This window comes from Dermacentor albipictus, chromosome 9, assembly GCF_038994185.2.
Source record: "Dermacentor albipictus isolate Rhodes 1998 colony chromosome 9, USDA_Dalb.pri_finalv2, whole genome shotgun sequence".
In the NCBI taxonomy this organism is placed as follows: domain Eukaryota; kingdom Metazoa; phylum Arthropoda; class Arachnida; order Ixodida; family Ixodidae; genus Dermacentor; species Dermacentor albipictus.
This window is the reverse complement of record NC_091829.1, coordinates 32,402,660-32,474,748: the sequence shown is the minus strand read 5'-3', so window position 1 is coordinate 32,474,748 and position 72,089 is coordinate 32,402,660. Positions and strand designations below refer to the sequence as shown.

Sequence of the window (72,089 nt, the reverse complement as noted above, 5' to 3'; positions counted from 1 at the left end):
GATTGCATCATATGCAACGAGTAAACTTATGCAATGTTTATGCACAAGCTTCGCCTCAGACAATTTTCCAGGCATAAAGCCATTGCCGAAAGTTTAAAGAAACTAGCCTCTTGCACATTCATAATAATAAAATAAAAAGAGAGATAAGATAGAGGTAACGCTCCTGTGATTGCGTTTGTTATGTGTTAGCATCGCATGGCTTCGGCTGTCTCGCATCAAAAGTTGGAATAACAAAGGGCCTTTGCAGAATCATGAGTTTGACCCTTCTGCACAACCTGTTTTGGGTTTTGTTCCTGCGTTTAACTTTTTTCACTCAGTTAAGACATAATATTTATCTTCGCCTTTTCCAGAATGATTCGGAAATATTGTGTGCGTCGCATTCGTTTGCCTTTTTTGTATGCGAGCGAGAGTGTTTCTAGCGCTGTACGAAGCTCCCTCTCCGCGCAAATTAAAGAGGGCTGTAGGCCTTATACTTCATTGAGTCCGGGACCGAGTCTTGCGAAATTTCGCGAAACTATCTCCGTAAGTGATAACTCCCGAATACCCGACTAATTCTGTAAAACGACCAAAACAGAACGAAAATTCGGCCGCATGTTGCACGCCTGTAACAGGTGAAGTGCGAAAGCCCGCTGCACACGTGGTAGTGCATTAAGTTATACGATCGGGTCAGACATCTTGCATGATATAACAAGCCGCAGTGGGAAGCACACGTATGTTGCTGTGTGTCGACCTCAACGACATAGGCCAGCACCGAATGCACTGCCTAAAAGTTATTTCGTTTCTTTCGTTCCTTCGTTAATACTCTGTCATTGCATCTTTTCTTGCTCACAGTGGCATGAGCCATTCCTGATTATGATATTTTGTCTCACTAAACTAGACGCCGCTTTTTTGTGGGTGTGAGCCATTCCAACCAGCCACTGAAGGCCTTTGCTCTAGTAAAGACACAAGCGGGGCTGGTTGTTCGGTCATTTTATTTAATATATTGCACCTGATGCAATCAAAAGTGAGAGAAACGTTAATATAAGTGTCGATGTCATTTTCTCCCGCACAAAACAGTGACTAATGTCCTAATGAGTTGTACAACTTGGAGTACTCAAGACTCTTGATAAATTTCAATGTTTGATAGATCATGGCGGTGTTTGTCGGCGTCCAGAATAGAACTCCAAGGCTTCGCGTCCCCGTCTCTATCACCATGCTTCTGAGATACGCGTGCGATGTTTTCTCTCATTTTCAACGATGCCGTGAACGAACGACCTCGTCGTGTCGGGCACCCATCTGTCAAGCAAAGACGATGCTGGCCTTTCGGACATCGTCACCAGGGCCATCTTGAGAGCCAGCACGGTGGCCGACTACAGCAGCCAGACCAGCAAGGTGAGTGCATTGAAGACGTTTATTATGGCGCGCTAATATTTCCATTGCCTCTGGCTCTGTAACGGTAATTATGTAAAAAAATAAAACAATTTCACGCTCACTAAACTCGAGTACTTCAACGTTTCTTATAACAATAAGCAATCAAGCGTGCAGAAGAGGCTATCATAGCTACGACGGTATAATTAGCGAAGCCATAGTTATGCTACCTGAGCAATGTAATGTCTACAAAAAATGCAAATTGGTTAAATTGGAACTTATCCACTTGAGGATCGCAAGAGGAACACGTTACGAATAAAATAGAAGGCGTGCTGACGCACAATCGAAACTTCAGGGAAAAGTAGTGCGAAAGCATTTGCGTTGTGCACAGTATGCACGAGCATTTGAGGCTGCTTTCACTTATCCCGACTGATTCGTGTGCTCTGCTTCAATGGCTGCATTTTACACAGGCATCAAAGCATTAAGATCTATCTTCTCGACGTACTTAGTTTCCTCGCCATATAATCGCTAATAAATTTCGTCCGGAGCTACCTACTATGGCGTCCTTCATATTTCCACAGTATCTTTGTGATGTCTATTATAGCCCATAATTTAAAGCTGTAGCAAAAGGAATTATATTGTGGTTTTCCATGCTTCCCGATGGTGGCGCAGGACTATTGGCGTAAAGTTGCTGCCCGTGCTTGCTGCCCATGTTTATATAATGCCCATTGGCCATTATATTATTCAAGCTGCACATTTTCAGGCGAGACTACAATAGAGAGACTTGACTAAGTAGGACCCACATCAGTTTTCACTTAACAAATCTCAAGTGTTTGAGCCCACAGGCTCAATAGTGATAATATTACAATATAAATGTAATATTATATGCAGTTCTGTGCAATCTAGTGTTAAGATTGTGACTTCTATACTGCGTTTAGCATTCCTCCGAAACTTATCCCACTTTTCGGTATGTTTGTTTACCTGTCGCTTTTTAAATCCGTATTTAACCTCTTTCACGCCAATCTGGGCCATTGAGTAGTCCAAAATCTAATGTGCATAACGTCAGGCTGCTGTGTTGAGGAAGCAGATTAGCTTCAGGTGAACTTGTGTCGCTGAGTGTGTGACTGTAAGCGCCATTCATTAATGAACGTATTTCACCCCAACTGGGCTGACTCGCTGGTTCTAACGGCTTCGTGCCTTGGTCCACACCCTTAGGTACTGGTGGCCAGCAGTTCTTACGTACATTTATCTTTCTGCCGGCCTTGTAGACATGATGGGCAATTCTTCAATCGACCTGCTGTCTAACTGCCCACCCTGTAGACTTGGTCATCGCTTGTTATCTTGCGGCCTGGTGCATTGTTATTCGTGCTGCAGACTTAGTGGCCAGTTCTTATAGGAGCTTGGTGCCTTGCTTGCCACACTGCAGAACTGGCGGCTAGCTGTTCTAGAGGCCTGGTAACTTGCCCGCCCTGGTGGGCAGATCTAGTGGCCTGCAGCCTTACTGCCCGACCTGCGGATCTCGTGGCTAGCTGTTCTATCGACCTGGTATGTTCCTGCCCACTCTGTAGACGTGATGGCTAGTTTTATGAGAGTTCTGTTGATTCTCTACCTACCTTGTTTACCTGGTTGCGAGGTCTTCTAATGGCCTGGTGTCTTGCTTCCTGCCTTGCAGACTAATTGGATGGCAGTTCTGACGGCCCTGTGTGTTGCTGCTTGCCATGCGGAGCAAGTCCATGGCAGTCCTGGCGGGTCTATGTCTTGCTGCTTGCCGTGCGGACTAAGTCCATAGTCGTTCTGGTGGCCTGGTGTCTTTCTACTTGCCCCGCGTACCAAGTGGAACGCATGGTGTCTCGCTGCCTGACCTACGAACCATGTGGATGGAGGTTCTGGTGGTTTGATTTCTTCTGCTTGCCCGGCCGATCAGGTGGCCAACTATTCTAGCGAGTTGGTATGTTGCTGCTCAAAAGATAGGCAGCTCGGTATAAAAACACAGAAGGCAATATTTTCCCCTTTCTATCCCAATTCCTTCATAAAAATGGCTAGTTGGGCGAGCTCGCGAGTTAGCATATTCAAAATTAGTGTCTGTGCTGACTTTGTTTGTTTTATTTGTGATTCTCTTGCATTTAAACGTCGCCTTCGTTGCCATAACAGGTGATGTAGGCAGCACCAATATGACGACTAGCTTTCGCCTAAGTTACAATTCTTCCATTGGTGACTGCACCTGATGTTACTCACAAGAATGCTCATATGCCTACATGAATAGCTTTAGCTTATACCGTCTGAACTAAACTCACGCTGCTTTATGAAGACACCATAATGTTGCTGAAAGGATTCTGGCTGCTAGTTTACGCCTGTGGCTCTTGGTTCAGGCGATGCAGGGACGGACAGCCAGGCGCAGTTTCGCTTCCCACCAGGAGAGGTGACCAGAATCCTTACAACTGCTTTGAAGTAATTGTGCCCTGTCAATTTTTGCGGTAGAACCTATACACGACGTGCTTTCCAGTACTACATGTTGTTAACGCTTTCTTCTTCATGCCTGTTAAGTAGGCGCAACAACGGTTAGACAAGTGAACCAGCTGCTTTTCACTGCAGCACGTCGCTGAATTTGATGTCAATGCGTTGAAAAAGTAAACTGTTGATTCATTTTTGTAGAATGGAATTCAAAACTTGCTCATAGTGTATTTGGGAATCACTGTTGGCAGCTCTCTGTGTGCCTACGTTTCACTTTTTCTTGTTGATTTTTGTCATGGCACCATGAGCGGAAAACATTACGAATCGCGATACGCCATGAACAAATCGCACATGCTTGAATATATTTGAGGCGTAGATTTTTTTAAACGCTATATGGGGGGGGGGGGGGGGAGGTGGGGCACTTACGGTGATGTGTAGGATGGTTTATTGCATACAGTGCAACGCGTAATAACTGATGTACTGTTTATGCACAGACTTCACCTCGTACATTTCTTTATATTTTTGAACTGCGACTTTCGGGAAGTTTTTAGAAATGAAACCACAAAATCAGGCGGATGGACTGCGCGTCACATCTGCGTAGTGATGTCGCGAGGACGAAGGCAACATGTCATGCTTGTCGATGGATAAGTGCTGATGACAGGTGTCTGGACAGAGAAGCAATGCATATTCCTCATCACACGTGTTCAGGACATATTCGACGCAGTTGTAATCTTGATCAAGCGCGGTTCGACAGCTTTTCCTAGACGGCCACATAGGGCTATTTACGTTCTGTTGCAGCTGAATGTTTATGTCTCTGAGAATACTTGAAGAGTGACCTCACTATTGGGAGGAAATAATTTCTTCTGCGTAAGTCAACGCACGTGGGTGAAATAATCGCGTTTCTCTTGACCATGCTGAATTATTAGTGAAACTGCTGCATAGTACACCATTCTGTTTCTGCCCGAACCTGCTTTCTTTTGGGAAGGTCTTTGAAACTTGTGTTTGTGTGCAGTATAGATATTGTGCCTTATGTTCAATTCTGAACTTTCACTTCACTTGCCTCTTCAGTCTTTATGAGGTAAAGCTAACACCAGTGATTTTGTTGCCTTCTTTTATCAATATATAATAACGCTACAACTATTACTTCTGCTACTTATAATAATCAGCGCCAGCGACGTTCCAACCCAACGACATGCTACGTCACGGAACGTCATCAAACGTCGTAAAAGAGAATTTATTCATGCTTCCACACCAACTCGCCAATTTTTCGCTTTCATTCTAAGTAAATAGTTTAGTTTTTGGCATGTTCCGCTAGTTTTGTGGTTAGTCTGTGGTAAATGATCAGTGGTCGGACTTAACAAGGGAAACTTTCGTGCGTTCGTTCGTTCATCATTCGTTAATTTGTTTGTTAGTTCAATTCGTTCGTTGAGTAGTTTCGTAGCTGAATTCATCAGTTAGTACTTTCTTTTGTTCGCTGTTTCAGTCGTTCGTATATTGTATCGTTGAATCGTTCGTTCGCTCAGTGGTTAGTGCGTTCTTTCGTTCATTAGTTCATTTGGGCCATTGGCTTGCATTGCAATAATAGTCGAGGATTTCTGCAGGTACTTTTTTCCTGCCACAGAAGCGAAGTATTCGCGCCACCGACGTCACAGCCACCATCACATAGTCGTAATGTTGCTGTCGTCTTGTGAACTTGTGGCTGTCGTGCTCAGCATGTCGACGTCGTCGTCCTCTATGTGTTATTGCCACGAAACCCTTGTTGTTTCCCTGTCTCGTCGCGCACATGATGGTGTCCTAGCCAAGCGTCGTGGCACTCATCAGCGCTGCGGATGTGTTGTCATTTCACCGCTATCGTCTTCGTAACGTCATCACAATATTCGTGTTGTAGCTGGCCCCATGACTGTGTTCATTTCTTGCCGTGCTTCAATGCCGTTTTCAGCTTTGATGCTGTGTTCGCGACGTCGTCGTTCCACTGCCTTCTCGTCGTGTCTCTCTCTCTCTCTTTCTCTCTTTATCTCTCTCGCACGCAATTACGGAGAGAATGGAGCGTCTGATAACACGGTGCGGAGCAATTAAGGGTGAGAGATAGGTAGGCAAGCAGGCGGCTACTTACATAGTGGAGGATGGCGTTACCATAACGCAAGGTACCTAAAATTGCAGTAACAGCAGCTAATATAGCAGTCACCACAATCAGCATACTTATGTTCTCTCCCAGCGATTTCCATAACCCTTGAATGGCGCCAGCTGGTTGAATCTTAATCCTGTCAGCGTTCCAATTTTATCACACTAACTGCCTGCCATCCTTGAGCTTCCCTTCTATTGGCACGTATCCTGTAACTCTAACGCACTTCCCATTGTCTGCCCTACGTATCACACGGCCAACAAAGCTCAATCTTTTCCTCTTAATGTCAACTGCAATACTGGCTACCCTGTTTACTCTCTACCTATCTCTGAACGTTACTTCTGACATTTTTTTCTCCGGGTTATTTGTTAATCCACAAGTGCCTGACCCATATATTTGTACCCGTAGAATGCAATTATTGCGCAATGTTCAAGGGTAGCTGTAATCAGCCGGTCACGATTTCCATTTTCATGGAAATCATGGAAATGGAACCGTTTCCATTTTCATGTAAACTTCCATGCCATGGCCAGACACCAGAGTTATGATATCAAGCATTACCTGTGCCTTATGCATAATATTATTCAACCTTACCTTTACTTTGTTGGCTTAGTCATACCACAGCAGCTGTGGTTTGCCTTACTTACGAGTTGCCATTATCGAAAAAAAAAATATTGCATAGGGCAATGATACACGCGTTATAATTTCGGTACAACTAATCTGGTAAGGTTATAACCAAGAATTGATCCTTCTAGCAAAGCTCATCACAAGAACCGCATTCTTGATGTGCCGTGGGCAGAAGGCGAAATCTAATATTTTACAATCTTCCATTAGGTATCACGTAGGCACATCTGCAAGCTGCGTTAAGCAAAGATCGAATGAGCAGGAGCGAAACGTGAGAAGAATATGATGTTGGCGTCCGGCTTCCAGGCATAAAGTCATCACCGAAATTTCAAAGAAAAGCACCACCTCCTTATACGTAATCAGGTTAAGCGAGATAGATTGAGGTAAGCTTGAGGTAAGACTATGACTGTTGGGTTTGTCATGTGTTAGCATTGCATGGCTCTGCTTGTCTTCCGTTATGAATCGTGGTATAATGATACTTTCGGTATCATGTCCTGGGCTCTTCTGCGCGACCTACTATATTGATGATTGTTCCTAAGTTTTAATTTTTCGCTCTGATCAAGCATAGTATTCTCGCCTTTTCAAGGATTCCTTTGTTGGAAGTTGGTGCTTTGTTCTTGTGCTTCGCTTGCGCACGAAGGCTTTCAATATATATATATATATATATATATACACATATACACGATAGAGAGCGCTTGTGGTGGTGTGCCAAGCTCGTTATCTTTGCACAGCGCCCAGAACGCTGTCGGCCGTATACTTCAATGAGTTCTGTGCCGAGTCTCGCGAAGGGGAAACTATATTCGTAAGAGATTACACAAAGTAAGGCCCGTGCTTTGCAAGTTGAAAAAAATATATAAAAGAGCCCACTGCCAATTGCAAGCACTAACTGGGCTTGTTATCCTGTCGTTTTTGTTGCTAGGTTGCACCTTACGTAGTCATGGCAGGATGTAAACGCCAGTAGGAGTGGCTGTGTCTTTCTCTCCCTAGTAAGATGCGTTGGATGCCATAGTGAGTAACACTACGCGGGAGTACTCAAGACTGTTGATGACTGAAATTCTGTGTGAGATCATGACAGCGCTGGACGTTGTTCATAATACAACCATGAGGTTTTCGTGTAACCCTCTTGGTCTCAGTGCTCCACAAATACACGCGCGATGTCTTTCTTTTTCCAACGGTACCACGAACGAACGACACGAGACCGACCTGGTGGGGAAGAAACCACTGGCTTTTCGTGCGTCGTCACACGATCTCGAATGGGAGGTTGCACGATGGCCTAACATAAGAGCTAGCCAAGGTGAGCTCATCTTTTTGCTCTGCAAAGGAAATTGCGTAAAAGACGGTTACACGCACTATAAGTTGAAGTACGGCAGCGTTTCTTATTGCGCTTAGCAATCAAGCGTAAGAAGACGCTATAATAAACATCCATAATTAATGCAGCCAGCGTGATCCCACCTGGGTGATTTTACGACAAAAAAGAAAATTCAATCTATGAAGTTGGAAGCTATCCAGTGCATGGTCGTATGGAAAACACGGTACGAATAGTAGACGTACGTTGCCAACAGTAGTCGTATAGTAGCAAAATAGCGGTAGAGTATTTGTGTTCACAGTATCATTTGATGCTGCTTTCCAACAAACTTTCATTTATCAGGCATGATTCGTGTGCGCAGCAGCAATGACTACATATTCATACCAGCATCCCAACAGCGATATCTGTCTTGTCGACACACTTCGCCTTGGTGTCCAATAATTGCTGGTAGAAATTAGCACGGACCTTTCCACATAGACGTCCCTCAGAATTCCCGAGACACCTTCTAATATAAAATCTTAGGATTTAGGGCTGCAGCAAACAAAAACCAAATGCGCTTTTCCAGGTTTCTTCCTGATTTACAGCGACGCAAGCCCATTCGGCATAAATCTGCTTCCAGTACTTGCCATTGGCCACTAAAATATAAAGATATTTTAATTCAAGCGAAGGTCCTAGGCTCCCGTTGCTGCGTTTAGCGTCGGCGTCCCACAGCGTAACCGAGCGAACGAGCACAACGAAGGATGAAAGAGCGAACCTGGAGCCCAAGGGAGATGAGAGATGGCTATAGCAAAAGAGCGCGAGGAGGAAAGCGGAGGAGGAGGGTGTTGGGAAAGCGTGAAAATAAAAGTGTAGTGCTGCGCAAGGCGGGCTCTGCCGTGAAGACCACAACGAGATGGCGCCAGAGTAGTGCCCCGTCGTCTGGAATGCGGTGGGCGCGTCCACCGATACCATATATGGAAACAAAGCGCTGCATGAGTGGAGATCCGCCTGCGGCGGCTGCTATGAATCGAGCCCACGCGTGAACCACGCGCTGCCTCTCGCCATATCGTGTTTAGCAAGGAAGTCGCGCCACACTTCGCTCAATTTGGAACGTGCCGCACGAGACTGTCCGCTCAGGCCGAAATGTCTCGAAATGAATACACGTACAGAGCTGCGCTCAAATTTCGCATTAGGTAGTTTCGCAATCGTCGGTGACTTTTTTAAACGAGACTGCGTGTTCGTGGTGAAAATGGACTAACTTAACTTTTAAGTTACCGACTCGGTAGTTAAAGAGCCCACCGACTGAAACTCAATACTGATAGTATTCTAAATAACAGCACAGTACTAAGCCTACAACAAGAATATTGCAGTTATGTGTACTGTAGCGTGTTGCAATTGTAATACCGCATTAGTGTGGTTTGCATTCTTCGGGAAATTTGCCCAGGTTGCGATACGTTTGTTCATATTTTGGTTTTTTATTCCCCATAAAGCTGTTTCACGCCAATAATGTGTAGAGCATAGCGTTGCTGTGCCGAGGGTACAGAGATTGTTACGAACTTTCAAGCCTACTTGTCTTGCTGAGTTTGTGACGGTATGTGGCATTATTCAATGAACTTCTTTTGCGCCATCTTGATTTACAGTTTACGTATTTGCCACTATAGTTATGCGCCACTCTTGAATAAACATTTTTCGCGCCAACTAAGATCACTAGGCTGTTCTAGCGGCCCATTGTCTTGTTCCCCACCTTGCGGACCTGGTGGCCAGCTCTTCAATTGTCCTGGTGTCTTGCTATCCCCTCTTCAGACCTGGTGACCACATATTTTCTTGAGATCTAGTGTATTGTTAGTCATGCTGTGGATTCTGTGGCCAGTTGTTTTATCGTCCTGGCATGTTGCAGCCCGGCCTGGGGACGTGGTGGCCACTTCTAACAGCCTACCGTCTTGCGGCCCGTACTGCAGACTGTTGTACTGCAGACTGGCCAGCTGGTCTAGTGGCTTGGCATCAATGTGGCCGCTCTGCATACCTTGTGGCATGATCTTCTAGCAGCCTGTTGCCTTGCTACGTGGCCTGTGGACCTTGTGGCTAGCTGTCCTAGAGATCTGGTAAGTTCCTGTCCACACTACAGACCTGATAGTTATGACGCTCTTTGGCCACACCTGGTCCTTGTGCCATTAAACATCAAATATTCATTCTGATAGTCAGTTGTGTTAGAGGCTGGGCGACTCTCTGTTTAACCTGCAGCCATGGTGGTCAGGTGTTCTAACGGCCTGGTATCTTGCTACCCTAACGTGCCCACCAAGTGTATGGCAGTTCTAGTGGTCTGGTGTCTTGCTGCCTTGCCTGCCGACCCGGTGGCCAGCAGTTATAGCGGCCTGGTGTGCTGCTGATTAGAAGTTTGCGACCATGGCATAAAGTCACAGGAGGCAAAATTCTTCTTCTTTCTATCCCAATTTCTTCATAAACACGGCTAGTTAGGTGAGTTTGCGAGTTAGTATTCAAATTAGCATCTGTGCTGACTTAGTTCCTTTCTTTGATTTAGTTCATTTCCTTGCATTTAAACGTCGCCTTCACTGCCATAACTGGCGGTGTAGAAAGCACTAATATTGCGGCTTGCTTTCGCCTAGGCTACCATTTTCCATTGTCGAATGTGCCTCATTTTGCACGCGAGGGTGCTTATCTGCTTTCGTGAATAGCTTTAGATTACACCATCCGATTGAAACTAACGCTGCTTTTCTAAAGACACAACAAATGACTGAAGGGATACTATCTGCTAATTTATACCTATAGCTCTTCGTTCAAGCAATGCAGGGACGGACAGCCAGGCAAAGCTTCGCTTCCCAGACAAGGTGAAAACAGTCAGCAGGTATTTTGAAGCAATTACGCTCTGTCAGTTTTTGGGGTAGAAACTATACTCAACATGCTTTCCGCTGCTTCATGCTTTAACCACTTTCTTTTTTGTGCCTGTTACGTGGGCGCATCAGCGGTTGGGCAAGTGGGCATCAGCGGTTGGGCCATTTACGCTTGTTGTTGCCGTTGCATGCTTATGTCTCTGAAAATGTTTGAAGAGTGACCTTGCCTTTATGAGAAGGAATTCTACGTAGATCCGATCACCTGGCTAAAATGAGAAACGATTGCGTTTGCTTTGCCCATGCTGAATTATTTATGAGACTATTGCACAGTACACCATTCTGTTTCTGCCCGTACCTGTTTTCTTTGGCGACGATCCTTGAAGCTTGTGTTCATGAGCAGTGCAGATATATTGCCTTATGCTGACATCTTAACTTTGTTTTCACTTCTCTTGCCATGCCATTCTTTAAAAGTTAAAGTGGAACCTAAAGATTTTGTTGCATTCTTTTAACAATGTATACTAATGCCACAACTATTACTACTAGTAGTAATAATAACCAGCTCCAGCGACATTCTGAGCACAACGACGAGATTACGACACAACGATGGTGATTGGATGACGTGATGGGGGCTATGTCGTCGGGGACATAAATAATTGTGACAGGAAGAATTAGCAACTTCTAAGTGAATAATTTTCTTGCCTCTTCAACAAGTTTTCCTGGTTAGTATGTGGTAAATGGTCAGTGAAAGTACTCGACAAGGAAAATGTTCATTCTTTCAGTAGGTAATTTGTTTGTTAGTTCATTTTGTTCGTTCGCATGTAGTTTGTTCAGATCCTTCGTTCTTGAAGTAGTTTTGCAGTTCAATTCATTAGTTCCTACTTTCTTCACTCTTTCAGTCTTTCATATATTGGGTCACTGAATCGTTCGTTCGGTCGATGGTTAGTGTCTTCCTTCTTACGTTGGTTGGTTTGTTTGTTCATACGTTTATTTGTTTGGGTTATTGGCTTGCATTGGCAATCATGGTCGATGGTTTCTGCACAGCTTTTTTCCTGCCAAGCAACCTAAGCAGTCACGAACGTCATAGCCACCATCACATAGTCATCATATCGCCGTCGTCTTGTGAACATTTAACTGTTGTGCTCAGCATTTCGATGGGCTCAGCACAGATTCAAGGGAGCCTGCCCTTCGTTTAAAATAAAGATAAACATTGTTTAAAATAGTTACCTCGGGTTACTGAGAAGCATAGCTGACAACGGCCTTGTGTCACTTTTAGGCACCCACTGAATTTTGTTGACAGCGGCAGTAGTTATTTCACACGAATTTATAACTTCGCAAAAACGTTTGCCAGACCCCTTCCCCCATTTTCGCTCAATTAGATCTAGGTGACGTTTGTTGTTTTAACAGCGAAATGGGCGAAATTCTACGCACTCGCAAAACACTCGTACTAGTCCGGAGTGCTTGCATGTGTAAGTTATTGTAAAATCCACAATAAACCCACCAACTTATAACTGTCTGCACATTACCCATTACCTTGCTCTTACTTTCACAGAGAAGAATAACGGCACACCCTCACTATTACGAAGGACAGTGGGCGAGCATCTTATCACTGATCAAAAACACCCTAGAGAGGAAGATAGAATAATTTTTCCAAGGTTACAAACAAAATTAGTTGCACTAGCATTTCGGTTTGCATTGCACGTAAGGTACCCATCATTTGTGGTTAATAGGGACATTGTGTGACGCAGTTCTTCCCGGGCATTCGGAAACGTAGTTAAAAACGAGAGCGTGACATATGGAAACCTCCTGTAAATATTTTTTTTTTGCAATGGTGGTTTTTGATTCTCACGTATTTAACTTCAAACACCAATTTTACATACTAGTCCGGCTATTAGTGCTAACTTTGATCTTGGTGATATTGGTATTTATGCATCCGCTGCGTGCAAAATTTTGCTCTGCTGTTAATGCTTGTTATATAATCTCTGGAGCGTTCTGTCACGCAATTTATTCCAAACGCCGCAATGAGCCCACATATCACAAACTCTGCCTACGCGTTAGCCATACCATGTTCCTTGTTTTAACTAAATCTGGAGAAGTTGCCTTGTCTTAGTTAGACGAGTACGTCGAACAAACCAACTGCAAACTTGGTATGGCACATGAAAGTAAGGAACAACAAAACGAAGGTTCGGCAATTCATACTAATTATTTTTTTTTAAAACTGGGGAAACGAAAGTTTTGCCACGCACTGAACTGAAAATCTGAACTAACTTAACCAAATTTGGAGTTGGTGCCTTGTGCAGTTGTCTTGGTACTTTGGTAAATATAGCGAACGGCGGCAGTATGTCACTCTGAAACGGTTGGATTAGTACCTTTCTACGCATGTTGCAATTAGGCTATACAAATAAAAAAATTTAGCCTTCATCGCTCAGGAAACGCCTTCTACTTCAACAAAACACAAGCCCTGTGCTTCGCAGAGTTCACCTGCGCTGTCAGCTGAGTCTAGCGGCGCCTAGGAATCGCTGTGCGCATGCGCGGCCATAGTAGCTACCCTTGTGCAGAACACGTGAACGGAACGCTCGCACGTCCTCTGCAAGGCGCTTTTTTTTCTTTCCTTCAATGTAGTTCGCAGTTAGCTTATCCAGTGCGTGTACAGTGGGGCTAGCTCTGGTATTGGCAATACAGCGGCGCCGTGACCCTGGTAGCCACAGGAAACTTCAGTACCTTTTGCACATGCGGCTTTATCTCTTCAACCTATGAAGTAATTAAGGAAACTGATGCGATAATCTGCTCAAATAAAGAGTGTTTTGAGCTGGTTTCTCTTTCGCTGACCTATATATTTGTTTGATCGCTTCAGTTGTTGAGCCAAAGGGTGGCATTCTCATCCTTCTTACTTTGGCTGCCACTCTAGTCGTCTGCTCCTGTTGCTTTCTTTGCACATGCTTGCTTTTTTTTTCATGTGATCTGCAGTTATACATTTTCTTTCGCTCCACGGGAACGTTCCGGCAATGTCGGAAACACTGAGGAAAGAAAAAAAGGCGAGCTACGCGGCAGTGTGCAAGACAAGGAGGAAATCTCTCCATTTCACGACGGACGCGAGGTAAGCACAGTTTTTCTGCAGTCGTTATGAAGAAACAAGCGCTATTGTTACCAAACAGCTACAGGACGAAACGAGTGATTTCGCGGTTGCCCATTAGTGACTATCTTTTTGGTTTGGAGCGGCACATTCCTCTGAGGTGTTCTATGAAACTGAAGCAGCCTGTTGGCAGTTGCTCATGAGCCGATCGGCGCCAGCTGAAGCGCATACAGACATTTTGTGTACGAGTAAAAAGATTGTAATATATATTTACCCAAGCTTCTTGAGTGCTTCCGGCACAAACTGGTTACGTTCAAGAGCAATCCGATAGAAAAAAGAATAAGTTGCACAGCAGTTATGGTTTCCGTTTTGAAGTGCAACAAACGTTTAGGATTACATGCTCGAGGATGGAGGCGCGCTTTAATTTTCAACCTGTGCCTAGGACAGAAATATTTTCGTCGCTTCTTCGTAGTTTCAACTTTCGTTTTGCTTTTATGTGATCTTGAACCATGGCCACGCGCTATCCTAATGGGCTATACGCTCATTTGTTTAAAAAAGAACAACTTACGGAAATTTGTGCATTCATTTCAATTAGTGCCACTATACGTGTATTTCCATAACCATAGCCTCAGAAAGATTGGGCAGACGTTCCAAGGGGCGATGGGATTATGCATTTCCAAGGGTAGTCATATGCGGGTCGAGTTTCAGCTTTTCAGACAAGGGGAAACAGGGCTAAGCAGAAATTCTAAAAGGCTATGGGCTTATGCTATCCTAAAGAAACACATTTTCTCAAATTCGAGTATTTTCCGGTTAACTTAGTATCAGTATATGCGCATTCACAGAGGTAGTGATATGTGCGTCCAGTAACAACTTTTTAGAGAAGGAAGAACAGGGCCGGGCGGACATTCTAAGGGGCTATGTGACTGTGCTTTTTCACGAAAAAATAATCTAACAAATTCAATTTTTTACGGTTAAGTTAGTGTCAGCATATCCGAGTATGCCGAAATAATGATATGTGCGTCCAGTGACAGCTTTTTAGAGAAGCGAGAACAGGAATAAGGGCCCATTCTAAGGAGCTATGGCATTATGCTTTTGCATATCGTTATTGCATACCTCTTCACCCAGCTATGTTTGTTGGTAAAGAACCATTTTTCAACACCAAAGCAGTCCTCAATTTTTTAAATGAGGTTATCCTACATGTTATGAGCCCAATAAATTCGTAGCGCATCGTCTCTCCAGAGGATGCCGCTGTGATAGTTGTTTCGTATAGCACATGCCTCCAGGCCCTTGTGTCTCAAGGGCTCTAACGAGGCCATGGTACTCTAGTTAATTTTCGAAACCTATGCATTTCTCTATATCATATCATTATTTTGCAATGCACCTTAATGTACATAGTACATGCCATTTGTCATTGCCATAATTTTATTACATGTAAATTTTACGCACTTTACAGTGACTATATTTTAGGCCCCTTTACAGCCACGGCACCTCAACTTCACAGAATTCATAACTCCACTGCTAAATCACTAACATTTGCATGGCGCTCTTTGGCCATACCTGGCCCTTGCGCCAATAAAAACCACACATTCATTCATTCATTTTCAACGAAAAAGAATTTTCGAGAGCCCGGTTAAATTAGTGTCAGTATATGCGCACTTGCCTACGTAGTGATATGTGCGTACAGTAACAGCCTTATTAGGGTAGTTGAGAAGAAGCCTGGGCAGAATTTCTAAAGTGTTTCAGGATTATGCTTGTCCACAAAAATAAATTTTTGCGAATTTGTGTATATTCTGGTTAAAATAGTGTCAGTAATGCGCGTTTGCGGAAGTAGTGATATGTACGTTCAGAAACAGATTTTTCGAGAAGAGAGAAAAGGGTTAAGCCGATATTATAAGGAGCTATAGGAATATGCTTTTCCAAAAACAGATTTCCGCAAACTCTTTTCTTCGGGCAAATTAATGTAAATATATCGCATTTGCAAAGCTAGTGATATGTCCGTCCAGCAACAGCTTTTTAGAGAAAGGAGAATAGGGCTGGGCGGATGTTCGAAGGGGCTATGGGATAATGCTTTTTCAAAAACAAATTTCCGCAACTTCGTATATTTCCCGGTTAAAAAAGTGCCTGTACATGTACATCTGCAGATGTAGGGGTATGGGCGGCCAATAAGAGCTTTTCAGAGAACAGAGAACAGGGCTGCTCGGACATTCTAAGGGGGCTATATGATTAAGCTTCTCTAAAAAATTTCAGCTTTGTCGTCTATTTTCCGATTAAATTAGTGTTAGTATATGCGCATTTCCAGAGGTAGTGATATGTGCGTTCAGTAACAGCTTTTCAGTGAAGGAGAGCAAAACCGGGCGGATATCCTAAGGGGCTATGTAAAGGGCTATAGGATTACGCGTTTGTACAAAAATATTCTCGCAAATTCGGGGTTTTCCGGTTAAATTAGTGTCAGTATATGCGCATCTCAAGAGGTAGTTTTCTGAGCATCCAGTAATAGCTTAATACAGAAAGGACAACAGGGCTGGGCGGACATTCGAAGGGGGTATGAGATTATGCTTTTCCTCTAAAAGAAACTCTCGGAAATTCGCGTTTTTCCCGTTTAATTTAGTGTCGGTATATGCGCATCTGTAGAGGAAGTGATATGCGCGTCCAGTGAAAGCTTATTAGAGAAGAGAGAACAGGGTTAAGCGGACATTCTAAGGAGCTATAGGATTATGCTTTTCCAAAAACAAATTTCCGCAAATTCTTTATTTTCGAGTGAATTAGAGTAAATATATGCGCATTTGCAGAGGTTGTGATATGTGCGACAAGTAACAGCTTTTCAGTGAAGGGGGCTAGGTGGATATTCGAATGGGCTAGGGAAATATGGTTCTCGACCTGAAGACATTTTTGAAAATTCGTATATTTTTCGGTTACATAAGTGTATTTGCGCATGGATTACGTCTTTCCAGAAAGAAATTCTGCAATGTTGTATATTTTCCGGTTAAATTATTGTCAGTATATGCGCATTTGCAAAGGTAAAGAAATGGGCATTCAGTAACAGCTTTTTAGAGAAGAGAGAACAGGGCTAGGCGAATATTCTAAGGTGCTATGTAGTTATGCATGTCAAATAAATCGCAAGTTCGTGTATTTCACGGGTAAATAATGCCATTATATGCGCATTTGAAGAGGTAATGATGTGTGGGACCAGTAACAATTTTTTCAGAGAAGAGAGAACAGGGTAGGGCCGACATACTAAAGGGCTATGGGGATTATGCTTCCCCACAAAAATATTCTCGCCAATTCGAGTTTTTCTGGTCAAGTTAGTTTCAGTGTATGCACATCTGAAGAGGAAGCCATATGGGCGGCCAGTAACAGCTTACTAGGGAATGGGGAACTGGGCTGGGTAGACATTCGAAGAGGCTTCTGAGATTACGCTTTTCCTTAAAAAGAAATTTCCGCATATTCCTGTTTTTCCGGCTAACTCATTGTCAGTATATTCGCGTCGGCAGAATAATTGTACGCGCGTCCAGCAATATCTTATTAGAGAAGCTAGAACAGGGCTAAGCGGACACTTGAAGGGGCTGTGGATATGTATTTTTCCTCAAAATTATATTTTCGCAAATTCGTGTTTTTCTGGTTGGGTTAGTTTCTGTATATGCGCATCTCAAGATGTAGTTATATGGGCATCCAGAAACAGCTGTTTAGAGAACGGAGAACCGGGTTTGGCGGATATTGTTGGGCGGGTTGGGTTGGGCATTGGGATTATGCTTTTCCAAAAAACAAATTTCCCCAAAATTGTGTATTTTTCATGTATAGTAGTGTCAGTATATACGCATTTGTAGATGTAGTGATATGGGTGTTCAGTAACAGCTCTTTAGAGGAGAGAACCGGGTGGGGCGAATATTTTAGGATGCTATGCGGTTATTCTTTAAAAGAATTCGTAACTTCCTGTATTTTTTGGTTAAATAATGCCATTATATGCTCATTATTATTATTATTATTATTATTATTATTATTATTATTATTATTATTATTATTATTATTATTATTATTATTACTTGAAGGTGGTGATGTGTGGGACCAGTAACAGCTTTTCACAGAAGGGGGAACTGGACTGGGCAAATATTCGAAGGGGCGATGTAAAGGGTCCTAGAATTATGCTTATCCACAAAAATATTAAAATATTCTCGCCAATTCGTGTTTTTCCGGTTAAATTAGTGTCCCTGTTTCAGCATCTGAAGAGAGTCATGTGCGTGTGTCAGTATTTGCGTACAGTACCAGCTTTTTGGAGAAGTCAGAACAGGGATTGGCGGAAATTCAAAGGGGAGATTTAGGGGCTGTGGGATTATGCTTTTCCACACACAAAAAAAATATTCTTGCAAATTTGTGTTTTTCCTGTTCAATTAGCGTCCGTTGATGCACATTTGCTGATGTAGTGATATGTCCGTCCAGTAGCAGCTTTTTATGGAAGGAAGACTGGAGCTGGGCGGACATTCCAAGGACTACAGGTGCAATCTTTTCCACAAAAAAGTTCGCAAGTTCGTCGATATTCGTGTTAAATTAGTGTCATTATATGCGCGTTTGAAGACGTAGTGAATTGTGTGTCCAGAAATAGTTTTTTCAGAAGGCAGAAAAGGGTCTATGGGATAATGATTTTAGGATATGGGATAACTCGAAGGGGCTATGGGATAATGATTTTCTACCGAAAGAATTTTGCCAAATCCGTATATCTTCTGGTTAAATTAGTGTCAGTATATGCGCATTTGGACAGGTAGTAATATGTACGTCCAATAAGAGCTTTTCAGAGAAGAACAGGGCAGCATGGGGCGGGGGGCATTTTAGGGGGGCTATGGTATTACCCTTTTCCTCAGGAAGAAATCTTGCTAAATTTGTCTTTTCTTTTTGCGTTTGCATTCGTGTCAGTTTATGCGCATTTGTAAGGTAGATATACCTGCGTAGAGTAACAGCTTTTTAGAGAAGGGAGAACTGGGCTGGGTGGAAATTCTAAGCGGAGATGTAGGGGCTATGGGATTATACTTTTCTACAAAAATATATTCTTTCAAATTTTTGTTTTGTCCTGTCTAATTAGTGTCCGTTAATGCGCATTTGCTGAGGTAGTGATATGTGCGCCCTGTAAGAGCTTCTCAGAGAAGAGGAACAGGGCAGCATGGACATATTAAGGGGGCTATGGCATTACCTTTTTTCTTAGGAAGAAATTTTGTTATTTCCTATTTTTAGCCTTTGCATTAGTATCAGCTTATGCACATTTGTAAGGTAGATATATGGGCGTACAGTAAAAGCCTTTTAGAGAAGGGAGAACAGGGCTGGGTGGAAATTCTAAGGGGAGATGTAGGGGCTATGGTATTATGCTTTTCCACAAAAATATATTCTTGCAAATTTGTGCTTTTATCCTGTCTAATTAGGGTCCGTTAATGCGCATTTGCTGAGGTAGTGATATGTGCGCCCGGTAAGAGCTTCTCAGAGAAGGGGAACAGGGCAGCATGGACATTTTAAGGGGGCTATGGTATTACCTTTTTCCTTAGGAAGAAATTGTGTTATTTCCTATTTTTTGCCTTTGCATTAGTATCAGTTTATGCACATTTGTAAGGTAGATATATGGGCGTACAGTAAAAGCCTTTTAGAGAAGGGAGAACAGGGCTGAGTGGAAATTCTAAGGGGAGATGTAGGGGCTATGGGATTATGCTTTTCCACAAAAATATATTCTTGCAAATTTGTGCTTCTTTCCTGTCTAATTAGGGTCCGTTAATGCGCATTTGCTGAGGTAGTGATATGTGCGCCCTGTAAGAGCTTCTCAGAGAAGGGGAACAGGGAAGCATGGACATTTTAAGGGGGCTATGGTATTACCCTTTTCCTTAGGAAGAAATTTTGTTATTTCCTATTTTTTGCCTTTGCATTAGTATCACTTTATGCACATTTGTAAGGTAGATATATGGGCGTACAGTAAAAGCCTTTTAGAGAAGGGAGAACAGGGCTGGGTCGAAATTCTAAGGGGAGATGCAGGGGCTATGGGATTATGCTTTTCCACAAAAATATATTCTGTCAAATTTTTGTTTTATCCTGTCTAATTAGTGTCCGTTAATGCGCATTTGCTGAGGTAGTGATATGTGCGCCCTGTAAGAGCTTCTCAGAGAAGGGGAACAGGGCAGCATGGACATTTTAAGGCTGCTATGGTATTACCCTTTTCCTTAGGAAGAAATTTTGTTATTTCTTATTTTTTGCCTTTGCATTAGTATCAGCTTACGCACATTTGTAAGGTAGATATATGGGCGTACAGTAAAAGCCTTTTAGAGAAGGGAGAACAGGGCTGGGTGGAAATTCTAAGGGGAGATGTAGGGTCTATGGGATTATGCTTTTCCACAAAAATATATTGTTGCAAATTTGTGCTTTTATCCTGTCTAATTAGGGTCCGTTAATGCGCATTTGCTGAGGTAGTGATATGTGCGCCCTGTAAGAGCTTCTCAGAGAAGGGGAACAGGGCAGCATGGACATTTTAAGGGGGCTATGGTATTACCCTTTTCCTTAGGAAGAAATTTTGTTATTTCCTATTTTTTGCCTTTGCATTAGTATCACTTTACGCACATTTGTAAGGTAGATATATGGGCGTACAGTAAAAGCCTTTTAGAGAAGGGAGAACAGGGCTGGGTGGAAATTCTAAGGGGAGATGTAGGGGCTATGGGATTATGCTTTTCCACAAAAATAAATTCTTTCAAATTTTTGTTTTATCCTGTCTAATTAGTGTCCGTTAATGCGCATTTGCTGATGTAGTGATATGTGCACCCTGTAAGAGCTTCTCAGAGAAGAGGAACAGGGCAGCATGGACATTTTAAGGGGGCTATGGTATTACCCTTTTCCTTAGGAAGAAATTTTGTTATTTCCTATTTTTTGCCTTTGCATTAGTATCAGTTTATGCACATTTGTAAGGTAGATATATGGGCGTACAGTAAAAGCCTTTTAGAGAAGGGAGAACAGGGCTGGGTGGAAATTCTAAGAGGAGATGTAGGGTCTATGGGATTATGCTTTTCCACAAAAATATATTCTTGCAAATTTGTGCTTTTATCCTGTCTAATTAGGTTCCGTTAATGCGCATTTGCTGAGGTAGTGATATGTGCGCCCTGTAAGAGCTTCTCAGAGAAGGGGAACAGGGCAGCATGGACATTTTAAGGGGGCTATGGTATTACCCTTTTCCTTAGGAAGAAATTTTGTTATTTCCTATTTTTTGCCTTTGCATTAGTATCAGCTTATGCACATTTGTAAGGTAGATATATGGGCGTACAGTAAAAGCCTTTTAGAGAAGGGAGAACAGGGCTGGGTGGAAATTCTAAGGGGAGATGTAGGGTCTATGGATTATGCTTTTCCACAAAAATATATTCTTGCAAATTTGTGCTTTTATCCTGTCTAATTAGGGTCCGTTAATGCGCATTTGCTGAGGTAGTGATATGTGCGCCCTGTAAGAGCTTCTGAGAGAAGGGGAACAGGGCAGCATGGACATTTTAAGGGGGCTATGGTATTACCTTTTTCCTTAGGAAGAAATTGTGTTATTTCCTATTTTTTGCCTTTGCATTAGTATCAGTTTATGCACATTTGTAAGGTAGATATATGGGCGTACAGTAAAAGCCTTTTAGAGAAGGGAGAACAGGGCTGAGTGGAAATTCTAAGGGGAGATGTAGGGGCTATGGGATTATGCTTTTCCACAAAAATATATTCTTGCAAATTTGTGCTTCTTTCCTGTCTAATTAGGGTCCGTTAATGCGCATTTGCTGAGGTAGTGATATGTGCGCCCTGTAAGAGCTTCTCAGAGAAGGGGAACAGGGAAGCATGGACATTTTAAGGGGGCTATGGTATTACCCTTTTCCTTAGGAAGAAATTGTGTTATTTCCTATTTTTTGCCTTTGCATTAGTATCAGTTTATGCACATTTGTAAGGTAGATATATGGGCGTACAGTAAAAGCCTTTTAGAGAAGGGAGAACAGGGCTGGGTGGAAATTCTAAGGGGAGATGTAGGGTCTATGGATTATGCTTTTCCACAAAAATATATTCTTGCAAATTTGTGCTTTTATCCTGTCTAATTAGGGTCCGTTAATGCGCATTTGCTGAGGTAGTGATATGTGCGCCCTGTAAGAGCTTCTGAGAGAAGGGGAACAGGGCAGCATGGACATTTTAAGGGGGCTATGGTATTACCCTTTTCCTTACGAAGAAATTTTGTTATTTCCTATTTTTTGCCTTTGCATTAGTATCACTTTACGCACATTTGTAAGGTAGATATATGGGCGTACAGTAAAAGCCTTTTAGAGAAGGGAGAACAGGGCTGGGTGGAAATTCTAAGGGGAGATGTAGGGGCTATGGGATTATGCTTTTCCACAAAAATATATTCTTTCAAATTTTTGTTTTATCCTGTCTAATTAGTGTCCGTTAATGCGCATTTGCTGAGGTAGTGATATGTGCGCCCTGTAAGAGCTTCTCAGAGAAGGGGAACAGGGCAGCATGGACATTTTAAGGGGTCTATGGTATTACCCTTTTCCTTAGGAAGAAATTTTGTTATTTCCTATTTTTTGCCTTTGCATTAGTATCAGTTTATGCACATTTGTAAGGTAGATATATGGGCGTACAGTAAAAGCCTTTTAGAGAAGGGAGAACAGGGCTGGGTGGAAATTTTAAGGGGGATGTAGGGTCTATGGGATTATGCTTTCCCACAAAAATATATTCTTACAAATTTGTGCTTTTATCCTGTCTAATTAGGGTCCGTTAATGCGCATTTGCTGAGGTAGTGATATGTGCGCCCTGTAAGAGCTTCTCAGAGAAGGGGAACAGGGCAGCATGGACATTTTAAGGGGGCTATGGTATTACCCTTTTCCTTAGGAAGAAATTTTGTTATTTCCTATTTTTTGCCTTTGCATTAGTATCAGTTTACGCACATTTGTAAGGTAGATATATGGGCGTACAGTAAAAGCCTTTTAGAGAAGGGAGAACAGGGCTGGGTGGAAATTCTAAGGGGAGATGTAGGGACTATGGGATTATGCTGTTCCACAAAAATATATTCTTTCAAATTTTTGTTTTATCCTGTCTAATTAGTGTCCGTTAATGCGCATTTGCTGAGGTAGTGATATGTGCGCCCTGTAAGAGCTTCTCAGAGAAGGGGAACAGGGCAGCATGGACATTTTAAGGGGTCTATGGTATTACCCTTTTCCTTAGGAAGAAATTTTGTTATTTCCTATTTTTTGCCTTTGCATTAGTATAAGTTTATGCACATTTGTAAGGTAGATATATGGGCGTACAGTAAAAGCCTTTTGGAGAAGGGAGAACAGGGCTGGGTGGAAATTTTAAGGGGAGATGTAGGGTCTATGGGATTATGCTTTTCCACAAAAATATATTCTTACAAATTTGTGCTTTTATCCTGTCTAACTAGGGTCCGTTAATGCGCATTTGCTGAGGTACTGATATGTGCGCCCTGTAAGAGCTTCTCAGAGAAGGGGAACAGGGCAGCATGGACATTTTAAGGGGGCTATGGTATTACCCTTTTCCTTAGGAAGAAATTTTGTTATTTCCTATTTTTTGCCTTTGCATTAGTATCAGTTTATGCACATTTGTAAGGTAGATATGTGGGCGTACAGTAAAAGCTTTTTAGAGAAGGGAGAACAGGGCTGGGTGGAAATTCTAAGGGGAGATGTAGGGGCAATGGGATTATGCTTTTCTACAAAAATATATTCTTTCAAATTTTTGTTTTATCCTGTCTAATTAGTGGCCGTTAATGCGCATTTGCTGGGGTAGTGATATGTGCGTCCTGTAAGAGCTTTTCAGAGCAGGGGAACAGGGCAGCATGGGCATTTTAATGGGGCTATGTTATTACCCTTTTCCTTAGGAAGAAATTTTGTTAATTTTCTATTTTTTGCATTTGCATTAGTGTCAGTTAATGCGCATTTGTAAGGTAGATATATGTGACTATAGTAACAGCTTTTTAGAGAAGGGAGAACAGGGCTTGGTGGAAATTCTAAGGGGAGATGTAGGGGCTATGGGATTGTGCTTTTCCACAAAAATATATTCATGCAAATTTGTCCATTTTTCCTGTCTAATTACTGTTCGTTAATGCGCATTTGCTGAGGTAGTGATATGTGCGTCCTGTGAGAGCTTTTCAGAGAAGGGGAACAGGGCAGCATGGACATTTTAAGGGGGCTATGGTATTGCCCTTTTCAATAGGAAGAAATCTTGGTTATTTCTTTTTTTTGCGTTTGCATTAGTGTCAGTTTATGCGCATTTGTAAGGTATATGTGCGTACAGTAACAGCTTTTTAGAGACGGGAGAACAGGGCTTGGTGGAAATTCTAAGGGGAGATGTAGGGGCTAAGGGATTATGCTTTTCGACAAAAATATCTTCTTGCAAATTTGTGATTTTTTCCGGTCTAATTATTTTCCGTTAATGCACATTTGCTAAGGTAGTGATATGTGCGTCCTGTAAGAGCGTTTCAGAGAAGGGGAACAGGGCAGCATGGACATTTTACGGGGTCTATGGTATTACCCTTTTCAATAGGAAGAAATCTTGGTAATTTCTTATTTTTTGCGTTTGCATTCGTGTCAGTTTATGCGCATTTGTAAGGTAGATATTTATTTATTTATTTATTTATTCAAAAGAACCTTACAGGCCCTATGGAAGGGCATAAAGTATTATGCCCTTCCACAATTTGTGTGTATAGTAACAGCTTTTTAGAGAAGGGAGAACAGGGCTGGGCGGAAATTCAAAGGGGAGATGTAGGGGCTATGGGATTGTGCTTTTCCACAAAAATATATTCTTGCAAATTTGTGCATTTTTCCTGTCTAATTAGTGTCATTTAATGCGCATTTGCTAAGGTAGTGATATGTGCGTCCTGTAAGAGCTTTTCAGAGAAGGGGAACAGGGCAGCATCGACCTTTTAAGGGAGTATGGTATGACCCTTTTCCTTAGGAAGAAATTTTGGTAATTTCGTATTTTTTTGCGTTTGCATTCGTGTCAGCTTATGCGCATTTCTAAGGTAGATGTATGTGCGTACAGTAAGAACTTTTTATAGAAGGGAGAACAGGGCTGGGCGGAAATTTTATGGGGAGATGTAGGGCTATGGAATTACTCTTTTCCACAAAAATGCATTTTTGCAAATTTGTGTTTTTCCTGTCTAGTTTGTGTCCGCTAATGCGCATTTGTTGAGGTAGTGATATGTGCGTCTAGTAGCATCCTTTTATGGAAGAGAGACGAGAGCTGAGCGGACATTCTAAGGAACCATGAGATTGTGCTTCCCCCCCAAAATTTCGTAAATTCGAGTATTTTGCGGTTAAATTAGTGTCAGTATATGCGCATTTGGAAAGGGGGCGATATGTACGTCCAGTAACAGCTTTTTAGTGAAGGGAGCTGAGCACTCCATGAACATTTTAAGGCGCTGTTGGGTTATGCTTTTCCACAAAAATAATTTTTCCCAAATTCGTGAATCATCCAGCTAAATGAGTTAAGTATATGGACATTGACATAGGTAGTGAGATGTGCGTCCAGTAACGGCATTTTGGGCTAGGGAGGCCAGGGCTAGGTGGACATTACAAGGGGCATTTGGGTTATGTTTTTGCAAACAGAGACATTTTCGCAAATTCTTGTATCTCCCGGCAAAATTAGTGTCACAATATGCTAATTTACAGAGGTAGTCATATGCGAGTTCAATAGCAGCTTTTCAGAGGGAGAACAGGGCTGTGCGGACCTTCTAAGGGGCTACGGGATTGTGTTTGTCCAAAAAGAAATTTTAGCAACTTCGTGTATTTTTCGGCCAAAATATTGTCAAAATATGGGTGTTTGCAGAGGGAGTGATATGTTCGTCCAGTGACACCTTTTTAGAATAGAACAGGGCTTTTCAGACATTCGGCTGTTTGGCCATTCTAATTGGCTAAAGTCTGATGCCCTTTCTGGGAAAAGTAATTTTCGAAAATTCTTGCATTCTCTATACAATGAAGGTCACTTAGTGTGCAGTTGTAGAAGTGATATGTGTGCATAGTTAAATCTTTTGAAAGAAATGAGAACAGGGCTGTGCAGGCATGGTAACGAGGTATCGGCTTATATTTGTTTTTCTGGACAAACTATTTTGGCTAATTCGTGTATTCGTTGCATAAATCAATGTCAATACATTCGCATTTCCAGGGGTAGTGATATGTTCTTCTAGAATAGCTGTTTAGAGAAGTGAGAATGTGCCGATCAGTCAATTTAAGGGGGCTGCAGGTTTTTCTTTCTTCTACAAACATTTTCCTTCATTAGTGTATTCATGGCTTAAATTTGTGTGACTATATGGGCAAACGCCAGGGTAGCGATGTGTTTATCCATTTACAGCTTTTTAGAGAATTGTGAACAGGGCTCTTCCGACATTCTTATGGTCCGAATTTGTTATGTTCTTCATCGATGAGCGATTCTCGTAAATGTGTGTATTCCTCGATTAAATGAGTGTTAGTACACATGCATTTGCCCCAGAGGTATTGCATCCTGTTACTGCTATGTAGAGAAGGAGAACGGGGATATGCGAACATTCTATTGGTCTCTATTCGGTATTTTTTTGCTTGTCGGCAAGTGATTCTCGTAAATTTGTGTATTCTTCGCTTAAATTAGTTTCAGTATATGTGAATTTGCAGAGGTAATGATAGCCGCATACTGTTACATATTGTTAGGAATTTGAGAATAGGGTTGTGCAAACATGCTATTGGTCTATATTGCGTTTCTTCATTGACAAGCAATATTTGCAGGAGTGGATTGCAATCCGGACAAGGAACGTCGATGTAGGTGAAGCATGGGAGCAGTTCACGTCGCTCTCCGTGATTCTTCATGCGACTTTTCAGCATGATGGCCACTGGAGGAAGAAAGAGAAAATATCGGTGTCAAACTTGACTTTTTATTTAGTCACTTCACTAGATGCAATCTATCAGAGCGCTTAGTAATCATGCAAATATTCATGGCTACTCGCGTTACTGAACTACAGTTAACAATATTTACTAGTTGTAATACTGCACGTTATGTATGTATACTGTCTTCCTTCCATGTGTTGCGAGACAGGTCTAAAATTACATCTGGCAAGAAATTTTGCTGGTAGGCAAACCTGACATTGTAAACAAATGTTGTAGCGAGATTGAGGGAAGACTATGTTTAAGCGAAGCCTGGTGCATCGAGCGATCGAATGGTCGCTATGACTCATCAGTCCTAAAGTTCAAGTTCCAGGTCTGCTTACAGACGGCCATTACATAAGTAAACGAAAAGGGCATTGCTGTAAAGGGTGCATAAAAGTTTATTTGTTTTATTGTGCACTTTCATTTTCGCACGTCAGCTGCGACTAGTCATTTAAAACAAAATCAGCCGCGTTTTAGTAATGCGCAATATTAACTTTCGTTTGAAGTGGCTGTGTGCATATTTAGTTGATCTTTCGTTTTTCAAGCATATATACTTGAAGTCAAGCAGCCTTAGTCATTCTGGTTGTTTGGGCTATGTGATGTGAAGCATCACAATGGTACCATGCAATTTCCATGAAATGTGCGCACACAGTGTGTGCTACATCAGTATGGTGTTATTGGATTCTGGTGTAGCAAATACTGTGAAGGCAGATGACCATGACTAAATTCTGATTTATTCATCTTCCAAAAGTGTAAGTAGAGATGTATTGGCAGTGCCAGAAAGATCCCTTTCTTTGTTTAGTATTCGTTGCTGTATAAGAAAACAGGAGATCCTTGCATTCAGTACTTTTGGGGTGCTATGTTATTTCTGTTTCTTTTTTTGCGCAGAGCTGCTTCCCCACGAGACAGGCCTTTTTATGCAACTGAACGCTAACAGGTAAGAAACGTACTTGTGTTATAGGCTAGAATAGCAGATCCAATTACTTACTATCCATACAGGAGTGACATGACATTAACTCGCGGGCAGAAAGGTCTTACGACATGCAGTCTTTCAATAAAAGTGATCCAATTGGATTCAATTGCTTTAATCGTAGCCGCGGCTTTATCAGTGCGTGTGATGCAGTAAACTTTCTTTGCCCATTCGCCAACGAAATTGACAGTATATTAGCGCCTTCTCCCAATATCGCACATTGTAGACAGTCTGCACGGCTGTATACTGTCGCCGGTGATCTACCGCCCGTCATCATGCTGAAGATCTCACAGAGAGATGGGTGGATGGTCATGAGGACGATGCGTGCCCTGGCGGCCTGTGGGACATACTCGGTGAACAACAAGCTGTCTAGGATGTCCAAGACAGAAACGGGCTGTTCTGGCGATACCACACCTGCATTAACAAATGAAAAGTGGCTACGTGAACAACGTAAACATAACTGAAGTGTGTTATCAAGAGCAAGTATCATCAGTAGACAACAGTGCGCCTAGTCTTGAAACGCAAGGCGTATGGCTGTGGCAAGTGCTATTAGCGGCCAATGTAGACGAGAACTGGTCGTGCCATTGAATGCCATTGAATGTGCATTAGCACTGACAGTTTTGCCCAGAGCTTGTGGGTTTGTCTCGCATGGAGTCATGTCTTATGGAGTACAGCTGATAGGTGGGTTGCGCAGACTGACCACATGCGTCACGCCTCTCGCCTAGAATTCCATGGGCAAGGGATTCACTTGTTTCATACTGATTATGATATAGAACAGTAATGAGGATTACAAAAGTTTAGGATAAGCATGTGAAAGGCAGGTCTAAACGTGAAGCTCCTTTGCAGTATCTTTTATATGGTTCCATCTTGCGCTGACTCAGTGCGTTACCGTAGTGGTAATTGGTGGTTTATTGAAATAAATGAATAAAGTAATGAAGGGCACGAAATTACTGCTGACGGCGCTGTAACACGGTTGTAACTGTTTAGCGAGGTCAATGAATCAATGAGCTCATGAAGACACTTATGCCGCAATTCTCACTCTCGCCTTAGTATCACTCCCAGGTTCACCGGGATGCTGGAGCAGCGAGGTGAACAGGATCCATTGCCGCGCGTTCATGTCAGGCCACAGGTGCCATTTGCCAGCGACGTAGTCGGTACAGCACTCCAGCCTTGGCGGTGGCATGAACATTCCGTGATGTCTCCCCTCAGCCTGCTGCTCCAACTGGGATGTCGGTTGGCCAGGGTGTCCAGCAGGGTGGAACCTCCTTGCTCTGCATGTTGAAGTGCCAATATATATTGTTTAAGTTACTTGGCTGTTCATACGGGCAGAAATGTATGTTTTGCTACGTTTTGACATTATTTTATGTCTGCTATGCGCCGTTTCTTCAATTTTAACGATCCACAGTTACCACGAATAACGATCCACAATTAATGCACAATTAACGATCTGTGGTTGTAGATGTTAACATGAAGGAATCCACCCCTTTCGTTGATGCGACGTGCAAGGCAGCGCTCTAATACATATTAACCACACTAGATGTCTAAAGAATGTGTAAAGGAATACAAAATGCGAGTTCCAAGAGCAGAAATCAGCAACAACAAACTCCATGGCAGCCGCGTCTGCAGACCGAACTCAGCGTGCTTTTAAGGGCCGCACTCGGGCACAACAGCGCGTTTAGGCCTGCTCATCCTAGTAGTCAGAGAGTGCGACATGGCTTCCATTTACGACACGCTTGAACAGTGATAACACAATGAACTGTGTTATCTGTGTCCTTGATTGACGATGAGCATTATGATTATGAGAATTTTTTTGGTAGACAGTTTAGGGCGTGTTCTTCCGAGGTTTGCTTATGTGGGATGCGTTGTATTTTGCCTATCATATTCCTTTTTACCGCACTTATTTTTCATATGGTTTTTCTTTACCAGTCACCATATGTTCTCAATTGCTATGTAAACCCTTCATACATATTGGTCCGGTTAGGCGCCTATGAAGTACTGTAAATGAAATAAATAAATAAATAAATAAATAAATAAATAAATAAATAAATAAATAAATAAATAAATAAATAAATAATACTATAGTTGAGATGCTGGGGTCGGCGCTTTGCAAGAGGCGCTAGGAACCAGAGTGCGTTAATTTCGTCTTCCCGCTTTCTGTGGCACCGATTGATCTATCAATCAATATGCTAATTCCTGAGAACTGTGGAAAACACGCAGCAAGCATTTATTTCTGCCGGAAGGAGTTGCAAACCGTCGCATTTGTTTTTCCTTTTTTTACATTTCAGGAGCAGTGTGCTCAGCGAAAGTGCGGATGATGCCGAGGATCTACCCACCACAGACTTGGGAGGGACAGTACCTCGATTTGGAGCGACTTGGTGCGAGACATACGAACAGCCACTGAGCCAGGCTGGAGACGTTCAGCTGCAACGTCAGGTCTCGAACCTGTGTCAGAGCCGCCACATTTACCGTCACAATGACGTGGCCAATCGCACCATTGCTGGAAATTCTGACAAACGCGTGGTTACGCACACACAAAAATTAAAAACAAACACGCACAAGACAAACGCAGGTCAAAAGGCCAGAAGACGACGACAATGGCGGCGCGTAACGGCGATGATGTGCAAGACGACTCACGCTTCACGTACTAAGAGTCCAACTAATAAGTATTTTGCTGGATAGGTCCTGGGTAGCCAAAGGTGAGTGTGGGGGGCGGTTGAACGATATAGAACATCGATAACACGGATGCTTATGAATTTATCCAGTTGGTAAAGTCAGAGGAAACCGAAGTGGTAGAATGTTAGTGGATGGCATGAATGCCTCAAAGAACGAAAAACCACGCACTACGGCAAAATTTGGTGGAGATATTCACAGCAACGTATGCACTTCGCGTAATGTGGTTTTCTCAACAAGCCATCAAGGTGGTTCGGGACCATTTTAACTGTAATGAATGATGCACCGTCCGTATACTGCACCGTTTGAGACTTCGAAATTCGAATTTGTGCACGTGCTACTGAAGTATCTACATTGGCTGGAGACGAATACCATCTGTGAATAGCTCAAGCTCAAGAATCCAATTTCTACCTTCCTGGCTAATTATGTAGAAGTCTGGGCGTGACACGGTTAAGCACTTCATAGTGATGTTGGTGTCAGTGTTGTTGGATGCTTTCACGGCTCATGGCGAAGTATCTGAAACCAGCTGCCTCGAAAACGCACGGCGAGGCCTGAAGTGCCAGGTGAATTCTGCTGCAATATTGTCAGTGCATTTTCGCGGCGAACCACAGGTTGAGTACACTAATTAATCTCGCGATGACTTATGACAAGTCTCTGAACTGGCGCCTGTCATACGCGCCATTAGCATTCGGCGTAGCCTAACCAATCGCCGTGCAAGGATGAAAGCCACTTCAATAGCGGATGTATTGTCTCGCTGGGTTTTTACTTTATCACGTCCTTTCTTTTTGGGTGCTTCGCCCTTACCCCTACAAACAGCGCGCTGAGCTGTACTTTCACCTTAGGCTTCCCTAAAGGTGTTCCAAATGTTCTGCCTCGGGTCAAGCTCTCTCTTTCTCTCTCTCTCTCTCTCTCTCTCTCCCCCTCTCCCTCCTGCATTTCACACACTCGGTCGTTCTTCAGGACTCGCCGCTACAGTACAAACGCATTTCCTTCACTAAGTTTGGCGTGCGTGATTTCTGTATACTGCCGATTGGTGCTCGCTGGTAGTGTCATGTTTTTTCCTGATGCAAAATTGCTGCCACACCGCAGTTTCGAACGCATTGCCACAAGCGTGAACATGCAGGAAGCGCAAACGAAAAGCGGAGGAAGATTACGAGCCAGGCAGGGCCTTGATTTTATTTGTACGTGGTGTTTGACACGCCCAGAGAAAGGCTTCGCCTCATGTGAGAATGCTTGCGAGCTTGGAAATAAACTTTGTGAACGAACACCGCGTGCGTCTAGTCTCGCTTCATTTTCCTCACGAGTGTTATCACATACCTACACAGCAACCTAAATAGGAATGTGCTCAGTTTTGTTTGAACATTCAGAAGCGGCAGAATGTCACGAATAAACCAGAGAGAGCAGTTTAATGAATTACTTTCGCGAGACGACCCAGGTGTTTCTCTCGCGTAGCAACTGAACATCGTGTTATCACCGCACATCCCATCACTACCAAACTCGGTGGAGGATTCAAACATAATTGAAACGCGTTTGGTGCGGGGGGGGGGGGGGGTCATTACAGCCCCGTCGCCACGCAGCCGTTGTGACTGGCGGCGTCCTGTGCGCATGAGTGTGGCCAGCGGAGCACGTCTTATGTCGTCGGCAGAATGAACGGACAAAGCGTAGGCCGCCATAACGGTCTAGCTGGCCAAGCTACTGGTCGACAAAAAAACACCAATTGGCGTGCCGTTCCGGTAGCCGAGTGGCTTGAGTGTTCAACTCGCACCTTTGAGTACGGTGGTTCGATTCCCGCTGCCTGCGTCGCTGTGGAAAAAAGAAAAAAAAAACACAGCGATACGGGTGTCGAGGCTCGAACTGTCGTGAGGACGGTGGTTCGAATCCCGGTCGCTGCATCGCTGAAAAAATAAAGACAGCGATGTGGAAGCCGTGGCTGGAAGCCTCGTCCCTCAAGGGTCGGGGTGGACGCGATGCTGGGTCCCGGACCACAGAAGGCCACCCGCATCCTAGTACCGGCGTAGCATGGCCGATGCGCGGACTGTAGGCGGTGCGCATGTCGGCACAAGGACGCAGATGGCTTCTGGTCGTTCCGGCACCCAGCAGTACGCCCTGCACACCCAGCTGTACCGGAATGTGGCGGATAAGAGGGAGTTTTGTGTCATGGTGCACATCATTTCCTCTCGCTATCCCCCGGGTATCCTAAGAGGGTGGATACCTGTTGCTTTTGTGGGAAGTGCGAAGGGCACCCCATGGAGAAGCGTGACGCCACACTAACCCGCAAAAAACTTCAGACCCCCCCCCCTACAAAACGCCGCGCCCCCCGGTGGACCCCCCCGCTCTTTTGCCGCGCGACCTCTTGGAGGGCCGACCTCTACAGAGGTCGCGCGGCAAAAGAGCGGGGGGGGGGGGTAGCGAGGTGTTTTGTAGGGGGCTGAGGTCTTTGGTGGGTCGGTTTTGTGTGGGGTCACGCTTCTCCGTGGGGTGCCCTCCGCACTTCCCACAAAAGCAACAGGTATCCACCCTCTTAGGATACCCGGGGGATAGCGAGAGGAAATGATGTGCACCATGACACAAAACTCCCTCTTATCCGCCACATTCCGGTACAGCTGGGTGTGCAGGGCGTACAGCTGGGTGCCGGAACGGCTAGAGGCCATCTGCGTCCTTGTGCCGACATGCGCACCGCCTACAATCCGCGCATTGACCATGCTACGCCGGTACTAGGATGCGGGTCGCCTTCTGCGGTCCGGAACCCAGCGTCGCGTCCACCCCGACCCTTGAGGGACGGCACTTCCAGCCACGGTATCCACATCGCTGTCTTTTTTTTTGTCAGTGATGCAGTGACCAGGATTCGAACCACCGTCCACACGATGGTTCGAGCCTCGACACCCGCAGCGCTGTGGTTTTTTTTTTCCACAACGATGCAGGCAGCGGGAATCGAACCACCGTACTCAAGGGTGCGAGTTGAACACTCAAGCCACTCGGCTACCGGAACGGCACGCCAATTGGTGTTTTTTTGTCGACCAGTAGCTTGGCCAGTTAGGCCGCTATCGCGGCCTACGCTCTATCCGCTCGTTCTGCCGACGACGTAAGATGTGCTCCGCTGGCCACGCTCATGCGCACAGGACGCCGCCATCACAATGGCTGCGCGGCGACGCTATACTCTGCGTCCACATTGCAGTGGCGTAGCGTAGCTGTGCTGGGACTCTAACAGCGCCGAACAGTTATACAGGCTTCCATCATACTACAATCCTTGACCCGGTTTGGTAGCGCTGCGACGTGCTGCGATAAGGCGCTGTTCAATTCGTCTGCCAAAGGGGACCTGGGCCTGCTCATAAAAAGCAATTTATCTCGTTGCCTTCGCTGAATGATTGGTGACATTCTGCCGCTCGTCGATGGTAAGAAAACAAATCTACACGCCAATGTAAGTACGTATGTGACATTTTGTAGGTGGTGAAGGAATCCCTGGCATGTGATGTTGACACCATGAGGAAAACAAAGCGAGACTAGACACCGAGGGCGTTAATTCACGGAAAGTTTATTTCCAAGCTCGTAAGCGTTCTTACACGATGCAAAGCATTTCTCTGGGAGCGTCAAAGACCACACAAAAATGATGAGGCTCTGTCAGTAGACTAATTCTGAGCTTTCTAGTGTACGTGTGCGCACAAGTCAGAGTGCGTTGTGGAAGAAACCTTGCACCGCACAAAAAAAAGAGATCAAATAGAACAGCCACCGGGAATCGGAGGCATACCGCTATTGCACAACTCAAGTTAACGCTGGCGGCGAAAAACTTTCAGCGCGGCTTAGCGGTTACTCGTAAACTCTCAAGGACATTTGTAAGAGCCGAAAGGTGGTAGATACACGAGTACGGAATTTGAATTCTACAGGAACGTTATTTGGAAGAGCTTTAACGAAGCGTTCGGATAAGCACAAGCGCAGAACGGTTTGTTCTAACGCAAGCACATGAGACGTAGAAGTGGCGCTTAATTCTCATACGCCGATTGCTTAGCTTGAGCGAAATGCCAATGGCACGCGTACCTGTTTCGTCCACACAATCAATACGTATGCACCACTTGAGAGGCGCGTCACAAGCCATCACGAGATTTTCTTCAACGTACTCAACCTGTGGTATGTCTTCAAGATGCGCTGCGAATAGCAGTGCAAGTCACGTGTCACTTCAGGATTCGTGGTCCGCTTACGAGGCCGCTGAATTCTGAAGTTTCTAAATACTTACTTTGCGGAGTTTGCTGTTCGAAGCACCCAAAAAACACCAAAATTATATATAGGGGAGTATTTAGCCCTGTAATGCCCACACATACGTCTACATGAAGGAAAAATAACATTTTCCCGATTTCTCGCCATGGAGGACACATGATTGGACCTCCAGGCTATGCGCAAGTGGCGCCTGATAGAATCCAGCCAATTAACGTCTCTACTTGTGCTTGACGTGAGCACATTTGAATTTCGAATTCTGAAACGGCGCACTATGAAGGTCGTCTCTGGTCATTAGAAGGTTAAAAGGGTCGTGAACCCCCTTCGTGGCTACGTGAAAAAACCAGCACGTGAGTGGCATACGCTGCTGTCAACATATCAGCCAAATTTCGCAAACCTACGGGGTTTTCAGTTCTTTGAACTATCAATTGCTCCCAACATTACACTCCTTGTCTTTCCTCTGTCTTTACGAACTCGATAACTCGGTAACATAACTCGGTAACATAACACTCTAACATAACACTCTAACATAACACTCCAACATAACTCGGTAACATAATTCGGTAACATGTTTCGGTAACATATTTCGGTAACATATTTCGGTAACATATTTCGGTAACATAATTCGGTAACATAATTCGGTAACATAATTCGGTAACATAATCCGTTAACATAATCCGTTAACATAATCCGTTAACATAATACGTTAACATAATCCGTTAACATAATCCAGTAACATAATCCAGTAACATAATCCAGTAACATAATCCAGTAACATAATTCAGTAACATAATTCAGTAACATAATTCGGTAACATAATTCGGTGTCATAATTCGGTAACATAATTCGGTAACATAATTCGGTAAGATAACTCGGTAAGTTATCGGTGCTATATTTCGATGATGCGCACCGAGCTCTCCTTAGGCTACTCAAGATCCAGCGATACTACCCAGCGAATACTTATTGGTTGGACTCGGGGTACGTGAAGCATGAGTCATCTTGCACGTCATCGGCGCTACACGCCGCCATCGTCGTCCTCTTCTGGCCTTGCGGCCAGCGCTGTTTTGAGTTTTTATTTTTGTGTGTGTGAGTAACGACGCGTCTGTCGCAATTTCCAGCAACGGTGTTGACTGCCTCGTTGTCGTGACGATAAATGTGGCCACTCTGACGCAGGTTCGAGACCTGACGTTCGAGCTGAACCTCTCCAGCCTGGGTCAGCGGCTGTTCGGCAGTCTCGCACCAAGTTGCTCCTGATCGAGGGAAGGCCGTGCCAAGTTAGCGGTGAGGACATTCTCGCCATAGTCGCCACTTCCGGTGAGGATGTCCGCGGTGAGGATATCCTCGCCATAGTCGCACTTCTGGTGAGGACCCTGCTCTAGAAATGTAAAAGAGAGAGAGAGAGGGCTGGTAACTCCTTTAGGCAGAAAGAAATGTTTGTCGCGTGTTTTACTCAGTTTTTCAGGAATTTGCACATTGTTGGACAGAGCCGGTGATACGGAAAACGGCAAGACGAAATTTACGTACCCTGATTGCTAGTGCCGCTTACGGAGCGCTGACCACAACATCTAAACTATAGCACAATTTATTGATTAATCTATTTGTGCTACCTACTTAGTACCTACTTATGCTGCCCCGATTTGTGCTTTGTGAAATTCAGTACCAGCAAATTATTCCGCCAATGGAAACTGACACTGGCAAGATATATCACCCGAGCTCTCCCGAGTGAAGCTAGCTTAGCAGGACTCTTTGAGGAACTATCCGGCATTGTTTCGGATATGACTGGCCTTAATGAGGTTACAAGAACTGGTGAGGTTGACAAATGGCCACGTCTTCTGCTATAGGGGGAATATAGATGAGAAGGAGAGCGGAGTAGGATTCCTAATCCATAAGGACATAGCAGGCAACATTGACGAATTCTACAGCAATAATCAGAGGGTAGCAGTAGTCGTAATCAAACTTAATAGGAGGTATAGATTAAATGTAGTACAAGCTTATGCTCCAAACTCCGGCCATGATGATGATGAAATAGATAAGTTTTATGAAGATGTTGAATTCGTGATAAGTGGAAACTCAGTATACTGTAGCAATGGTCTACTTCAATGCAAAGGTGGGGAAAAAGGCTGGCGAACAAGCAATTGGCAACTACGGAGTCTATTTCAGGAACACTCGAGGAGATATGTTGGTAGAATTCTCGGACAGGAAAAAGCTGCGAATAATAAACACCTTCAGAAAGCGCAGGAGCAAGAAGTGTAGCTGGAAAAGCGCTAATGGTGAAACAAGCAATGAAATTGATTTCATATTTTCTGCCGGTGCCAGCATAGCGCAGGATGTACAAATGTTAAATAGGGTAAAGGGCTGTGATCATAGGTTAGTGTGGTCTACAATTCACTTCAATTTGAGAGAGAAATATTGTTCAAGAACAAACAGGCCAACCTTTACGCAGTAAGGGTAAAAGCAGACTAGCTTAACCTCTTACTTGCAAACAAATATGCAGTCTTAGAATCGAGAGATGAAGATAACATAGAGGTAATGAATAAAACTGTAACTAGGCTGGCTTCAGAGGCAGCAATCGAAGTGGGAGGTAAGCCATCAAGGCAACCAGCAGGTAAGCTCTCCCAAGTAATGAAGTACCTGATAAAGAAAGGACAAAGAATGAAAATGTCGAAGTCAAGAGATCATATGGAATTCCGGTAGCTGTCAAAACTGATCAACAAGGAGAAAATAAGGGATAATCGAAATTATAACGTGAGGAAGACTGAGGAAGCAGTAAAAGATTGATGCAGCATGAAATCAGGGAAAAGAAATATTGGCATAGGTCAAACCAAGATCTATGCACAGAAAGCAGGGTAATATCATCAGCAATCTCGAATAAAAGCAGCGGAAAAATTCTCTAATGGCCTGTACAGTACCCAAAGGCGCCACGATACCTGCATTCGAGGTAGAAATGAACAGGGTACAGAGACTCTTTCTATAACTAGCGATGAAGTAGGAAGGGCCTTGCAAGACATGAAACCGGGAAAAGGGGCAGGAGAGGATGGATCAACAGTAGATTTAAACAAAGATGTAGGAGACATAATACTTGGAAAACTGGCGGCCCTTTGTACTAACTGTCTACCGACTTCAAGGGTCCCAGACAAATGGAAGGACACCATTATATTAATCCACAAAAACGAGACGTTAAAGAATTGAAAAATTACAGGCCCGTTAGGTTACTTCCAGTAATGCATGAAATATCCACCAAGAAAATCTCCAATAGAATAAGGGCAACACTGGACTTTAGTCCCAGGCAACAGGCAGGTTTTACGGAGGGATTCTCTACTATGGATCACATCCAGGTTATCAATCAGGTAACCGAGTAATCCGCAAAGTTCAATCAGCCTCTCTGTATGACTGATTCATATCATGGATTAAGAAAAGGCATGCGATTCTGTAGAGATACCAGCAGTCATAGAGGTGAAACGTGATCAAGGTGTACAGGGTGGTCCTTTATGAAGAGGAACACGGGAGCGCGTGGCCTGTGCTCTGCGGAGGCTGCTTAGAGCGCCAGCAACAGGCAGCAAGGGGGAGCACGTCCGCTTGTAGCGCCATCTAATGGCGGCCAGAATAACGAGACACGGCTGATAGGCAAAGCGGCTGCTTGGTCGCTGTGCCAACACGCAACAGGCGCGCAACAGGCGAGGCCTGCAACGTAGCGTCTGCTGCTAGAAAACCGCACTCAGTACGCTAGCACACTGGAAACGTTGAAGGGTCAACATATGCCCGCCGGTTAATAAGCACTGCCAGCACATTTTCATGCATAAGCATTCTTTGGCGAGTGCCGCAACGAGATCTGTCCGCCATGTGAAAAGTTTAATGCCTTTTACCTGTAAGAAAATGCGTAGTGTACGAAGTTACGACGTTTAATTGTTACAATAGCGTAAATGTAGATTGGTAGCTTTGCGTTTGCATTGAACAGTTGAAAAATAATTGGTTAGAGACAGTAACCATAGATATGCATCGGGTCCATAGAAAATGCATGGGGAAGCCTATAGTAAGGGTGGTCCAACTTAAATTTGGATGTGGGGCAACTTGAAATTTGGAGGTAGGCTTATGGACACTTTGACAACTCCAGCAGAGTTTCTTCGTACTTTTTTGCAGTACGGAGCACTGGCTCCTCACTTTACCCATAGCGTGAACAAACCTCACCTGATTCGGAGCGCTTTGGGAGAGAAATGCACTCAGGTGAAACTTAGGTAAGTAAACGTAATTACTTCTTTAAGCAATTATTCATGCTGTTATTTTTATAATGACGACATTTGCTCAATTCATCATTTAGCCTTTGTTAAAGTCATGATGGAGACGTCTGCATCTGTCATTAATGATTAAGATTACTTAGATAGGTCTAATTAAACTCATGTTACCCTTAATTATTCTTGATTAGGCTCCATTGATTTAACCTTAGTAACTCTTGATTAGTCCAGTAATTTAACACAGACTTTACCTATCCTCGCTATTCCTAATTATCCTCAATTAATCGCCGTTAGGCATAACTAAGTTTATCCTAAATAATATTAGTCGTCCTTATTAACCTTGATTACACTTATACCTCTCTGTGCTGGCTATATATAGTCATAATCATAAATCTCAGTAGCCATACGTAGTCATAAGACGTTCTCATATACACCTCCATAGGACCTCACGTATACCTATACACGCAGTGCATCGTGTCACGCGCTACAGACAAATGGGAAGATGGACAGATTCCGATGGAAGTAGTCCTAGAATGCGCACACTTTAATACAAGTACGCCGGGAGTACCTAATAACTAAAGGGTGTGTGTTTGTCACTTCTACGTTTCCAGTGCGCTTGAGTACCCAATGCGGTTTGCTAGCAGTAGACGTTGCGCTGCAGGCCCCGCTCCTTACACAAGTCATGCGAGGGGGGCGGGAGGGGGACGGAAGACGGTCCAACTACTTCTCGCAGGCGCTTGCCTATTGGTCATGCCTGGTTATTCTGGCCGCGAATAGATGCCGCCACAAGCGGACGTGCTTCTCCTTGCTGCCACTTGCTCGTGCTCTAAGCAGCCTCCGCAGAGCACGGGTCACGCGCTCGCATGTTCCTTTTCATAAAGAACCACCCTGTACAAGACGCTTACGTAAATATCTTGTAAAATATGTACAGATATTCCCCAGCTACCTTAATTCTCCACAAGTAGGAAGGTACCTATAAAAAGGAGTCGGACAAGGAGACAATCTCTCCAATGCAATTCACTGCCTGCTTGGAAGAAGTATTGCAAGAATGCTTAAGAGAGCGGACCACCGGCGAATATCTCGCCAACCTTAGGTTTGCAGATGATATTGTCCTGTTCAGCAAGACTGGGGACGGGTTGCAACAAATGTTTGAGGACCTTAACAGAGAGAGTGTAATAGTGGGGCATAATAATATGCACAATACAAAGATAATGATTAATAGCCGGGCAAGGGAACAGGAGTTTAGGATCGCTAGTCAGCCTCTAAGAGTCTGTGAAGGAGTACGTTTGCTTATAGGTCAATTACTCACAGGAGACCCTGATCACGAGAAGGAAATTTACAGAAGAATAAAAATGGGCTGGAGTGCATCCGGCAGTCATTGACACATCCTGACTAGAAGCTAAGCATTATCATTAAAAAGAAATGCGTATAACCAGTGCATACTACCGGTGCTAACATAAGGGGCCGAAACTTGGAGACTAACAAAGAAGTTCGAAAAGAAGGACCGCACAAAGAGCGAGGCAACGAAGAATGGTAGGCATAACGTTAAGAGACAGGAAGAGAGTGGTGTGGTTCAGAGCGCAAACAGGGAGAGCCGATGTTCTATGCGACAATAAAAGAAAGAAATGAAGCTGGGCAGGTCATGTTATGCACAGGTTCGATAACCGGTTGACCGTTTGGATTACAAAACGAGTGCGAAGGGAAACGCTGTCGAGGACGGCAGAAGACTACGTTGGGTTGCGAAATTTGTAAATTCACAGGCGCAAGTTATCATGGGTTGGCGCAGGACAGGGATTAATTGGAGATCGCAGGAAGAGGCCATCGTCCCATAGTGGACGTTAAACAGGTGATGATGATAATAATAATGATGATGAATAATTTCAAAGCTGAGGATTCTCCGGAAATGTCCAGCTCACAAAAGTGGTTTGCAGCATGCTTTCTTAACTGAGCCGCCTTTTTCACTTCGCTGTGATGCCCCCTGTTGCATGCCACTGGAAACGGTTTGGAAGGGTGCCGGAGCTTTCGCCCTTTGATTTGTGCGCTCTCGCCCATGTTGGCTGTGCGCGAATTGGCTCTTTGGGAAGCCATCTTGGAAGCCGCACTTGGAAGCCATCTCGCCCTCACTGACTACTGGATGAACAAGGCTAAGCACGCTGTTGTGCGAACATTGCGGCCGTTAAAGTCGCGGTGAGTTCCGCCTGCCAACGCGACGGCCTTGGAGTCTGTTGTCGCTGATCTTCGCACTGAAATCTCGCCTTTTGTACGCCTCTTACACATTCTTTCGACATTTCGCATATTCAATAAATCTTAGAGCACAGCCTTGCGCGTCAGAATAACCAAATCGGTACATTTGTTTGCGTCGACATCAACAGCCCCAGATGGTTAATTATTAGCTTCAAATATCGTGGAAACGGCGCATCGCTGACGTGAAATAATGTAAAAATGTAGCAAAACGTACATATGTGAGCATATGAGCGGCCGAGCCACTTAAACAATATATCTTTGCACTTTAACAGGCAGAGCAAGAAGGTTCCACCCTGCTGGACATCCTGGCCAACCGACATCCAAAGTCGAGTAGCCGGCTGCTCGGAGACATCACGGACTGCTCATGTCACAGGCAAAGCTGGAACGTGGTGTCGCCTACGTTGCTCGCAACTGGTACCAGTGGCCTGACTTGAGCGTGCGGCAGCGGATGCTGTTCACCGCGCTGCTCCAGGAGCCAGGGGGACCTGGGAGTGATACCAACGCCAGAGTGAGAATCGCAGCCTACATGTATTCCTGAGCCAATTGATCCATTGACTGCGCCAAACATTTACTGCAGTAAGCAGTAATTTCGTCTTCTTCATTCATTTATTCATTTATTTCAGTGAGCAAGGAATTATCACTACGGTACTACATTGACTGACAAACGGTGCAATGTGTGTCTATATAAAAGCTGGTGCGGAAAAGCTTCACCTTTAGGTTTGTGTTTCTCATGAGTATCCTAAACTTGTGCAGTCATCAAGTAGGGTTCCATAGAACAACCAGTAAAAAACATGTGATATATTGCGCACTGTGTTGGAACTTTTCTGTCTGTGAAACAATATCTGACAGAGCGGCGAATACCCTATGTTTGAATAGTGATTCGATCTGCTCTTGTTGTCTCGATGCACCAGACATCTTGTGGATACGAAGCCTTCCCTCAATGTTACTATAACTTTTGCTTACTATGTCAGGTTTGCCGATGAGCAGTTTTCTCGTAAATGTAATTTCAGACTTGTCTTGCAGCACATGCAAAGGAAACAGTATATGTAGATTGCCTGCAGTATTAAACCTAGTACTATATGCGAAGTGTAGTTGAGTGACGCAAGCAGTCATGAATATTTGGATGGATACTAAGTGCTTTCATAGTTTGCATCTAACCAATTGGCTGAACAAGAAAGTCAAGTAATATGTCACTAGTTTCTCTTTCTTCTTTTAGCAAATCGACGGGTCGCATTGTCTACCACGGCGAGCGACGTGAAGTGCTCCCGTACTTCTCCTAAATCGACTTTTCTTGTCCGGATTTCTATAGCCCCTTCGACAAAAACGTGAGCATAAGTTGTTTCCGGCTATTAAAATATATGCTTCTGAAAAGTAGCATCACAGAAAGCTAAGACCGCACCAGATCACAGGCGACCATTGCACCTGGTATGAATGAGCCCGATGGGCGCCTGCTATATTTTCGGGACAATCTTAACACCCACCGTCTTTCTCGTTCATCACTATTTTGCTTGTATTTGACTTCCAACGGTGGGGGGGGGGGGGGGGCGATGAGCAGTAATATTCAAAACCAACTACAAATCGAATAGTGTCAGATGCAAAACTAATTGAATGTAGAATATTTTTACAATAGATCTCGAATGACGAACTTCGGTTTTCACCATTGATATGAAGCGGTCTTCCCATCCCGATGTATTCACGATGCTACTAGACTTGAGCGAATAGAGTGCACCTTTCGACTTGCAGTTGATTAAAAGCACAAATAAAGCAATAGGAGCACATAGGCAGTTTATTCGCATACTGAGGACTCATCGATGAGTTCGGGAGATAGCAGTCTAGCACAAAGAAAAAAGGGAAGGAAAGCGGGAAGAATGGACAAGACCCATTAAAGAGGCTAAAGTAAAATAAGGTTGCATAAAGAATTCTTCACTATACCTTCCATACTGCAGTGGACCTGGTAACGCTGTGAAATCTGTCACCAGAGGCGATGTTCGAGTGCAGCCAGAGAGTTGAGAAATGGGTCGAGGTGATCCGGCGCCGACAAGGGGGACACTCTCCGACCTGGGTCCTCCGGACAATACGCCCATGGACGTCTACAGGGCAGGATTCTTCGAACAAATGATGGCCCTGTGGATGTGAGTGCGCGCCTTTATAATCACAATCTTTCTATGGCCTCTCGCTCTCTGATCTTTATGAAAACCCTTGTTAACTTTTCCGTAAAATCTACCTTCCTCAACGATATGCATGATCTTGTATCGACGACCTATAAAAAACTGTCAAAAGTTCTTTTGTGGGAAAACCATATTTGGCTGCTACACAGGTGCGTCAGCACTAAGGTGACTAGGATATATATATATATATATATATATATATATATATATATATATATATATATATATATATATATATATATATATATATATATATATATATATATATATAGTCCTTATATGCCATTTATATTATCTTAGCTTGTAAACGTGCTGGTTATTTTGTTATGTTTGAGTGAAGGTTTTGCTATATTTGTTACTGAGAAAGAAAACGATATGCAAGGAAAGAGCAGTTCACTTCGTTCAATACTTTCTTTCGGTGCGTTTCTTTTTGTTGAAACTCGACTCTTCTGGAACAAACAGTAATTTAAATCTGAGCAGGGGTTCATTTTCATATTGAAAGCACCTGTACGGACGTACTCGAGGTATTGGTCTACTCGAGTTAAGTGTGCGAGAAATTGTTTTATGTGTCAATACTTTTACCAGAGCGAAACACAAACGGAAAGGTTACGACGCTACACGTCACGTCTTCGATGCGCTCACCTTGCCGGTTTGACTCGTGCAGTCGGCCCCCGTGCAGCCTCCCCCACTTGACCTGGTGATGACACACGAAAGGCCAGCATCGTCGTCGCCCGACGGATGAGTGCAGGACACGAACATGTCGATCTCGCGCCGTTCGTTGACGGCACCAGTGAAAAAGAAGACAACGCACATGCATGTGAGAAGCACGGTGAAAGAGGTGAGGACAAGAAACCTAGACCTATTCTGTACACCATTAGGAAGCGAGCTTGGCACATAGCCAGAAAGCATTGCGGCCGTATGCGCCCACACATACGGTGAGATCGCCTCCGAAAGTGGTCGCCCTAGGAGTGATCGTGTCAGATGACGATTTCTAACCACTGGCTGTTCGCGCCTCGATGATGGTTATTCACCTACGTAGTCATATACACAGCAACGCGAGCTGTACATGCCGTGGTGTTTTATGGCAGGACATTGATAGGCTGATGGGAAGTAAATGATGAACAGCAGAAGAAAAAAAAACAGGCAAGCGCAAGCGAAGAACACGGACTTAGCGCCAACTCCAAACAAACGAATCAATCTGGAAAGTGAAAGGATAAATACTATGTCTCATCAGATGGGATGGGGAAACCGAAAGAGCTGCAATTATGGGTTGTGCAGAAAGGTATAGGCCATCCACGAAGTTTGCGCTACTAACGCATGACAAACCCAACCGGCGTATGTTGAGGCAAGCTTTTTTAGTGCTTAACTTTTCATGGTCATGGTCTCTGATATACGCAATAAAATGCAATAGGCAAAGAGACGAACAAACGCGGTAACCCTGGGCATTAACCTACAAAATTAAGAAACAAACACTCGAGACTACAGGAGCTATGAGACAGCGGAGTCCTTTGTTAGGGCTAACAGTTATAATAGTTGACATTAAGAGGAAAAGATGAAACTGGGCATGCCATGTAATGTGCAAGGGAGTTAAGGGCTGGTTTAGAAGTGCTTCCGAGTACGGCAGGCAATTAGGTATGGTATGGTACGAAAATTAGGAAGTTAGCAGGCGTAAGATAGAATAAGATGGCTCAAGACGAAAGGTTATTGGAAAGTGCTTGGACATGACTAAACAGACTGCTGTTGATGATGATGCAGGCTTTATTTTCCCTTGAGGTTAGCTTTGTTTTTCGTTGCTTAACTATTTACGGTCAAAGTGCGCGATATACGCAACAATATACAGTAGGCAAGCAGACGAACTAACACGGTAAGTGTGGGCAATAACCTACAAAATTAAGCAAGAAATACTCGAGACAAAATGAGCTATGAGACAGCGGAGTGGTTTGTTAGAGCTAGCCGTTATTCTAGCTGACAGAAAAAGGAAAAAATGGAGCTGGGCAGGCAATGTAATGCGTAGGGTAGTTAAGCGCTGGTTTGGAAGTGCTTCCGAGGACGGCAGGCAGTTAGGTATGGTACAAAAATTATAAATTTCGCAGGCGTAAGATAGAATCAGCTGGTGCAAGACAAAATGTTAGTCGAAATTTCTTGGAGATGAGATAAACATACTGCTGGTGATGATGACGACTGCTTTATTTTCCCCTTGAGGTTAGCTTTGTATTTCATTGCTTAACATTTTACGGTCACAGTCCCTGATATACGCAATGAAACACAATAGGCAAGCTGACGAATAAACGCGTTAAGTTTGAGCAATAATCAAGAAAATTAAGCTACAAATACTCGAGACGACATGAGATAAGAGACCGCGAAGTGGTTTGTTGGAGCTAGCCGTTATTCTAGTTGACATTAAGAGGAAAAGATGGAGTTAGCCAGGCCATATAATGTGTAGGGCAGTTAACCGCTGAAGTGGAAGTGTATCCAAGGATGGCAGATAATTAGGTATGGTATGGTATCAAAAGTAGGAAGTGGGCAGGCGTAAGATAGTTAACCAGCAGTTAACCGCTGGTTTGGAAATGCTTCCGAGGACGGCAGGCAATTAATTATGGTATGGTTCGAAAATTATGAAATTAGCAGGCCTAAGATAGAATCAGATGGCGCAAGACGAAAGGTTATTGGAAATTGCACAGAGATGACATAAACAGACTGCTGGTGATTATGATGACCGGTTTATTTACCCCTTGAGTTTAGCTATGTTTTTCTTTGCTTATCTTTTTACGGTCTGAAGCCATAAGACAAAGGAGGGGTTTGTTAGAGCTAGCCGTTATTATAGTTTACATTAAGAGGAAAAGGTGGAGCTGGGCAGGCCATGTAACGCGTAGGGCAGTTAACCGCTGAATTGGAAGTGTATCCAAGGATGGCAGGTAATTAGGTATGGTATGGTATGAAAATTATGGAGGGGGCAGGCGTGAGGTAGAATCAGATGGCGCAAGACGAAAGGTTATTGGAAATTGCACAGAGATGACATAAACATACTGCTGGTGATTATGATGACAGCTGTATTTCCCCCTTGAGTATGGCTATGTTTTTCTTTGCTTAGCTTTTTACGGTCAGGAGCTCTGATATACGCTATGAAATGCAATAGGCAAGTAGATGAACAAACACGGTAAGTTTGGGCCATAAACTACAAAATTAAGTAACAAATACTTGGGACGATAGGAGATATAAGACAGCGGAGTGGTTTCTTAGAGCTAGCCGTTTTTCTAGTTGATATTAAGAGGAAAAGATGGAGCTGGGCAGGCCATGTAATGCGTAGGGCAGTTAACCGCTGAATTGGAAGTGTGTCCAAGGATGGCACACAATTAGGCCTGGTATGGCATGAAAATTAGGAAGCGGGCAGGCGTGAGATATAATGAGATGGCGCAAGTTGAAAGGTTATTGTAAATTGCACAGAGATGACATAAACAGACTGCTGGTGGTTATGATGACTGCTTTATTCTCCCCTTGAGTTTAGCTGTCTTTTTCTCTGCTTAACTTTTTACGGTCAGGATCTCTGATATACGCAATGAAATGCAATAGGCAAGTAGACGAACAAACACGGTAAGTTTGGGCCATAAACTACAAAATTAAGTAACAAATACTTGGGACGATAGGAGATATAAGACAGCGGAGTGGTTTCTTAGAGCTAGCCGTTTTTCTAGTTGATATTAAGAGGAAAAGATGGAGCTGGGCAGGCCATGTAATGCGTAGGGCAGTTAACCGCTGAATTGGAAGTGTGTCCAAGGATGGCACCCAATTAGGCCTGGTATGGCATGAAAATTAGGAAGCGGGCAGGCGTGAGATATAATGAGATGGCGCAAGTTGAAAGGTTATTGTAAATTGCACAGAGATGACATAAACAGACTGCTGGTGGTTATGATGACTGCTTTATTCTTCCCTTGAGTTTAGCTATCTTTTTCTCTGCTTAACTTTTTACGGTCAGGATCTCTGATATACGCAATGAAATGCAATAGGCAAGTAGACGAACAAACACGGTAAGTTTGGGCCATAAACTACAAAATTAAGTAACAAATACTTGGGACGATAGGAGATATAAGACAGCGGAGTGGTTTCTTAGAGCTAGCCGTTTTTCTAGTTGATATTAAGAGGAAAAGATGGAGCTGGGCAGGCCATGTAATGCGTAGGGCAGTTAACCGCTGAATTGGAAGTGTGTCCAAGGATGGCACCCAATTAGGCCTGGTATGGCATGAAAATTAGAAAGCGGGCAGGCGTAAGGTAGAATCAGATGGCGCAGGACGAGAGGTTATTGCAAATTGCACGGAGAAGACATAAACAGACTGCTGGTGATGGTCATGACTGTTTTGTTTTCCCCTTGAGTTTAGCTATGTTTTCCTTAGCTTAACTTTTTAAGGTCAGGATCTCTGATACGCGCAATGAAATACAATATGCAAGCAGACAACAAACACGGTAAGTTTGGGCAATTATCTACAAAATTAAGCAAGAAATACCTGAGACGATAGGAGCTACAGAACAGCGGAGCGTTTTTTTTTTTTGAGCTAGCCGTTTTTCTAGTTGATATTAAAAGGAAAAGATGGAGCTGGGAAGGCCATGTAATGTGTAGGGCAGTTAACCGCTGAATTGGATGTGTGTCCAAGGATGGCACCCAATTAGGCCTGGTATGGTATGAAAATTAGGAAGCGGGCAGGCGTAAGGTAGAATCAGATGGCGCAGGACGAGAGGTTATTGCAAATTGCACAGAGAAGACATAAACAGACTGCTGGTGATGGTCATGACTGTTTTGTTTTTCCCTTGAGTTTAGCTCTGTTTCTCTTTGCTTAACTTTTTACGGTCAGCATCTATGATATACGCAATGAAATGCAGTATGCAAGCAGACGAACAAACGCGGTAAGTTTGGGCAATAAACTACAAAATTAAGCAAAAAATACTTAAGGCGATAGGAGCTATGAGAAAGCGGAGTGGTTTTGTTAGTACTAGCCGTTATTCTAGTTGACATTAAGACGAAAAGGTGGAGCTGGGCAGGCCATGTAATGCGTAGGGTAGTTAACCGCTGAATTGGAAGTGTATCCAAGGATGGCACCCAATTAGGCCTGGTATGGTATGAAAATTAGGAAGATGGCTGTCGTAAGATAGAATCAGCACGTACAAGACAAAAGGTTACTGGAAATTGCTGGGAGATGACACTAACAGGCTACTGGGGATTATGATGACGGCTTTATTTTTCCCTTGAGGTTAGCTTTGTTTTTGATTCCTCAAATTTTCACCATCACGCTCTCTCAGAGGCATTGAAATGCAATAGGCAAGTAGACGAACAAACCAGTAAGCTTGGGCAATCACCAACAAAATTAACCTGCAAATACTCGACACGGTAGGAAGTCGGATACAGCGGAGTGGTTTGTTAGAGCTAGCCGTTATTCTTGTTGAGATTAAGAAGAAATGATGCAGATGGGCAGACCATGTAATGCGTATGGGAGTTAACCGCTGGTTTGGAACTGCTTCCGAGGATGGCAGTTAGTTATGGTATGGCATAAAAATTAAAAAGTTGGCAGGCGTAAGATAGAATCAGCTGGCGCAAAAAAAAAAAGGTTATTGGAAATTGCTGGGATGTGACATAAAGAGGCTGCTGGTGATGATGATGACGGCTTTATTTATTTTCTTGAGGTTAGCTTTGTTTTTGATTCCTCAAATTTTCACCGTCACGCTCACTCATAGAGCGTGACGGTATATGAAGTCTCATATACAGCAACGCCAGTGTTTCATGGTAGGTAATTGATAGGCTGATGGGCAGTAAATGATGAACAGCAAAGGAAAAAAACACAGGCAAGCGCAAGCTAAGCAGACTGATTTAGCGCCAACTCCCTATGAATGAATCATTTTGGAAAAGAAGGGGATAAATACTGAGTCTCATCAGAGGGGATGAGGAAACACAAAGAGCCGCAATTGCGGGTTGTGCAGAAAAGTATAGGGTATGCACTCCATGATACCGTGATTTCCCATGTGTCAGTACAAGCGATGCCATGCGCAGCCAACGCATCACAAACGCTACCAGCATATGTTTCTTAGCTGATCTTTCTCATGTGAACTTATTCCTGGGAATATGCAACATTTGACTTTCTTTTGGCTTTCGCCGATTGCTGTAAGTCTGATAAGAACATGTTGTCACAGCCATTCTACCTTTACTTAACGCAGCGCGCAGTTTTACCTATGTTATCTCTGACGACTGATTTCCAAGTGTCAATTGTACCTATGCCCATGCAACGTAAGCAGTGCGGTGCTTGAGATGAGCTTTGCTAGAAGAATCAAGCCGTACCATAGTTTCGGTACCGAAGTCACCAGATATATATATCATTGCGCTGTGTAAAGTGTATTTGTATTGTGAGATTTGACGTTACACGTAAGCTATGATCTCTAAGTTAAGACCAAGCTAGTCGAATGAATAGAAGAGTTAGCTTGAATATTAGTAATCAAGAGACCAAGATAATGTTAAATAGCATAGCAACAGAATGGGAATTCGCGATTGGTAGTCAGCCTCAAGAATCAATGAAAGGAACGTATATGAAGGCCAATCAATCAAAGGCAGCCGTGATCATGGGAAGAAAATTTACAGGAAAATAAAATTTGCTGGAACGCATACGGCACGCATTACGCAATCATGATCGGAAGCTTAGCGGTATCTTTCAACTGTGTACAATCATTGTTTTCTGCGGGTGCTAGTAATTGAGCAGAAACCTTGGGATCAACAAAGAACCTTGAGAAGAAAAGTGTTTGACTTCTTGTTCAGGGGAAAGACGAGGGCGAAGTGGATTGTTAGGGCTAGCCGTTATTCTAGTTCACATTAAAAGGAAAAGATGAAGCTGAGTGGGCTATGTAAGGCATAGGGCAGATAATCGGTAGTTTAGAAATGCTATCGAGGACGGCAGGCTAAGTGGTGAACCAAGAGCAACGAGGATGTTCTACATTGTAGAGCAGCGAGCATTGGTCGATCCAGTTAGTGGTGTTTTCAAAAAACGTCGCGTAGTTGGCATTCACTCGTTAAAGACTAAAGCTATTCACGAAAGCATGGGAGCACTCTTTCACGCAATCACACGCACTGCCAATGGTAAAACGGCATCCAACAGGAAAGTAACCCGTGATAACGAGTCAGGCTACATTTTCCGTTATTGCAGCGAATATAGTCTATAAATACAAAGTAATGGCAGAAATCAATCAGAACGAAAAGAACAAAGTTAACACAGACGCTGAATTTGCGTATGCTAAACCATCCGCCCAGCTTGTTTTTTTTTTCGATAAAGAAATTGTAATAGAAAAAGCTTTGGCACCTGTGATTCCTTAACGCACTCGTAGTCTTCTGATCAGCAGCCGAGGAGGCCACAAGAACAGCTGGTACCAGGTCAGAAGGCCGGGCATAGCGATCACTGTAGTCACTAGATCCACAGGGTGGGCATCAAGACATCAGGCTGCTCAAACAGCTGACCACCATGTCAACAGGGCGGGCTGCCAGATGTCATCGTATGAGGAGGCCTGGCAACAGGTCTGTAGGGCGGGCAGCAAGACACCTGATTGCTGTAGAACAGCCCAATGACTCAAGATGGGGAGAAAGAGGTTCATTGCAATGCGGCGCATGTGCAGTAGCACACAAGCAGTTTGGAAAGTTGTATTCTAGGATAGTGTCTGAAGGGCAGTAGGTACGCAACGGCACATAAAACAAATTGAATCCTAGGCTGTTACGTGCCAAAACAACGATATGATTATGAGGTAGCTCAACCGGTTTGCTACCCTACACATGAGCGCGTGATGGGGTGATGAAAGATGGGGAGGAGAGAGAGAGAGAGAGTGCAACGCCAAAGCCCCTACTCAATCACAGCGGGTGATGGCCCATATCCAGTGACTAAAGTTGGGTAAAAGATGGGCGACACATACACTCTAACCCCCCCCCCCCCCCAAAAAAAAAATTATGGAGTTTTACATGCCGAAACCACGATCTGATAATGAGGCACGCTGTAGTGGGAGACTCCAAAAATTTGGGAAACTTGGGGTTCACAGTGAGGCAGAATGGCACGGGATAAGGGCATTGAGGTGCGCCGCATACCCTCACGTAGGCACTGAACCAAGTTGGACCCTCAGCATAGCAGCCAGATGTTAGACCCATGAGACTACCCCGTAACCCTAGTTGGCATGGAACTGGTTAGATACGGATAAACAAACCAACAGACAGACATTCCGCAAACTGGTTGAACTTAAAGAATGCTAGCCGCAATAACTATAAGGGATAATTGTAACAAGCAAGAGTGCATATGTACTACTGTCGTGTTAAGGCTTTGCGTTGGGTCGTTATCTTTTAGAATACTATGAGTATTGAGTCGGTGGGCTCAACGACTTCCCAGTCGTTAACTGTAGAAGACTCTGGGCCCCAATTAACCCCAGTCATCTACTCTTAATTATTTTCTAGATTGAAAATGTGCGGCTTCATTGAGTATAATGCCCAATGGAAAGAACGGATGGCACATTTACGCGGTATGGGTTTCCGTTAGCAGCAACCAGGAACATGCCTGGAAAACCATAATGTGTTTCGTTATGCGTAAAGAAACTCGGGGAGTGCAAGGGACCACACCGTGGATAGACACGGACTCATTTTTACCAGACATACTATGTGAATGCGAAGTACATGGACAAGACTTATTTCACTGCTGGAATTCTGGAGGGATAAAGGTAGCCATTCAAACCGCAGGCACACTACAGTGAGAAAAAAAACGATAAGTGGCGCATGTATAAAAGTTTAATAAACAACAGCGCCACAAGCTATGAACGACGCAGGTGCTTTCACGCTATTTTCCAATTAACTTTCACTGGTCAGGAAGCCTCACGTTTAGCACTTCCTTCCTTCCCTGTTCTTGATGCGCTGCTGCACTGGAGAAGTGCCAGTTCACCCAGCTTGCAATTTTTGGTAGGGATAATTTTGTTCAGGTGGATTTGTGGACTGTGCTAGTTAACTTCTTTCTTATTATTTCTTAATATAAGAAAATGCAGAAGAAGATATTAGTAGCGTCTTGCTCACACTTCGTTGATAAGAATTGTAGAAAAATTGGCCTACTCGAACTTAGCGTGAATCTGTGTTATAGGCAACTGGCACAGTGAAAGGCAATGGATAGGTTTCGACACAGGACATAATGTTTTCGATGCGCTCACCTTTCTGGCTCGATCGTATAGTGCTGCCTCCCACACATGACGTGGTGATGACGCAGGAAAGGCCAGCGTCGTCTTTGCCCGAGAGAGGCTTGCACGACACGACCGCGTTGACCTCGCGCTGTTGGTACTCGGAACCGATGCAAAAGAAAAAAAAAACGACGTTGCATATGTATGTAACTCTACCAAAGCAATTTTTGTCGAAACGGTTATTTGTGATTAACAGAAAGATTATCAACAGCAGCAGAACCACACTTTTCACATACTAGTATAAATAACTTTTTTATTTCATACAACGGGTACACTTGCTAGTTCGAAAAAACATTCTGTACCTAGTGAATTTTCTGCAGCTGTCCTTGCACTAATGTGCCGATAAATATTTACCAAACACTAATGAAAAAGTTGATAGACCGCACAAATATATCGATGGAACGAAGATTGCTAGGCTTAACGTTAAGAGAAAAAGAGAGCGGTTGGCATTAGGGAGCAAACGGGTATAGACGATATTATAATTGACATCACGAAAAACAATGGAGCTGGGCAGGTCATGTAATGCGCCGGTTAGATAACCGTTGGATCATTAGGGCTACAGAATGGCTAACAAGAGAAGGGAAACGCAGTCGAGGACGTCAGAAGACTAGGTAGAGCGATGAAATTAGGAAATTCGCGCGCGCTAGTTGGAATCGGTTGGCGCAGGACGGGGGTATTTGCAGATCGCAGGGAGAGGCCTTCATCCTGAAGTCGACATAAAACAGGCTGATGACGGTGATGACGTGAGGAGCATGTAGAAAGAGTTGAGGACACGAAACCTTGACCACGGCTATGTCAGCTGGTATAGCCCCCAGGTAAACCAAAATTGCGTCATGAGCGCCAATTTCTCCCCTCGGGCTCAGTAGGACAAACTCCTAGCAAAAAAATAAAAAGAAAATCAAGCATGTTGCTACGGCAACGGTTTTGTTGAAACCCCGTCGCGCTTGTCGTCTGCTATTCTCTGGACGAGTGCACTACTTTCTCTGCAGGCGCCATCAGAAACGAACACCGCTAGCATTTTTTTTTCAGATTATTTTCCTCTCTCAGACCTTGTTCTCAACACCCATCGGCTTCTAATTTTCTTGTAGTACTCACAGCATGTGCACTTAGAAGGAAGAGGGCCAAAGACAGACGAAACTGGTTTAAAATATATATTTACGCTTCGGCTCCCCCACGGGAGCCTTGTTCATAAGCGGCAGAGCTGGCGCCCTTCTTATGTGCCGCTCAAAACATGATTAAGGCACTCTGCATACATGGACAGCAGATTGCCTTCGTAGCAATTAAGAGTGCGCGCCATGGTTTGGATGATTAGGGACTCATCTCCCAAGACCTCTTCCTGTTAAGCCTCACCATCTGCGACAGGTGTGCAACGCATCTGTGTAAAAATGTATCTGTCCAAGATTCGCGACGTCATGACGCTTCGATTCGTCATGACGCGTGGCTATTTAGTTTCGGAAAAACATAAGTTGGCAGAAAAATGTAATTTATTCACTGTCTTTATTAGCAACCTATCACACAGTTAGGCATTCTACACACAACACAACATACAGCTGAGTATCGCATTATTCAGTACAAATGGGCGCATTCTGTACTACGATCATGCATACATAACATAGTTCCAACAATATTTCATGGACAGTAAATGATTACAGATGCCATGTTAGTTTGCTGTGCACAACACAACTCTATCAACGCAATCTTGTGGAAACAGTTATTTGTGAGTAACAGAAAGATTATCAAGAGCAGCAGAACAACATTTTTCACATACTAGTATAAACAACTTCCTTTTTTATTCCATACAGCAGGTATACTTGCTAGTTCAAGAAACATTCTATACGTTGTAAATTTTCTGCAGCTGTATTTGAGCTAATGTGCCGATAAATATTTAGCCAACTATATTGAAAAAGTTGATAGTTTTTCATGTTTGGTAGTGTTTCACGATACAACATATGAGACCACCAGAGCTTCATTCATATCGAACAATGCGCACAAAGTATGATTAAGAAATTCCTTACGAGCATACTACAGATGTTTCTTAAAATTTTTATTGCACTTCGTCTGCTCTATCATCATCTAGGTATGAAACGAACATTTGCAAAACAGCAGCAACAAATAGCCCCGAGCTTTATTTTTTTTTCTTTGGTCGAGAAACAGTGAATGCAGGAGAAACATGTGCCAATTGTCGGTAGATCGTCAGATGAGGTCGTGCAAGAACAGAGTGATATACAAAGTGATATACAAAGGTGATATACAAAGGTATTAATGAACGCGCAGCTTCGGGAAATGGAGAAATATCTTTAAAGGTAACTCAAATCGGCTACCTTAAATGCATCAGGGCAACCTGCTCAGGACAGTTTTCCTTTGAATGGGTTTCCTGACCTGGATCTAATACGCTGAATGTACATTATGCACTTTCTTTCCCAGAGCCCATAGGCTGTTTCGTGCGACCTGTTTTAAGTATGAGACATGTTTCAGCAGACTGCTATTTAGCTTAAATGCAGTACACTGGTAACACCGCACAAATGCGCGGCCACACAAGGTGCTCTAGAAAATATTTCTCCATTTCCCTTCCGCTTGCCATATTGGAATGCCATCTGGCTCCGTAAGAGTTGGTAGAACTCTGCTCACATGATGCATAAGCTTCTCTAGTGCTTAGGCACTAGGGGTAATTCCCCCGTGGTAATATTTCGGCAGGTTTTTAACTTAGCGCACTTGCGATATCTGTGTATAATTTCTCAGTCGGTTGATGACGCCTGCGATCTCTGCTGAATACGTTATCCGATTTTGCCTTGCTGCGGTGATGCAAAACCTGTAAAGACAGATACCTCATTAGAACATCTTCTTCGGTTAGCTGGTAAATTTTCGCCGAAATTGCACACTTTCTAAGAACATTGCACACAAGCACACAGGACAAGCGCAGCGTCCTGTGTATTTCTAGAGTGTCATGCTGCATTGGAAAGCAAATTCCCTTGGCGACAAATGCATACCATATGATATCACTTTGCATTTATTAAAACACGACAGCATGTTCATTACCATTAACAAATTTCTAATGCACGTAACGAACAAAGAACTATATTCGTAAAGTAGTACATAGGCGCCGACTACGGGGGGGGGGGAGGGGGGGGGGGGAGGGGGAGGGCTCCGAGGCCCGAGCCCCCTCCGGAGTTTTCCGGTGGGGGCAGAGTCCCCACCGGGCTATGCCAAATCCCGCCCCCCACCCCCCCTCTCGCACACACACACATCTAAAGTGTCATTACCATGGCTTTGTCATCCACATCGTTTGAAGTTTGTTTTGACTTTCCTAGACCTTCTCAATTGAAATTTTACTGGTGAGAAGGCTCTGAAGCTTACTGCATCATTGTTGGCACGGACGTGCACGGCTTTTAATTCATACTTCCGCTTTATTTCTGCAGATCCTGGTAATAAGAGGACACGCGCATTAGAAGCGCTAGCGGCGGCTGCCTGATCCATATTTTCACTTTAACATTGTTTCATATTTCCACTGGAAACATTGTGTACATACATAGTATATTTAAGTATACGCGCAGGACAAAGTTTATTATATTTTTGGAAGAGATCGAAGTAGGCGATTAAAGATTATTTCTAAAGGTATGCGCAGCCTATCCCTGGAGAATGAATATGTTGCTGCATGTTCACCAGGCTTCAAATTGTTTTGTGTGTGTTTTGACCCTAAAGAAAAACCTATAAATTTTAGTGACCCCTTCAGCAGTCTTGTATCACTGGTGTGTGATTGCTTCTGGTTGCATTCTGGTTTCTGGTTGCATGAATTGCTGCTCTTTCGAATAAGCAAAGCTAACGACTCAGGAAAAAAACATTTCTAATAATTTACAACATTTATTAGGGATGGAAACATCGTCAGTTGCATGCAGAGATAATAAATATATACAGGGTGTCCTAATTAACCATCGTGCATCAAGGTTTAAGGAAAGAGCAATAACTTACTCGAATAAAACCTAGAATAAAACATAGTTTAAAGCTGCTGGGTAACCGAACATTAAAATTGTCGCTCCAGAAGAATTTCTGCCATAAAGCGGCAAACCAAACTCCTGGAGAACGCGGCAGCGCTTGGCAAGAACTGGGTTCGCCCTATCGTATGCTGTACCGCCAAGAATGGCGCGACATTTTACGAATGGGAATTCACCCATAGTCCATAAAAATCGTTCGGCTTTTTAGTTTAGCCTATAACCGGGAACATCGTGCATCGCTGACGAGCAAACGATAAACTGACGGGCACGTGGCTTATTAGCGCACGCGGAGCAAATTTCCCCTGCGTGACGTCAGACGGCATCAGACCCCGTAGCAAATGACGTGCATGAGACTGCGCTCGCCGTTCTAATGACACTTGCGCCGCTCCCTGTCAAGTGGTTTCTGTGCGGAAATAAGTAATTACAGAAGCACAGACTCGCAGCGACTGATAACTTATTTTTCCTTACCTTCATCGACCAGGGACCGCACTTCCACTCCAACAGACAGCCGACCACAAGTCCTGTTTTGGCCGGCTTGGCGTATCCCCTTTCTCTGATCTGATCCGAGCAGAGGCAGTAGCCGTTGCACATCTGCAAGCATACCAACTCCGCGAGGACATTTAGCGTAATTTCGCCACATGTCACACCTGAAAAATGGGCAAAATACCGCATGGTCATGAAGGAGGAACACCTAATTATGAAACCAAATTTGAGAGCATGAAGAAGCGACAAAAAATTATGTCCTAGGCACAGTTTGAAAAAAGAAAATAGCAAACTAGGTCGTCGCGTAGTTAACTCGAACTTTTTGTAATTAAAATGCAAACGGTGACTGCTACTAATTGATTTTTTTTTCTTCTGCCGTGTTCATTAACATTCAAAGGTGGTAATGTCGAGACAAAAAAACTAGTCACCGCAATGCTCTCCAGCGTAACCAGTTTGTGCAACAAGCTCTCGAATACTTTCGCCAAATATAAATCGCAAATTTTCTACTCCTTTGCAATATGAAAAGCCACCGCCAACATATACTGAAGTGAAATTTCCGTCTGCGCGTCAGCTAGCATCAATCGGCCCATGTGCAACTATCATCAAGTAGCTTCACTTTCTTACAACACCACAGAAAAATGCACTGCGCCAAACCAAAAAAAAAAAACACTTGAAAACTTGAACCACTTCACTTGAAAACAACCCCGGAAGATCTTTCGTTTCGTTCTATAGCTGTTTTGATAAGGATAGCGCTTGTTTCTTCATAACGACTGCAGAAAAACGGTGCTTACCTGTCGTCCGCAGGGAAACGGAAAAATTTCACCCTGCTGTGCGCCCCCGAGTTGCCACACCACACAGCCGCGCAGCATGCCTTCTGCTCTTTCCTCTGTTTTTTTTTTTCAAATCTGTCGGAACGTTCGTGGGTACGGAAAGAAAAATGTTAAATGCAGGGCATACGAAAAAACGTACACCTGCATAGAAAGTGGCAGAAACAGACGAGCAGAGTAGCAACCGAAGCCGAAGATAATTGTATCACTTTATTTTTATGTAGCTTGAAAAGATAGAGCCACATATGCTAACGTTACCGAATTGTCATTTGGCTACTAGTGTCATGACGACGCGTTATTGCCAATACAGAAACTAGCCCCGAGAAGTCATTACCACAGATGTCGTTCCCAAACTAGTGGCTGTCCACGCCTCAATGATAGTTATTCACTTACGTAGTCCCATATGTACTTCCGTAGTCCCTTGAATATTGTATAATACGGCAATCTTTTTATAGCACAGTTCCTGTGGGAAATTTGCACTTTTTGTGTCTTTAGCGTTTGAAATGCCCCCCTTGCTTTATGCCCTGCCATAGGGCCTGTAGGGTTCTGCTGAATCAACCAATACGGCAACGCCAGCTGAAACGCAAAGGCATTGGCCGTGGTGTTCTCTAGGAAAACAACATTAGGGAGACGGACAGTAAATCAGGGACAGTAAAAGAAAAACATGCAAACCCAAACGAAGCACATGAACATAGCACCAACTCCCATGAAGTGAAGCATTCAGTAAAACTCGACCATAAATACAACGTCTCATCACAGCGACAAATCAAAGCGGAGCAATGTGGCGCAAAATTATAGGTTGGGCAGAATGGCCTAGGCCACCCACTCCGTGATACCGTAACTCTTGGCATGAGACAAGAATCGTTGTCATGTGATAACGTGTAACACATCCAACCACCATATATTTTTATTTTAGCTTAAGTATCTCTCTCTCTCTCTCGCCACAGTTCTTCTATATGAATATGCGATATTTTAACTTCCTTGAGTGTTCGACAATAACTAAGTACCTGGAAGTTGGACGCCAAGAACATATTCTCCTGACAATTCGCTTATGCTCATTCGACCTTTCCTTAACACAGCGTGCAGCTTTTCCTACGTAATGTCTGCCGGGTAATTGCCGAATGTCATAGATTTCATTTTCCTCCCATGCAACGTAAGGACTGCGGTGTACGTAAAGTGTTCTGCTACAAGTATCCATTCTCTTTTACATACTTTCAGCTTTTTGATAGCGACATTCTCATGTTTATGTAATCTTCTTTACTATTATGAGAATTGGTGGTAAAGGTAAGCTGTTACTGCTATGGTGTGACTGTGCCAACAGATTGGAAGAGTAAGCTAAAAATCAATATACAGAAGACTAACACAATGTTAAATTGCCTAGCCAGAGAACAGAGTCCGCGATCGGTAGTAAGACTCTAGAATAACACTTAACAAGGCAAGCTAGTCAAAGGCGATCATGATGAAGGAAAGGACATGGAAAATAAAATTGGCTAAGTTAAAATGTCGCCAAGAAGACCGTGTGAAAATGACGACATGGCCGCCAAGGTGATGAATGCGACCAACCTTGACTCCGGCGCCAACAAAATGGCGTTGACCTAACTACAAGGGGGTAAAGAAGACAGTACAATAACGGGCACAGTGAAATAAGGAAAAGACAACAATGACGTCACGGATATAGTGACACGTAGATGATGACAGCGACATGTTGATAACGACCACCACAAGATTACAAAACCACAGTAATATAGGACGACTTATGATGGCGTCAGTGGCATGATTACGTAAGTGCTATCTCAGTAAAAGAAAGTTGCAGTTACCACCCGCGATGATTGCCATAAGAGCGAAGGAATGAAAGGGCAAATTAACTTCCGAAAGGAGGAACGCGCCAACTGAACGAGCGACTGAACGAGCCAACTAACGAAGGACTGAATGGGAGAACAAACCAACCAAAGAATGAATTACACAGAACTAACCAAAGAACGAACAAACAAACTAAGTAACGTTTCCTTTCCGAGTCCTACCAGAGAGAGTTGCCCACCGATTAACCACAAAAACGGGCGAAAGAGGAAACGAAAGCTATTCGCCTAGAAGTTTGCAGCATAAGCATTCTGAAGTGTGCGCCGCTGCTTAAGTATCACCGTCAATGGGGACGCACCCGCAGTGTATGTTTAGAGATGTAAACTTTTCCTGCCACAGCACGTGAGCAGTCATGCTAGCGACCACACATTCATTATCACGTCGCCACTTCAGCGTCGTTCTCTCGTAATCTTGTTGTTCTCAGAATGTCGCTGTCGTTGAATATTGGTTAGCATGATTATAGGTTAACATGTAACAAAAATTACTGGAGGCCACGATGAAATCCCAAACATTGACGGCACGATAGAAGTGAAAACGGAGTTCCCGAAAGCTGCAAACAGAAGTGAGCACATAAGCGAAAGTACACGTTGCAGACCAGTAACACCTTCAAGGATCTCTCTCTTTCTCTCTCTCTCAACACAAACACACAAACACAAACGCACACACACAAACACAAACGCACACACACAAACACACACACAAGAACACAAACACAAACACAAGAACACTAACACAAACACACACACAAAAACACACACACACAAACACACACACACAAAAACACACACACACACAAACACACACACACAAACAAACACACACATACAAACACGCAAACACACGCAAACACACGCAAACACACACAAACACACTAACAAACACGAACACACAAACACACACACACACACAAACGCACACACACACACACAAGCACACAAAGACACACACAAACACACACACACACAAACACATACACACACAAACACGCACACAAACACAAACACACACAAAAGCAAACACAAACACAAACACAAGCAAACACAAACACAAACACAAGCAAACACACACAAACAAACACACACATACAAACACATACAAACACGTACACAAACACGTACACAAACACACACACAAACACGTACACAAACACGCACACAAACACACACACACAAACACACACACACACAAACACACACACACCAACACACACACACCAACACACAAACACAAACACACACACAAACACAAACACTAACGCACATACACACAAACACACACACGCACGCGCGCACGTCCGAAAGCCAGCGCGGTTGAACCTGATCAGCCATAGCTGCTGAGTCGCAGGCGGTGGCAAGGTTATGTATAGGTGTACGATACAACTGTCTTACTAATAATAGACCACGCGCACGGGTAATGCTATTTTTTTCTCTCTTTAACAATGTGCCTTGACCAATTCTGAATAAATTCTTCTCATAATGATACGATCGCTCTTCTAAGACACACACGGAGTCAAGCACGTATCCGTCACAGCAGAGGGCACACGACCCTCAATGACCGCCTACGCTCAGCTGCCGAACCGCGCTTTTTCACGGTTGCAAATTCCCCGGATATGTCCCGGACACATCTGATTAGAAATGCGTCCTACTTCTCTGTTCACACGCCTGTCATCAGCGTTCTTCCCTAGGCAAGTATCACATACCGCCTTCGTCCTCGTCCCGTCGCTACACAGATGCCTCAGACTGTGCATACGTCTGATCTGGTGTTTGCATGTCGGAATAATTCTGAACAATCTAGTGCAATATTCTAAAAAAATAATGTACAGCGCGAAGGTTGTGCATAAATATTGCATGAATTTATCATTGCACAGGTCGAAATCGAACAGCTGTGCGCATCGTGATTAGCTGCATGTCATTTATTTAAAAAATACTCCTATAATATATTATAACGTGCCTGTCGGACGAGCATCATTCTCCACTGAAGCTGCCATGACAAGAACGACCAAATTTGAGCTGAAACGTCAGCATGTGTAAATCCTGTACTATGCCTTGAAAACTCTATCAGCGAGTTTTTAATTGCATTTCAGAATATGGAACTAAATAGTTTTTTCGTTCAACTACAAGACATCAAATCCTGCTATGGGCTGCATTAAACTGGCAGCTGTAGTAGATTTGTTTAATCACAGATGCGCTAACTTCATAAACACGAACGAGGAAGCGCTTTCGAGGAAGCTTTAGCCGGGGCCCAACTCCGACGCGGCCATCTGAAATACATGTGAAACGCAGAAACGCTTTTCTGAGATAACCTCTGGACCAATGTTAATGAAATTGGTTGAATCTGAACGAGAAGGTCAAAATATAGCGACTGTTGGAAGCGGAATTTCAATTTAGGCCTGAATTGTGTGAAAAGAATTTTCAAGAACTGGAAAGTTCGAAAAAAGAACAGACGCACGAAGTTTATCAATCAGAGACACGCATTACTAAAGTTTTTTTTTTTAGATTCATGTATAAGATATCAATCTTGTCCGCTTTAGATGCTATATCAGATGCGATTCACAGAATTGTGATGTAATTTTTACTTGCTGTGATAGAGAGTTGGAAACTTGATCGTTTCGTTTTCTGAATTTTTTTTATTCCTACCAATCTTAATAAAAAATTGACAATATTAGTCAAAAATTCAGTCACTAGATTTCAAGTTTTTCTCTTAAATACAACAAACCTCATCATAATTGTTGCAGTGGTTGCCGAGAAAAACGAATTCGCTTTTTACCTGTATTTAGATAGGAGCACCCCAGCTGAATCTCTCTTACAGCAAAACAGCAGCGGACGGCACTTCGCGTGGCATCTACACCAATATTTCAGCATAATTAGTTCAAAACAGTCGCAAGGATTGTGCTTACCTCATCCGCTAGGAACCGGAACTTGGCCCCGCCATCCAACCCCACGTTGTTTGAACCAAAAACCACGTAGGTGTCCTGCATAAAGAAGCAGCGAGCATTGATGCATGCAATTCGTTGTGTCATCAAAAAAGCGGCGACAGTTGCGTTCGCGCGTTACAGGCTAAACCTATTCACGAAAGAATGTGAGCACTCTTCCACGCAACCACATGCACAGTTAATGGTAACGTGGCAGCCAACCTGAAATCAACCCGCGATATCGATTCCGGCTACATCGCCGGTTATTGCATGGAGGACAATCTTTAAATGCAAAGTAATGGCAGAAATCAACTGAATTAACACGTCAAGTTGGGCGAGTTGGTGATTGAACATGTTCCTATGGGTGGGCAGCGCAACCCGGACGAAAGATAAGAGGAAGTACACGATACGAGCACTCGTATCGTGTACTTCCTCTTGTCTTTCGTCCGGGTTGCAGTGCCCACTCATAGTAACATGCAGAAATCAAACGGCGTGAGAAGAATGAACACAGACGGTGAACTTGTGTATGTTAAACAACAGCTCGCAGGACTTGTCTTTTTGGTGGAGGAAATGCGATAGAAAAAAACCTTTCGCTACCTGTGATTCCTTGATGTACGCGTGACCTTCTGATCAGAGGCCTAGGAGACGACAAGAAACAGTTGGCCACCAAGTCTACACTGTGCGCAGCAAGACATCGCACAGCTAAATAGCTGGCTACCAGGTCAGCAGGCTGGGCAGCCAGGTACTAGGTCGCTAGATCAGCTTGCTGCCAGATCCACAGGACGGGGATCAAGACACCAGACCCCCAGGACTGCTGGGCACCAAATTCACAGGGCGGGTATCCGGAACACCAGGCTGCTATAAGAGCCGGGCACCAGGTCAGCAGTGTCTGCATAGAGATATAACATAAGTAGATCAGTTGGCCACCAGATCCACAGGATGGGCGTCAATACACCAAGCTACTAGGACAGCTGGCCACCAAGTCAACAGTATAGGCTTAGAGATACCACGTCGCCAGATCACCTGGTATCTTCATGGTTCTAGATCAGGACACCAGGCTACTAGAACGGTTGACCACCTGTCCCCAGGGCGGGCACCAAGTTATCAGGTCACAAGATCAGCTGGCCACCAGATCAGCACTGCGGGCACAGAAATACCACATCGAAAATCAGATAGTTACCAGATCCACAACGCTGGCGTCAAGACACCAACCTGCTAAATCAGTTCGTAAATAAATTAATAAACATACAGCGGATACCAGACCAGCCCGGCGGGCATACAGATACCACGTAGGTAGATCAGTTGGCCGCCATCTCCACAGGGAGGACATCAAGGCGCCTTGCTGCTAAAACAGCTGGAGACCAGGACAACAGGGTGGGCATCGAGTGAGCAAGTCGCTACGTCAGCTGTCTACCAGTTCGACAGGGCGGGGATCAAGACACCAGGCTTCTAGAACAGTTGGCCGCCAGGTTCTCAAGGCGGGCTGTCAGACACCATCGTGCTGGAAGGCCTGGCCATCATGTCCGCAGGGCAGGCAGCAAGACGCCATGCTGCTATAGAACAGCCCTGTGAAACAGGTTTATTGAAAAGCGGCGCCTACCTAGTGGCACATACCCATGCAGTTACTCAAGTTAGTATCAAGAATATTTACTGAAGGGCAGCACGTACGTATTACGTGAAAAAATATAAATTCTAGCCTTTTGCGTGCCAAAACCATAATATGATTATGAGGCACGCCGTAGTGGAGGACTCCAGAATTATTTTGACCATCTGGGGCTCTTCCCAGTACACGTAGTGCATGGTACACGGCTGTTTTTGCATTTCGGCCACATCAAAATGTGGCCACGGCGGCCGGAATTTGATCCAGTAGCTTCGGGCTTAGCAGTACAACGCCAAAGACACTAATCCACTACTGCGGTTAATGGTGACCAAAGTGGGTGTAAAAGAATTTAACTGACGTGCGGCCTATACACAGTGACCGAGAATGGCTTCAACGAAGTTCATTGAAGGGCAGCACATACCATCACATAGCTAGTTACCATGTTTATCCGAAGGTGGTTTTATAACCCTGTTCCTTCCGGACAGTAGACCGATACTAGACTTATTAGCTCGCGAACTACCTCGTAAGCCAAACTGGCATGGAACACGTTTGATAGTGGTAAACAAACCAATGGACAGACGAAGATATCGCAAGCTGGATGAAGTTCTGAAGGAGTGCTAACCGCAATAATAAGAAGTTACAAATGTAGCACAGTAGAGTGTACTGAACTGCAACATTGTCGTTTTAAGGCTTTGCGTTGGGCATTTAGACTTTAGAATACTCAGAATTGAATCTGTGGGCTCAATGATTTCTGAGACTTTAATTGAAAATGACTCTGGCCCCAAATAAATCAGTCATTTACTCTTAATTCTTCTTTTCCCGTTTGAAAATGTTCTGTTTCGTTTTATGAAATGGCCATTGACAAGCATGCGTGGCAGCGGTAAACCGAATAAGCTTGCATTATCATCAATCAGGAAGAAGCCTGGATTCTTTGCATTCTTTGCTACAGTACACGGTATTCTTTCAGACGATCGCTTTGGTGAAGGCATTACCGTTTTTTTACAGGACGTCTGAAGTGGGGCGTTTCGGTAGTAATTGCGAAAGATTTTTTCCTTGTATTGCTTGCACCCACTAATTAACCTGTGCATGTAATACGAGCGGGTGATTCAATACTGTTAATGAAGAAACGTAGCATGACTCACTGCGCAATAAATTAATATTGAATTACTATGTTTTGAGATGGGTCCCTATAAAATGTAAAGCCATTCTCATCCCACCTTGACTTGCTTTCGATTGAGTGCCCGGTACCTTGGCACACAAGTATGTAAATTTCACAAATTTATCGACAGTCGATCGTAATTCGTGACTGGAGGGGAGGTCGTTCTAGGCACAGCCTTAGAGGACCTGCAAGTGCTTTGAGAGCTGATTACGCCTTGTCCAAACGGCGCGAGCCGTGTATGCCATGCTTTGTGTTAAAAGCAGGGCTGGAAATGTATTCCAAGGTGTTGAAACTTTTTGCTTATGAATTAAATCCTGATCATTGTGTACTCTTCATTCTTTATTTGGCAAACATTTTGAAGCAGCGGTTTGTCATGTTTCTGTCTCAGTAAAGTACCTCGGAGCACTCACTATATGATTGTTTATTTTAAGCCTAAATGTTCTCGTGTGTGCTCCGTTGCGAAATATTTGTTCTTGTTGCGCACAAGGCTTCGAAAGTAAATTTTCTCTGCTTTTTGATAGCTTCTTGCAGAACACACCTACTATCGCTCGTCCGTTGCTTACTCTGCCGATCGTCAGGAAACGTTTAGCTTCCAACATTCGGGCTTTGTCGGTGTAGTCACCGTCAACCATGCTTCGGCGCTATGATTCAAGTGTGCGCCCATTATCTTATACTTCACACCTTCGCGGTAGAATGGGCGTAAGTTTGCGTGCGAGTAGGGGTGGATGTGTGTAGATAACGTGCGACAAACGTAGAATGCCACTAAGTGGCTCTGGTTCATTTTGTAACAAGCGGCTCTCACTCTTAAGTGCCGGTTTTTGGGGATTGAAGTCCTTTCTTTGGAGGTCAGCGATACAGCGCTGGCAGATGAGTGATTTTTTCCCCTCGAGGAAATCCGTGCATAGCGAAGGGCCGGTAACGCAGGCAGTCCTTACGTAGCAGTGGCACACAGATTGAGTCCATTCCTTAATATGCGAGTCGCTATTTTTGCAGCCATCTTCCACGCACGTCTTCCCTCCATCGTTCCACAATTTGCATTAGCCGGGCAGAACCAGTAATGGTTTCGTATTTGTGCGCTTTCGCTGAGGCAACGTGCTGCGTGCCGCCGAAAGCGCCATCTCGTTTCTCTAGAGCAAAATGCTTCGCGAAAGGGCTGACTATAACAGGTAATTAAGCGAAGTACGTGGAGAAGACAGATTTCACTGCTGGGATTCTGGAGTGGGAAATGTACCCATTAAAGCAGCAACACAAGGCGATAATTTGCTGATAACTGAATATTTTTTGGGCAGCAGTAGCCCCATACACGATATGAACGAAGCGGAAGATTTCACGCTATTTTCCGGTTAACTTTCACTTGTCAAGCTGTTTACATTTTCTGTTTTCTTTGTACCGAGTTCTTCGTGCGTAACTTCATTGAATAAGTTCCAGCTAAACGTGTTTGTAATTTTTGGCAATGATATCATAGTAATGTAAAATAATTGGGGCATCACTAGATGTAAACATTTATTTGATAAATGTCTGAAATAGAAAATTAGGAAATAAACATTTATGGCATCTTAACACTTCATTGCTAAAGATTACAAGGAGCATTGCCATACTTGATTTTAGTGCGCGAAACTGTTTCATAGGCAATTGGCTGAGCAATAAACATTGAAAAAGATCACCTGGCCGGCCTGGCTCGTAGAGTAGGCCACAGTGTTGCCCAGACTCTTTGCCTGGTGATGACACACGAAAGGCCAGCGTCGTCTTCGCCCGACAGATGCGTGCTGGACACGACCATGTCGATTTCATGTGGTTGGTTCTCGGCACCGATGAGACAAAATAAACAGAAAAAAGAAAGGACATCGTATGCCTATGTGAGAAGCACTGTGAAAATGATGAGGGCACGGAACCTTGACTTTCTTTTATACACCATCAAATAGCGAGCTAGGAACAGATATAGCCCAGACCTATAGTCGCACGGATTCGGTGGGATCACCTCTGAAAATGATCGCTCGAGCAGTCATGACCCAAGATATTGCTCCACAAGCTCTGGCTGCCCGCGCATCGATGATAGTTCTGCACCTACGTAGTCCCATATAGAGCAACGCCAGCTCAAATGCAAAGCTACGGGCCGTGGTGTTTTTAGGCACAAGATTAATACGCTGATGGCCAGTAAAAGAAACATAGGCAAACGCGAGTGAAGCACACGAACATAGCGCTAAACAAACACGAATGAATCAGTCTAATGAAGGAGAGGATAAGTACTATGCGTAATGAGGGGGAAAATCAAAACGGAGGAACAAGGAGCGAAATCGTAGGTTCTACAGACGGGCCTAGGTGACACACTCAATGATACCGTAGTTCCTGACGTGACAGCATAACCCAACCCATGGGATGCTAACGCATTTCAAATTTAACCACCATATGTCTTTTAGGGGAGAGAATTAGTGGTGTAAGGTAGTTTGCGAACATAAGATAGAATCAGCTGGCGCAAGTCACGGGTTACAGAATATGGCAGATAGAACATAAATACGTTGGCGATGATGATGACTGCTATATTATATTTTTTTTCTTCTTGAGATTTGGCTTCGTATATGTATTGCTTCCCTTTCTCAAGGCCACCATCGCCGACTATTGCTATGATGAAACGACGGAGTGAGTTTGGGCAAGAACTAAAAAAGCGACAAATACTCTTGAAGAAGGAGATATGCCGGTTGGTTTTGTTGTGCGTGAGAGTGGAGTAAGTTTCTCCAGCTCACAACTAGTTAAAGTATCCCAGAATGATCATATAATTTTGTTCCTGTTTTTGAATGATTTGTCCGAATATTATGCTACGTTTGCGCGCATGGTTTGTACGTATTTGCCCTATTTTCTTTTGCGTCGTCAGAGTATTTGTATTATATTACGAACTAGCAAAGTCGTAACGTCTTTATTCAACAAATTTATAATGCTGGCGTACTGATAACATTTCGACCAATAGAGAACCCAGCGTTGCATAACCATCAGGATTGTTGTAATGCACCCTCTAAATCGCTTAAATCTATACCACAAATCTTCTTTAAATTATTCCAAGAGGTGCAAAGCACAGACTTGTTTCATTCCTGTAACAATTTTACTCCTTTGACTGTCCCAATTTTGCAACTGCAATTGCTTGGCTACGCTCATCGTATGAACAATGAGCCGTGAATTAAGTAACATAACGGGCTTCCTCGAGTAGCGAGATGAACAGCATCAAATGAACACGTTTTCACTAGCATTTTATGTTTCTTCACAGAACGGTGCAGAATGTCAGTGGCTTAGGAATAAACAAAACACGGCAGACGAAATGTAGGAAAGTACAAAGAAGTACAATTTCGTTTCCTGAATTTTCACTCTGTTGTACAACCTCAATGAACCAGTTGGCCTAAATATGCACTCCGAAACGTATGATGCACGACAGACGATAAAATTATGCAGATCCGGTGCACTTTTTGTAATCTATGTTGTGTGAAGCTTAAGTGAAGCGCGTCGATAAATGCTATACATAAAACGTCGATGCATGAAATTGTGCTTAGTTTTATCCTGCGCAGCGTTTAATCTCATACACTGTATACGTGTATTCACCACAATGGTCACAATTTCAATCTCGTGCAATATTTGATGTCTGTAGACTACACCGTCCACCAGCTATGACCAATTTCCAACCACAAATCAGGCGGCTATACAGCATTATAAATGTACGCTGCGATGTCACGCGTACAAAGGCGACTTATGCTTGTCGATGCAAGAATGGCGATGACAGGTGTATGCACAGAAAAGTAAGACATGTCTAGGTACGTTTACGATTCTGTACCTCTGGTGCCGCAGTGGCACATACCATTTTGCAGGATTGGCTAAGAATCGGCACACAACCAGTGGAACATACCGAATGGCAAATTCAAAGAAAATCAAGTGCACTACAGATGGAGTTTATTATAATGCACTCGTTTATTAGGACGTCTGTTTCTTTCGGATATATACACAAGTATATCTGTCGAAGTGCCGACCGACCCAGCAGTAGGCAAACCAAACGAGAGTGGGTAGGGAAAGAAGGTACACATATAACAACCTGTGAATTGCGCATATAAAGGTTGGTCCTACTACACTGTTGAGGTTTTTTTACGTGAGTGTTACTCTAGTCTCCACTGTGCGGGAAGCCGTCTTCATGCACCCTAACGTGAACCTCCACGCCGTGTTACCAGATGATTCAACCTCTAAGTGTAAGGCGAATAATTTGTGTGTGCATGTGCGTGTGCGCACGTCTGAGAGAAAGAAACACAAATTGATATCGCAAGGGTTTAACGAAGACCACACTATGTGAACGATGACAATGGTGTTGCAGCACGACACAAATGGCGAGGACGTCACGGGGCCAGTGATGTCTCGAACACTGCGATTATGTCACGAAGACGAGCGCTGCAAGGTGACGACACGCCAAACATGGTGATGGCGCTTTACTGTGACGTCAACATGACGCCGATGACGTAACCACTTCAGCGGTGTAACGAAGACAGCACAAAACCACGTAAAAGCTACGGAAACGACGACGGTGACTTGGCGACACTGACAAGCAGATGAAGATACCGGCATGTTGAGCAGGGCAACCACAAGATTACAAAACGACGGTGCTATGACATCAGAACATCTATAACACCTAGAGAAGGGAAACTGTTCCTTCCACATTGAAACAGAAGAAAGGGTAGCGATAGCGTCGTAATGTTAAGTATACGACCGAGAGATGGTGCAGGTAAAATGAAAACCATTATCATTATAATTAGATAGGGAATAATGTGACCGCTGCTGTAGTGGCTGGTGGGGCTGGTTGCACTGCACATTCGTTGATGTTTGAAGTTTCTCTTTTTATCCCCCTTAACCCTTTCCCCTGCGCAGGGTAGCCAACCGGAACTACCTCTGGTTAACCTCCCTGCCCTTTCTGTGCATTATCTTATCTCTATCACTTGAAGTTTTATTACCACTCTCGGTCGGTATTGGCGGGTATGTTACTCCAACATGGTCACAGTGATCAATAATATATCGCCAAGGGACCGAGACGTCTCAAATGGCAAAAGAAAAGACTTCAAACGAGTAAACTTACATTGCTTATTGTCAATGGTGAATGAAGCAGTACACTCTCACAATTTTCGCGCAGGTAGGGCGGACCTCATGTCAGCCGCTGAGTTTGCAACACAAAGCAACACAAATAGCCATTTATTTAATGAAATTGAAAGCTGAAATCGAGCGAATCTTTCCCATTGTGTTCGGCGTGCCGCTTAGAGCAGGTAGAACGAAGCTTCAGATAACGATATTTATGCTGGGTTATCCTTGCACTTTAGGTGCGTGCAGAGCTGCTTGGTGTGCTTCACACTATGCGTGTATAGTCTGCGTTCTATGATTTCAGCTAGATTAAAGAAAAGAGTCATAAAATGTGGTCGGCAAAGGAAGTGCTCGCGCTGCAATTTCTTATTCTTTTTATAATATATTGGCTATAGGCATGTAGTCTACGATGAAAAAAAAACAAAAAAGCATGCTAAATTTTCCAGCGCATGTCATCTGATTTTCATACTTCAGCAGCACATTTAGCGTTTAGGTGCGGCATTAAAAGTTTTGGCACAAGTGGAGTAGTCGCAACGAACGTTATGGATACAACAGTGCTTACAATGACTTCTGCAAAGATTGTGTGACTTAACAAGACTAAACAAACATATAAGCAAGCCACGCTCAGAGATTATACGAAAACTTAATTTGCGGTTTGATTTTGTAAAACGAAAAACTTGGTTTATGTATGCAAATATGGCAGAGAGGTTGCTAGGAGATGAAAATTTCAGTTGAACAATAGCGATGAGCAAGGGAAGCCTCAGCCTGGAGCCAACGTTTCAACAAGCAGACATATTTGGAATGGCCATGACGAAGTCAAGCTCCCACACTGAGGCTTCCCTTGGTCGTACACTGTTGAATGGCTAAAACGTTAAGCCAAACTTACTACTCTCTGAGTGTATCTTTAAAACATTGCGGGAACACACTGTTCTCAGGTTTGTCAGCTGTTTAAAGAGAAAGAAAAATTGTGTATAGTGGTTTGTAAAGTTTGTAAGATGTGAAGTAGGCCGGTTGTGTGAGCTTGCCTTTTCTGGCATCTCTTATCTTAAGTGTGCAGGGCTATCCTAGTTATTTGTTTCATGCTAACTGCTCATGAACTATGCAAGAGGAACGGCCAGGGATTCACTCCTCATGAAGTGTAATTTCCTCAATACATGTATTGCAATGACCGCTATGGATCACTTTAAATGTCTTTGCATTTTCATGTAAGAAATTATTATTCTAAGGGAGCATATAATACTCAGATACTTCATGTTGTTGGGCAAGTCGCTTCAAAAATTCAAGAATGTTTTAAAGTGCGAGAATGTTAAACTGTGTACGTATATGTTTCTGTTCACGTCCTGTCTTCCTTACGCAGTTTAATATTTTGCTGAAGCATCTGATAATGGGTGCTATTGCCCACCAAGCTGATTTGCAAAGCGCAGATGACAGAGCTTGTGCATTAGCAAGTATGAGCTTGCTATCTTGTTCTGTTCTACTTGTCATCGTTCTGATGACCAGAAAAGAAACAAGTTGGGTTTCAACGCGTTACTTCTTCGTTTGTCATCGAATGGCCTTAAAAGCAAGTAAGTTTGTATGTGGAATTTTAGCATACCCGCTCGGTACGATACAGAGCTGTAGACTGCTGCTTTCCTGACAGGGCTCCGACCCCTCTATCCGTTAAACTTGTAAACATATTATGGCGAGGCACATAGTTCAAGAAGACGTGTTGTCATTATGGTGACCGCCGTTGAGCTTCTTATGGTTTGACGTAGGCAGCTTGCGCACCAATGATCTCTCTTTTGTCAGTCTTTCTGTAAGTAGAAATTATGAAGCCATGACAAACATGCAAGCAAGGAAT

The 72,089-nt window shown here is 43.7% G+C and overlaps 1 protein-coding gene and 2 long non-coding RNA genes across 3 annotated transcripts; 1 reads left to right on the top strand and 2 right to left on the bottom strand.

Moving 5' to 3' along the window:
- Positions 1 to 13,638: 13,638 nt before the first annotated feature.
- On the top strand, positions 13,639 to 31,422 carry LOC135912696 (uncharacterized). The gene is made up of 3 exons (XR_010567755.1): positions 13,639 to 13,769; positions 27,509 to 27,557; positions 29,876 to 31,422. It is a non-coding gene; the product is annotated as an uncharacterized lncRNA (long non-coding RNA).
- A 4,139-nt stretch (positions 31,423 to 35,561) lies between these two features.
- On the bottom strand, positions 35,562 to 43,005 carry LOC135912708 (uncharacterized). The gene is made up of 3 exons (XR_010567760.1): positions 42,872 to 43,005; positions 41,232 to 41,424; positions 35,562 to 35,841 (listed from the first exon to the last, which is right to left on the bottom strand). It is a non-coding gene; the product is annotated as an uncharacterized lncRNA (long non-coding RNA).
- Positions 43,006 to 54,687: 11,682 nt separating this feature from the next.
- Positions 54,688 to 62,423, bottom strand: LOC135912697 (uncharacterized). The gene is made up of 4 exons (XM_070524814.1): positions 62,382 to 62,423; positions 57,593 to 57,706; positions 56,787 to 56,965; positions 54,688 to 55,138 (listed from the first exon to the last, which is right to left on the bottom strand). The coding sequence occupies exons 1-4, from the start codon at positions 62,384 to 62,386 to the stop codon at positions 55,104 to 55,106; spliced, it is 333 nt and encodes a 110-aa protein (XP_070380915.1). The 5' UTR covers positions 62,387 to 62,423; the 3' UTR covers positions 54,688 to 55,103.
- Between the last annotated feature and the right edge of the window lie 9,666 nt (positions 62,424 to 72,089).

Coding starts and splice junctions, on each gene's coding strand:
- LOC135912697 (XM_070524814.1), bottom strand. Junction 56,966..57,592: donor CGTTTCCCTGCGGACGACAG/GTAAGCACCGTT, acceptor CCCATTTTTCAG/GTGTGACATGTGGCGAAATT. Junction 55,139..56,786: donor GCGGTCCCTGGTCGATGAAG/GTAAGGAAAAAT, acceptor CTGTCTTTACAG/GTTTTGCATCACCGCAGCAA.